This window comes from Lathyrus oleraceus, chromosome 7 (genome assembly GCF_024323335.1).
Source record: "Lathyrus oleraceus cultivar Zhongwan6 chromosome 7, CAAS_Psat_ZW6_1.0, whole genome shotgun sequence".
NCBI classification, from domain to species: Eukaryota; Viridiplantae; Streptophyta; class Magnoliopsida; order Fabales; family Fabaceae; genus Lathyrus; species Lathyrus oleraceus.
In genome coordinates, this window is record NC_066585.1 from 90,831,800 (window position 1) to 90,903,888 (window position 72,089).

Below are 72,089 nucleotides of genomic sequence, written 5' to 3' on the forward strand. Positions count from 1 at the left end.
ACCTTGATCAGTTATGAGATATCCATATCTCTCAGGTAGTTGACGTATCCTGCTTGACCTACGCTGGTCTTGTTCTACTTGAGCAGGTTGCTCTTCCACAACTTCTTGTGTTTCCTGCTCTAATTCCTCCATAGGTGTATCTATGCTTTGTGATTCTTGAATTTCTTCAAGCTCTACTTTCCTCCCACTGGTTCCTTTGGAAATAAAATCCTTTTCTAGGAAAACTCCAGTTCGAGCGACAAACACTTTGCCCTCAGAAGGATTGTAGAAGTAATACCCTCTTGTTTCTTTAGGATACCCCACAAACAAGCATTTGTCAGATTTGGGCTCAAGCTTAGTTGAAATTTGTCGTTTCACATAAACCTCGAAACCCCAAATCTTTATGTAAGACATATGTGGTTTCTTACCACTCCATATCTCATATGGTGTCTTCTCAACCTTTTTGGACGGAACACAGTTAAGTGTGTAAGCTGCTGTTAATAGTGCATGTCCCCAAAAGGAGTTTGGAATATCGGCGTGACTCATCATGGATCGGACCATGTCTAACAGGGTTCGATTTCTTCTCTCAGATACACCATTCCATTGGGGTGTTCCAGGAGGAGTAAGTTGGGATAGGATCCCACACTCTTTCAGATGGTCATCAAACTCTAGGCTTAAATACTCACCACCTCGATCTGATCAAAGAGTTTTAATATTCTTACCTAGTTGGTTTTGTACTTCATTCTTGAATTCCTTGAACTTTTCAAAGGACTCTGATTTGTGTTTCATTAAATACACATAACCATATCTACTGAAATCATCAGTGAATGTGATGAAGTACTGAAAACCTCCTCTGGCTGGTATGTTCAGTGGTCCACATACATCAGTATGTATTAGGCCCAAAAGATCATTCGCTCTTTCACCTTTTCCTGTGAATGGAGACTTTGTCATCTTTCCAATTAAACAAGATCTGCATGTCTCATATGATTCATAATCAAAAGAGTCCAAGAGTCCATCTTTATGGAGTTTGGAAATGCGTTTCTCATTTATGTGGCCTAATCGACAATGCCAAAGGTAAGTTGGATTTAACTCGTTAGGTTTCATCCTTTTAGTATTAATGTTATATATAGGCATTTCGAGATCAAGGACATACAGTCCATTGCTCATTTGTGCAGTAGCATAGAATATATCATTCAAATAAATTGAGCAACAATTATTCTTTATTATAAATGAAAAACCAAACTTGTTCAAACAAGAAATGGAAATAATATTCCTGCTAATTGCAGGTACATAATAACAGTTCTCTAACTGAATTATTAAACCACTAGGTAAAGTTAATACATAAGTTCCTACGGCTAAAGCAGCAACCTTTGCTCCATTGCCAACTCGTAGGTCAACTTCACCTTTTGCCAAATCTCTACTTCTTTTTAGCCCCTGCACATTTGTACAAATGTGAGAACCACATCCAGTATCTAATACCCATGATGCAGAAGTAGATAAATTTATTTCAATAACAAAAATACCTGAAGTTGAAGTCTTTACTCCATTCTTCGTATCTTCAAGGTACTTTGGGCAGTTTCTCTTCCAGTGTCCGGTCTTACCGCAATGGAAGCAGGTGCCTGCCTTTGCTATGCCTCCACTAGGCTTCAAAGCAGCAACAGTGGGTCTGGGTTTGGCAACTTCCTTGCCTTTCCCTTTATCACCCTGCTTGGTGGGCCTTTTGTTCTGTCTCTTTCCATTTCCGATCATCAGAATGGACTTCCCTTTTGTCTTCAGATTCTGCTCAGCTGTTCTCAACATGCCTAGCAGTTCAGGAAGAGATTTATCCATATCATTCATAATGAAATTTAGGACAAATTGACTAAATCTATCTGGCAACGATTGCAAGATCAAATCAGTCGCAAGTTCCTTTCCGAGGGGAAAACCCAACATTTCAAGGTTTTCCACATACCCAATCATCTTGAGCACATGGGGACTTACAGGGGCTCCCTCAGCTAACTTGCTTTGAAAAAGGGCTTTTGAAACTTCAAACCTCTCATGCCTTGCTTGCTCTTGATAGAGCATCTTCAAGTGTTCGATCATATCGAACGCTGCCATGTTCTCATGTTGCTTTTGCAATTCTGAGTTCATGGTGGCTAGCATGAGACAAGCAGTTTCATTGGCATCATCGACATGCTTCTTATAAGCATCTCTTTCTGCCTTAGGTGCAGAACTAGGAGGTTCCTCTTCAGGAACAGGTTTCTCCAAGACATACAGCTTTTTATCATGTTTGAGGACAATCCTCAGGTTTCGGTGCCAATCCAGGAAATTTGTCCCATCCAATTTTTCCTTGTCAAGGATTGATCACAAGATGTTGTTAGAGGTGTTTGTTGTCATGGTAATCTACATAAGAATTAATGAAAATATAAGTATCAATAACATATTTAATTAGGCCTTTAATTAAATATGCTCCCACTATTTTACTCAAAACAAATGACCCTCATCATTTGATTCAGAAAATCCCGTTGGAAGATTTTCTAGTGGGTCGAGATCCATATTTCACTTTGTTCTAAGTCCACATAGGCGGATTACATAAAACTAGGTTATTTAGGTAGGAACTCCTTCCAATTGTATCTCATACAACTCTCGAAAATTTCAGTTGGGTGAATAACTCCTTATTTAAATCCATCATATGGATCATTCCCAACTCTTGCTTCTAAACATATATAATCTTATTATAATTTATTTAGTTAAGTTTGACCCATTGTTTTAGCAATTGGATATTACAATTATCCCATCGCACCTTACTAATATAGAACATGCACCTCGCGTACGCGAAACCTACATTATCCGATACTAGTCTTGATGAGTGCTAAAACTTGGAAAGCATAAACTTAATATTTAATTTGAGGGAATTGTAATTGTTATGATCTCACCGGCTTATTTATCATATAAATCGTCTCTCACATGCATCAACATATATTCACATGCATCAACATACATACACATGCATCAACATACATAATGAAACAGTTATGGCCCCTAGCGCAATTGTTCTCCCAAGCCAATGAGAGAACCTAAGTTAACCTAATAACGATCTAAGCTTCTCCAAGCAAGATCTTCAAGGTTGTCCTCCTTTGATCTTCAAGGTTGTCCTCCTTTGATATTGAAATCTTCTCTTTCTTTATAACATTGTCTTCTTCTCTTCCTTCATAACATTACATTACAGAAGAAACTCGTTTTACATACGAGGGATTGAGATGAGAAAAGAAGTTACATTAAGAGATTAAAAGGAGAGGCACGACACACAGGTCGTATTAAAAACCCAAAACAAAATGAAGGAAGACTAAGGCCATAACTGATCACCATAAGACAATAATGATAAACACATTATTATTATTATTATTATTATTATTAATTTTTAATTCCTTTAAATTATTAAAACCAAATTAAATTTCGGCGACCGATCATACTACGCAGAGTTAGTCAGGGTTTCCGCTGCCCGGTCAGCGGACGGTGGTTCTGCTGACCGATCAGCGGACGGTGGTTCTGCTGACCGATCAGCGGACGAGGGTCAAGGGGCAGTGCGCCTGTCCAAATTTTTTAATGAACAATTCATTTGAAATGGACATCGTTTTGCATCAACACAACTCTTGCGCAGTCACAAAACAGAAACCCCGAGAATTCTGACTTTGTGAGTGTGACGACCGTCACAAGCATGTTACGACCGTCACAGGCCCATGACGAACGTCACGCGGCCAAAAACAGAAACGCCTAGAATTCTGGATCTGTGAATGTGACGACCGTCACAAAGCACGTGACGACCGTCACGTCCAGCTTGTTACGATCGTCACGCGACCAAAAACCAACGCTTTGAAACAGTCAGCTGACGTGTTCCAACAAGCCCTCAATTCACAACTCCTTGACGGCACAACCCTTGCACCGTCACTAACCCTAATGCACCAATTTCAGACCGTCAAACACACCTCGATATTTGATTCAGTATGATTGATCAACAGGTCATTGCTTCACCATACTAATGTCAGATTCCGAAGCAAGTGACCATTGATCGCTCAAAGGAAAACAACCATTTAGTGTTTGAATGAACGAAACAGAAACAGTATATCATATATACCGTACTTTGCATTAGGATTACTTATATCATATATAAGTTGATCGGTCTTAATTGTGTAACCTATGGACGATCGATGTATCGCTGCTTCACCATACTAATGTCGGTTCCGAAGCATAGTCAATATCAATCATCCAACTCGTACACTCATGATGCCAAATTTAATTACCCGTTTAATTAATTGATTCATTCTGTCTTTTAGTAATATTAATATAGAAAATAAATAGCTATCCGATTCATGGTTTCGTAAGTGGCTCTGATACCACTGAAGGAGAATTGTGATCCAAAACGCAGCGGAAATTAAAATTTTCTCCTTTAGAGATCCTTACGAATGGTCATGATCAGTGATAGAATATTTACCTCTTGTGACGATTGAAACCTTTGGTGCAGATCTCTTGTGACGATCAAAACCTTTGATGCAGATCCACGAAGCGATCACGAACGTTGAACGATGACAACGTCTCTACTCAGTCCACACGAACGGATTCCTTCAATCACAGTGCTAGCTAGTACGAATGAAGGCTTTGAGTGAGAGAGAGAGAGAGAGAGAAAGAAAACGAAAATAATGCAACCGCAATCAATGCTTCTGCACAAGGGTTCTATTTATAGAACCACTTGTGTGAGCTTCAAGCTAAAAAGCCCACTTAAGTGTATTTTGTCCCATATCTTATAATATGCCCAAAATCACTTAAGCTCATGGTACCTTACCATATTTCGTATTCTACTTAAGTACACCGTACCTTTACGATGTTCTACAATTCACTTAAGGGCACCGTACCTTACAGTGTTCCTTAGTTACTCTATCTCTCATCAATCCGTCCTTTGTGTGTGACCCTGTAGGTTTTCGCGGCGTTGACAATTATATTAAATCATGTATTTAACATAATAAACAGTGAGCGGTATCTAGCAACACATCACTGCTACCCAAGACACGAAAATGTCATGTGATCTGACAATTCCTTCTGTGATAATACTTATGTGTATAATTACCCTTTTGCCCTTATGTCTATATTGAACACAAGACATAGACCGTGTCATCCTTGTCCATTTCAATATTGGGCCCATAGATATTTATCCTGTTATGCAAGATGGGCAAATTCCATCTAGGTCACTCATGTCCCTCAGCATGCTTCGTGGAGTACCCATCAACTGTCTTTATGGTTATCCAGTTACGGACAACGTTTGATCAGCAATAAAGCACTCGACTCTACATCTAGGGTCCATAGTGGTTTCAGGTCGAAGAGTGGTATACACCATTATCACCATGAGAATAACTTATGACACTTTGCATAACTTTCTATATAGTATTCTCATAGCGGGTCAATCCGGTATAAATATTACTCTTAATATTCATACCTATGTTTAAGACTTGATAACTCCTTATCCATGATCCATGAGATGTGATCATCAATCTATATACATAATAATCTTAATGCTTTAATGTCATCCCACTTCACAATAAAGCTCGACTACGGATACTTTAAGAATAGTGTCCTTATGTTTAATGTGATCTCATGATTAAGTCATACTTGATACATTAAACAGACTAGCTATTCTAGGGACTTTATTAAACAAACGTAATAAAGAAAAAGCCTTTTATTATTAATAAATAATTCGATACAAGTACCAAAAGTATTGGCCTCTAGGGCTTACACCAACACGGAAGGCCTCCAATGATGAAAAACACAGAAAATTTTGCATTCTGTCCGTCACAATCGCGAGCCTTTTATTGTGTTTTTTGATCAAAATCATTTTGCCCATAACTTTTGATCCGTAAGTTTAAATCGAGTGCCGTTTGAAGCGTTGGATATCTGAAACAAAGGGCTATAACTTTGTTTCAGGAATAAAATAATTTTTGAGATTATTTCATGGACGTTTTTGGGGCTGAAGAAGATGAAAATTATGTCGGAAAACTTAGAAAACAACAACTTTTTAGTAACGCCTTCGTGCACGGTTTTGATCATAACTTTCAACTCGTGAATTATTTTGGATTGGGGTTTAAAGCATTAGAAATGTGACTCTAAGAGATATAATGCGATGGTGATAAGTGAATTGATTGAGTTTTATTCCTTTGCCTACTGTGCTGGTGAAGTTTTTGTTCTTACGTTTGGTTAATAAATTGTTAACACATCCCGACGATTTTGGTAATAACTTTCATTTCGTAAGCCCAATTTTGATGGAGTTTGAAGCGTTAGAAAGCTAACGCTCAGACCTAAAACATGGTAGTGATTGTTGATATGTTTGAATAATATTCACATGCCTACTGTATTGATAAATATATTGGTTTATACGTTTGGTTGATGAATCGTTGCATTGTTGTAATATCATTGTGTGATAATTATGTTGTTATGTTGATGATGTTAAGATGTTGATGAGTTATTGTTATTTGTTGATATTATTCATGTGGTAACATGAATTGTTTCTTGCATGATGAATGGTGTGATGCATAAATGATGAGATGTGTGTGGGGATCCTTTAGGTGAACCTTATTGTGTTAATGCATGTTATTTGAGAGTCATGCATCTTGATGTAAGAGCTTCGGTCCAATTTTGATGAGCCTCGATTCTATCGTGATGGATCGGGTACGAGTAACTAATTCTTATTATGAGGGATTAGTGAAGCGTTACATATGTTGATGGTAACGATTTTTAGTGAGCCTCGACCCCATGGTGATGGATCGGGTGCAAGTAGCTAATTCCTATTTTGGGGGATTAGTGAAGCGTTACCTATCGTGATGGTAGCGATTTTCGTGTGCTCCGATTCCAAGAGGGAATCGATCCTATGGTGGGGATCATGGAGTGAGATGAGCCTGAGTGTTCATTTTGGTACCATGTGCATGTTGAGTCAGTATTGAGTATATTGCATAAGTGTTGCATTTGTACTGATTGTTGTTGATGTGTTATTCGATGAGATGTTGTTGCATATGATGTTAATGATAATTGAGATATGGATTTGTATGATGTTGATGATAATTGAGATGTTGTCGTGTATGATGTTGATTATGATTTGAATGTAAGAATGTGATATATTGTTGTGCATGATTGTGTAGATGTTGTACTCTATTCTTCATTCTATATCATTATTATTGAAATGAATTCTCACCCCTTCTGTTTGAATGTTGCCTTTACATGGGCATCATGCAGACATTGAAGAGTAGTATTGTTGAAGTAAGTGGAAGGTAGCTCTTGGATTACTTCTTTATTTTGTCGCTTTTACTAGTGGTACCTTGCTCTGATCATGTAACATCGGGTTGGGTTAAACACTTATATTATTCCTTCTGTTTGATCATGTTGAAGTTATAAGACTAATTTTGTTGTTGAGAATTCTTAAGATGTTGAGTTGTTTGATTAGAACTCTCTTGTTTTGTTATTGCAATTGAAGTTGAGAGTAGATGTTATTACTTGCTTTATCTTCCATAATTGTGATGATAATTCCGCTGCGATGATACTTAAAAATGGAAGTGAGCATGCAGTGACAAGTTATGAATGTCTTATTTTATGAATATATAATACCGATCAGATGAGAAGGATATCGTGTAAACATCTCAGGTATGATTCAGATAAGTAGGATGTCGTGTAAACATCCTTATTACAAATGTGTGTATTGAAATTTACTGTTGAAACCCGTGTTACGGGGCAGATCATATGTGTTATGAATGTGTGACACCCTACGTGGTTTTATTTTATATTTAATTTATGTGATAAATTATGTGTGGGGTTTAGGGTGTTACAAACATAATGTATAAATGACGTTCAAACTCAAATGACTCCCCATGAAGATGAAGGTTTTGATCATATTGGTCTTGATATGGAGAAAGTTGTTGCCAAAAAAACAAGAAACTTTCTACTGTCTGCTTAAGAAGATGGAAATTTATATGATGCTGAAACTTTTGCTCCTATTTCTCATCTTGGATCCATTAGATTGTTACCAAGACTCTCATGTATTATAAAGTTTAAACTCTATCAGATGGATGTGAAAAGTTCCTTCCTCAAAAGGGACTTGAATGTGAAAGTCAATCAAAATATGAGTAATGTTGTCATTGACATGAATGGTATTATTGAGAAGGATGATTATGTGGAAGTCAGTATGGATGATACTTATGATATCAATAACAAGAAGGGTACCAATGTGAAATACAATGATAATATGATGATAGTTCACATTTATGTTGAAGACATTATGTCAAGTAAGATGTTAGAACATTTTGCTTAACAAAGAAAAGTTGAATTCGAGTTGAGCATGGTAGGAGAAGTTACCTACTTTCCTAATTTTCAAGTAAAGCTAATGAAAGACTGCACATTTGATTCCCAAAGTATATATGCAGGAAGTAGTTGCACTCAACTGTTGTGGAGTAACCACATGCTTAAAGATGGTAATGAAGATGTCAACCAGGATGTGCCAGATAACATGTATGACATGTTAGTGATTGAGTTTCCAACTCAGAGGAAAGATGAGCAAGTTACCCTTGTTAATTATGAAGTGAATAGAAATCTTATTCAAACAAGTTAATCTAAGACATATGTTGAAGTAGATGTTCAAGACATTGTGTCCATCATAAAGAGAAAGGGTGGTGGAAAGAGGATTCCTGTGAATGTTGTTGATGCTCTCCTGGATAATGTGCCATTCCATTCTGAAACAAGTGTTCGGAAGTGGAAATATGTCTTTATAAGAAGGGTTTCTTATGAAAAAAGCTAGGTATAAATTCTCTTGATTGTAAAGAGATTATATATCTAATAAAAGTTGTTGGGCTAATGAAGACTGTTACTGATATTGGTCTTTACTATGAAAAGTTGGTCAAAGAGGTTATTGTGAACATTACTGTTGAATGTAATGTTGAAGGCAACAAGGAGTCTATAATGGTGTATGATAGAGGAAAATGTGTGAAGCATTCACCTTCAATTATTAATCACTTGAGAAGAAGCAAGGTTCCCTCTATTGACAAGATTATGACCAAGAAAAAGGAAGCTGAGGAAGAATAAGAAACTGCAAATGAGGATAAAAAAGAACTTTTTGTTGAAACACTGAAGTATAATGAATTTATGGAGCTTCATAGTGATGCTCAGTAGTTGAAGACAATGTTGAATGTTGGAGCTTATTATTCTAGGCTAATGAAGGAGATTGAGGTTAATAATGATGGTGTTCCTCATGGGTTGTTGATATAAGTTGTTTGTTGGGTAAGATGTCTCAAACATCATGTCCAACATTTGTGTACCAGTTGATGAATCTAATCTGGTTTTTGATAGAAATTTGTTGGATCTTATTCACCTAGAATTATTGTTGTTGTTACTTCAATTTTGGTGTTCCTTATTGTATGTGCTCATATGGTCTTATTATATGGTACCTGTTCCCAATTTGAAGTCTTTTGGGATGAAGATGTGTGCTGCTCTGGTTGGATGTTGTTCATGTTAAGATTTTGTTATGGATTTTGAAGCTTGTTATTTTGTTTATAGTTCTTTCCATTCCTTTGCCAAATTGTGGGAAAAAAGGGAGTAGTGATCATGTGGGTCAATATGCTCCAACATGATGTTCTGTGTATGTGATTGATCTAATATGCATGTATGTTTTGTTGCTGCTATGTATAATCTGATATGGAATATTGTGATATGGTGTGCTACTTCTTGAAGATCACATCTTGTAAGTTGTTTTAGCCAAAATTTATCAAAGGGGGAGATTGTTGTTCCTTTTGATTGACTACATTAGGTAAAACAACATATTGTATAAGATGTATTATGTGCAGAGGTAACATGTGGAATAAGATGTTCCAACATATGTATTTTATGAAGAGGCAACATGTAGAACTAGATGTTACAGCATATGTGCGCATCATCCAACCCCAGTTTGCATTACAAGATTTATGAGTGAATATGTGCATGTTGGTGTTTGAATTATGGAAGATCTGTTGCTGTATCTTTTAGCAAATATTATTTAGTAAGATTTGCTAAAAATATTTTAGTAATCCATATGTTTGAAAAATATTTAATTAGATAAGGATTAATTAAAAATATTTGGAGTTGGAAGATTTGCTTGGATTTGCATTGAAGAAAAGATTTAATTGGATATGCATTGAAGATATATTTTGTTCATTTTTAATCCAAGATTATGCTAAATATTTAATTAAACAAATATTTCATGAAGAGATTTAATGAGATTTGTTTTATGTACAAGATATGAATTTACCCTTAATGAGAAGATCCTCAATCCAAGATTTAGAAGTATGATTCAGTTTCAGTAAGAGATGTATTCTGAATCCTTTACTTGAAAAGTTGAAGTTATGAGTTATATTAAGTAAATATTTTATTTGATTTATTCAAAGATTCAGAATTCTATCAAAAGGACAAATGTCGAACTAGATGTCTTAGCATGTGTGTAACATCTAGCCTTTGACAACATGCCATGATTGATGTTATTTATAGCGTATATTCTGGATGTTTGCAATGTGATATGTTGTAGATTATTTAGTAATTCATTTATGTAGATTTGTTTGATTAGATTGGACGTGATCAAATCAATTTAGTTAGAGATTTAAATTTGAATTTGAATAAAAATAAATCATATCTTTTGGAGGCTAGTGTGGAACAAATCAAAACACAATCTCTTATATTTCTAGACGAGATCAAAGCTGCTTATGCCCATAGAAAAATCCCAGAAAAATATTGCTATTTAAGGAGACTCAAACCTCTCTTGAGAGGATGTGCAAGTACTGAAGACTCTTTGTGTTAGGGTTTATCTTTTAAGTCTTTATTTGTGTTATTTTTGTGTACCACAATATTGCTTCATTCATATCACAAGGCATAATAGTTTGTTTGTTTAGTTGAGTTGTAATTTTAACATTGATCATTCTGATTATTATTTTTGATCACTAGGGTTAGTGATTAAGAGGAAGTGAGAGAGGATTCTTATATTTAGGGGGAGTCCTAAATAGAAATATATTGAGGGTATAATTAAGAAGAGGGGCATTGAGCAAGGGGTTTGTTCATCTAAGACACTTTATACTAATTCTATTAAAGAGTGAATTTTCTTTCTTGGGTAGAGTCCTCCCAGACGTATGTGTGGTTTCACTGAACTGGGTTAACAATTATTTGTGTTCCTTATTGCTTTAATTGTTACTTGCTATCTATCTTGCAAACTGATTTTTTTTGGTATATAATGTCCCAAATATCGTGTCTGACATCTGCCCTTGTAATTTTTTATCTGTGATAAACCAATTGTACATGTTGTCCCAGGCATTTGGTCCAGCATCTGTCCTTTGTTGAACAAAATTTCATAGATTTTTTGAGAAAATTTTATTTTTGGTTGGTTGTTTAATGTTGTTGTTGTTGTTGTTGTTGTTTAGATTGAGGTTTAATGTTAATGATATTGATGTTGTTGTTGTTGTTTATTGTTGTTTTTGAGTTGTTGATGTTGTTATTGTTGTTCTTGTTATTCTTATTTAGTTGTTATTGAGTTGTAGCTTGAGATTGAGATGTTTAGTTGTTATATTAAGCAAATATTTGAAAGCTATATGTTGTTGTTTAGTTATTTTTTTATTGAGTTTGATATTGAGACTGAGATTGAGTTTGATATTGAGACTGAGATTGAGTTTATGTTTTTGTAATTCTTTGTGCGAATCTCATCTTATTCCTCCGAACATGTCAAGATGACATTAAAGTGGCAAAAAATACAACCGAGTTTATTAGATCTAATATCGATTGTTTGTTTCACTAACCCCTCTTTGAACATATAAAATATTAAATTGATTTTGAAAATAATGGTATGAAAAATTATGTTTTACTTGAAAAACATCTTACAATAGTTAATGTTTTTAGAATATTTTGTAACTCATCATTCATCTCACGTTTTTTAATGGTTAAAATCTCTTTCAATGCTTATAGTTTTTGGTCAACTTTCTTCTATACTTTTTCATTTCGCAAAACATTAAATTTTATGCTTTGAAGAATGAATTAGTAGAGAAGGAAATGTTGAATGAAGAACTTTAAACATTGAACGAGATTCAAACCATTAAAGAACGAGAAATGTATAATGAGTTACAAGATGCTCAAAAATCATTAATTAGTGTAAGTTGTTTTCAAATATAACATAATTATTCATATATTTATTTTGCAAATCAATTTGAAAAGTTATATGTTCAGTTAGGGTTTGGTGAAATAAGCAATCCGTATTAGATATAATAAACTCAATTGTGTTTTACCCTTCGGTTAAATGAAAAAATCGAGGGGAAAATTGTTTTTTCCATTTAATAATTCTAAAAAGTTATCTCTGGGGATCAAACCCATGACCTTTACATCTTTCTCGTCGGTGGATCTAAAACCAAGAGGTAAAGTGGCGCAATTTTAATGACGCCATTCGTTACCCCACATATGAAACTGAGGTAACAACTAATATCCAACCGAGGTTAAAGATGTTTTCAGTAGTAGTGTATCTAGAGGAAAAATAACAAGACTTTACAACAAACAAAAAGTGGAAGTCTTTTAATGATATGTTGGCTCTCCTTGTTATTAGGATTATTCCATTCCTCAACTTTGATAACTTCATAGATTTTTCAACTATAAGTGTGTTCTTGATTGTTAAGGTTGTTGAAGAGAACCTTGTTCCCAAGATCCTAGTATATGTATATTACTCATTCTATTTGCAACATGAAAAGAAATGTGATATGATCTTGTGTTGCGTTCCTGTGTTGTATACTTGGTTCATGTCTCATATGCTCAAGAAATGATCTTTCATCGAAGATAAAAGCAATCATGATTGGTCCCAAAGAATAGTGTCCCTTATAAAAAATTCAATCTCTAGGTATTCACGAGAACATGAACTGTAAGAGATTATTTGAAGCTTTGGGTACTTTTCAGAATGCACCTCTCATAGGATCCAAATGTTGTATTAACTATAACCCGACTTTAGATTTAAGACAACTTGGGTATCCCATTTTGAAAAAACCCACATACAAGTTGTTGGAGAGTTTCGTTTTACATGACATGGACGCAAATGACCCATATATGTTGCGAAGGATAAGCCAAACATGGGATATGATCAATAGAAAGGGAAGTGGTTGGGATGCAAAAATTGCATTGCAAAAGAGCCTTATCGATAATGGGTTAATAATAGAGCCTCATGAAATCAGTTTTTCATTCCTTCTTGAACCTCCAAGCCAACAAGAGTCAGCAAAGTTAATTTCTATCTCAATTGAAGAAGTAGAAGAGCTTAAGGCAGTCGTACTAAAATTTGAGAAAGAAAAAGAGGAGTTGCAGGAAAAGCTAGAAAAAACCTCTCAAGAGAATAGAGAAATGAGGTGGGAGAACGCTCAACAAGAGGAAATTATCAAAGGGAGCAACAAGAGATTAAGGGTAGAAGATGATAGAAAGCACAATGTGCAAAATTGCCTAAGAGGTGCAAATAAGGAACTTAATGTATGCAACCAACAACATGATAAAATCGTAGACAAAGCTTACGCGTGGAGGAAGTTGTGGGAAACATTTACAGGAGTTGAAAAGAGTTTACCTGAAGAGTTTGAGGATGTGAAGCAAAGACTCAATGAATTGGTAGACAAATATGAAAATTGTGTGAGAAATGAAAGACACCAAAGAGAGAAAGTAGAAAAATTGCTCATAGGACACCAAAAATCCTTAAAGAAAGCACTTGAAGACCATAGAGAATTGAAGGATTATATTGAACACCATAAGAAAGTCCCTTGAGGAGGAGGCAAATGATTTCTGACAACTTTAGCAATTGCAGAGGCTTCTTGTTAAATGATAGAGCGAATGGCTTTGGAAATTGCTGATGGATCTGATGGAGGAGAGTTTGATTATGAATTTGATGGGATTGATTAAGAAACAAAAATATGTGCTTCGATCGAAGGAAATAGGGTAGAGTCAAGAGAGGTTAGATTGTAGGAATTAAAAGTTGATTCCCACAGACGACACCAATGTTTAGAGCTGGAGTTAGAGATGATTGGAAATAGTAAGTTCACGGTGTGTTACGGTAGTTTGGAACTTCTGATGAGGTGGTGATGGGGTTTAACCTGCAAGGTTAACACTCCAACGCTCAAGTCAGTAAGAGAATGAGAAGTGAAGTTTTGAATGGAAGTGATTTGAACACATATGAAATGACATATTTTCCTTTTTAATAAAGAAAATAGTTAATAATTACACGCGCGTGGAATAATGTAAGATGCGATCGACTCTTAAATTAATTTGGGAGATCAATATAATATTCTCGTGAGAGGTATTTACGACACAAGAAAAAAAGGTGTACATGTCTCTCTGTCAAGTGGTAACATGCTGCCCCACAATTGAATTTTCGTCTTTTGGATCTTGCGGTGGATTTAAAACAATAGGTAAAAAAATTTGTATTATGGATGTTTTTATTCCCTAATTTAGCGATAGATTATGTTATAACATTAGTATAAATGTAATTTATTAGACTAATGCCCTGTGTATAAATATGAGTTACGTAACATCAAGAATGTTACTTGGTTCAAATATGAATCCAATCTTTGAAAATATAGATTTTTTTGTTTTAATTTCCTAATTTTTATTTTGTTTCCTGCAAATATATTTTTTAAATTTTTATTGTTTTACTATTACTATTTTTGTTTAAGTAGTTGAATGGTTGAAATTAACCATTTAAAGGTGAACAAGTAGAATGTCGCGGGTTAGAACCCGCATCTCTATATCTGAAGTTTGTATAACTATCAACTACATTGATTTAACGAGATTTTTTATTATTTTATTTTGATCATTGCAAAATTGATTTTGTGTTAAATTTGATTTTTATAATCCATAAAATATTTAATTTTATAATGATTTTTATATTATTGATAAAAAATTAAGATTTAATATTATTTTTTATTCGGAATGTTAGTTTCGAGATTCATTTTGATCCCATAATTTAAAAAAAAGTTCATTTAATTCTTCAAAACTTATTATTAATCATTTTTGTATAATTAACGATGAATTTTTAAATCTTTTTTATCGTTAATTATATCAAAATGATTAATATAATACGTTTTAAAAAGTTAAAAGATGAAAATAAACATTTTTTAAAATTAATAAGGATCAATATTAGTTCCAAGATTAACATAGATGACAAAAAAGAATATTAAGCAAAATAAAAAAGTAAAATTAAATGTTTTATATTATATATAAGGACCAAATTAATTGTAAATTAATTTTGTAATAGACTAAAAATTAAGATAAAATACTACAAACAATAAATAAAATAATCAAGTTGGTCCAGTGGTGATTGACGATCATGATTCGATCCCCGCAACTATGATATAAATTGGTTGGAATAACTTGATATTAGAACTGACCTCCAAATCAGATTAGTCGGTTCAAGAGACCGAATAACGATAGTGAAAATAAAAAATAAAATATTTTTTTAAAATTAAAAAAAAAAATAAAAAATAAATATTTACCTAACCAATTAAGTATTTAAACAATAGTATTATTTAAAAATGTATACAATAACTTTTTCTTTCTCTTTTTCTCCTTCTTCCATATCCTCCCAATGTAAATCTCTCCTTCATCCATACTTCTCATTAATTTCGTAACATTTATTATAAATCTCTCCTCACTTAACGCAGTGATGAACGTTTGAAGGTATAGAAGGTACACCGCCTTATTATAGGGTTGTCCAGCTATGAACTAATGCACTATTACTATTTTAGGTATTTCACTGAAAGAAATCATACAAATACATCGTACTTTCAAATTAAAATTTGATAACAGTTACAATGTCTTTTAATTTTGATGTGTTATTTTAAAACACACATTACTGCAAATATTTTCGTGTTTTTGTAACCAAAAAATAATCTTCGTCCTTTTAATATTTGCATTACATAACGTGCCTGCAAATAAATTCTTGATGAAATATTTTCTAATGTCTCTGACCGAAACAAGATTAACTTAACACTTTTTTGAATTTTATTTAGCGTCGTTTTTATATATTAGATTAGAAGATGTTATTTTGATTGTATTATTAAAGTTTGTCACAGTGTAAGAAGTTACTATTGAAAAAAACAAGTAGTCCTAGAAAATCTTACATTAATTAATTAAAATATGGAGACTTTCAGAAGAATTCACATATTTATCTTCTCTATTCATAATTAACTTATAATAATGACATATTTATTTAATAAATTTAAAAAGTTATTTTTGTACTTATAATAATTACGGAAGGATATATTAACTTAGAATTTTGAGTTAGTATACGGTGTCTTTCGCAGTCTTATTCAAATCTCTATAGTAAAAATACTCTATAGTGTTAGACTCGTCCATTAGCCCCAACAGTTATAACATTTTTAATTAAAATTAAGATAAAATGTCTGTCTGCACTTGCAATCGTGATATACATTATACATGATATACTAAGAACGTGACACCAACTTATGGCTACTATGTTATTGTCTAATTGGTGTCAACACGTAATACCTCTACCAAAGCCCCCACCAAATACAGCTAGAATGCCCAATTTTATATATAAAAATGGTGTAGCTATATGATATATTTACTTTCCATTCTATAATATTCTTATATATAAAAAGATAAAATTAATTTGGAAAATTTACCTACTAACTATTTCACTACAACAACATTCGGTCTTTAATATTTAAGCTAGAGTTTGGATTTGCTATGAAAATAATTGATTTTGAATGAATTAATCATGTAAAATTAATTTTAATTAAAAGGGATTTAAAGATAAAGTTGTTTATGTTTAGATAAATATATGCATAAGTGAGTTAAACAGTAAAATCCAATTTAAAATCATATTAAAATTTAGAAGTTATAAATTTTAGTTTCAAGGAAAATCAATTCTGGAGGTAAAATCTATTTCGTGCGGGAACCAGAATTGATAATATTAATCGATGGGTGTGGGTTTCAACAATGAACTTGAATTTTTGGTGCAGTGGAACAGAGGCCGACCTACAAGTTTAATAGTCTAACATTCAAGTTAGTATGAGAGTATCACGAGATGAACGATATTTGAATTATCTGAGAAATGACGCGCTCTCCCTTTGGATTGAGATCACATGTATTTTTGACTAGGGAAGCATATCTGCTCCACATGTGACGTAGTTGATCATTAAGTTCTCTAGGCCATAATTATTGGTCCCTTTGACAAGAATATAACAGTTGCCCCGAAGTCTTTGCATCTACTATGTAGAATGAGGGCTTTGATGTGTCTGTCCTCTTCTATCGATCGTTGATTGACTGAAGTGATAAGTCACGATGTGATGTCATTGTCATGGGGAATTCTCACCTTAAATGTTCCCATGCTCTAGATGTGTTTTCACCTACTTTACCATGATGGCCTTTGGGAACTAGAGTACTCAAGAGTTTTTTTGAGGAAATTTGGATCGTTGACAATGCTTATTTCCTTTCTTTCAGTGAGACATCACACAATCTTTTAGAATAGTTATATGGTTTCTTTGTTCATTGCCCTTGTTCTTTCGTCATTTGCATTCTCGCAACACACCGTTTTTCTTAACTAATGGCGGCGATACCCATCATGCGTCAAAAAGAGAAGTAACATACTTTTGTTGCTTGGGTAGACCCTGAAATTTCGGGAACCATTTATATCTTTGCTCAAGAAGGTAGTCTCGAAAGAGCTTTTCTTGAAGTGGGTCATTCTTCTAATTGGGGCGTATTGATCCCTGAAGAAGACCAAAAAATGTAATGAATATAACAGGTGCATTACTCCTTTTTATTATTGCACCTTTTAGATTTTAGGTCTTTGATTGCCTTTCAATTATTTCCAAGTTGAAGTTCTGAACCATCTTATGATTTCTGCTCACAACCGAACCCTGTGAGCTAGGCTTTCATCAAAGTCTTCCAATACTGGTGTGACTATCAGGGAGGAAATGCATCCTTATCACTCTTCTTCTATCTTTTCAAGGTACAAATGAGTGCTTCGAATCATGCGCAGGGCCAAGACTTAATTACACTGACGCAAGTTCCCATTACTTTGAAGTGTATTTTGCCGGCGTGAAACATTTCGAAGATCAATTATTTTTAGTTATTCCTCTAAATGAATAGGCTCATATGAAATTTTGTGCAACATAGACTGAACCGGAATATCAATCTCAAAGGTTTATTTCGTAAGTTTAATAGTCAATAAATTTCTTTAACGGAGAATTAGTCATACATCTACAAGGAAGGTGAGATATCCCAGGAGGAGCTTTACCTGAAGAAACTAATAATCACTTCATAAAAGAATTGGGTTATATCGGGACGCCACCCTTCGAGATGAAGCCTCAAGGAAATGTTTGAAGCAGTTCATGAAAACTTGCTTACAAATGGATGTTAATACCAAAAAGGAGAGGAAGTTCATTTATTTTAAGCTTCTAGTATCTCTATTCTTCAATGTTTGTTATCTTTACCTACAATGTTTTCTGATGTTTTGACAATTTCCATATGTAGACTTAATGAAGTGTGAGGAAGTAATTCAGAAAATGAATAGAGGAGCTAGAGTTATCCCAATAATTATTAACCCTTTGAACTTTACGACACCGACAATCGTCAGTGCTTCGGTTGGAGTAATGAAGAAATTAACGCGGTCTTCTTAGTTGGATTTACCGCGGTGTTGAGAGGGAACTGCCCCAATGTCTAACTCTGATGTCAAGATTCTTGGGGATACACAAAGAGTGTCGCATACTTCAGGAATTTTACCCTCGACTTCAGTATTCCAACTTCTGCCTTCTTGGCTTAACTGGTACCTCGTACTTTAAGGGAGCACTAAGAGTCTACTTTGGAGGAATATTTCTTTTACCTTGCCAGTCTGACTGACGAGGCACTCGAGGAGGAATTATCAACCCTGACGTACTACACCATATGAGCCTCAACCATTATGGTAATTGGTGAAGCTGGTCGTTTAGATGTTCTTTTGGCTAACCGCCTTCGTAAGGAGAGATAATTGTTGTAAGACAATGTCCGTGATTTGACACTTCAACGTGATATGTACCAAAAAGAAGTAAATAAGGATTCTATTTCTCTTACCAAGATAGGTGACTCCTTGAGTGCTTTCAAATTCCTTGACTCTTTAGTTGATCAGGTAAAGTTACTAGCAAAAGAAATGATAAAGGAAGATAAAGCTCTAGCTTGCGCTCAGGCTTCACTATCTGCCACAAAGGTATTTTTTTAACCACTCAAGAAGATCCCAAGAATTTACGCTTTGAGAATATACCTTTGGCTCAACAGTTGGATAAAGAAACTGACGTTGACCTTGCGTCTATATCTAACTCTTTTGAGAATGTTTTGCTTCAAGTGGATAAATTTTACTCTCATTTATGCATTTTGAGAGAGAAAGTTTGGGCAAACCAAATATTTAAAAATAGGAAAATTGTACATTTCAGAGATTAGCCATGCCCTTCTCCCTTTTTTATTGACATTCCTGATTGATTTGTATATATGAATCTGAAAACTTGCATTGGGGAACACATATATATGAAACTGATATTAAGATATAGATGTTAGGTGATTAAGGTGTACGTGCTAGGGCTCGAGTGTATTACTTAGAGCTTAGCTTTTACTTTATGAGGTTTTTCCTCAAAGTTTATTCGATGTCTCTAGGGACGTAGAGGGCCAAAGGTGAGTACCCTCCCCTCCCCCTCCCCAAAGTCGGGAAGACTTGGTCTGAGATTGACGTGTGGTGTATCCATTGTGGCCTCTAGAGTTAGTAGCTACCAAGAGGGGGGATTATTATCATGTTGTGTTTTTCCCCTTTCTCTCTGTGTGTGTGTGTGTGTGTGTGTGTGTGTTGCACTGTGGGATTTTAATTGATTTGGTCGTACGCTTATGGCGTTTATGACAACACCCCCAAGTCTTTTTGGTGGGGGTTTCGATTTCCTTGGTCGTACCCTAGACTCATTGTTACCTTTCAAAAGGATATTTTTATTTCTTTAAATGAAAATATCAAGATTTATTGTGACAATATGATTTTGTTTTACATAAAATAATCAACATAACCAGGTGAGTTTCCCACTGTAAAGGGTCTCCTGAGGACACAGTTGTAGATGCTTTTGCAGGGAACCATCGATAAGTATGTGCCCGAGGTTCTGAAGTCTCTCCCTTTCCCCCACAGTAATCATAAACTCGATGTACCCCCATGGAAGGGTTGTAGTTTTGGATATATGTGTTTGCAGGTTTGAAGTTGATGATCCTGATACTGACAACCTTCTTGATGTTTTGATGACGACAATGCTGATGGATGTTGAATTCGGTGATGACAATTTTCCAACTCTTTGATGATGGTAATTAACTTGAAGATATTTGAAGCTTCATCAAGTAAAAGATTCAAGGTTCGATAAATTTCTTATTTGATCGATGTATTTGAAAAAGGAACTTAAAAACTTCTGGGTTATGAAAGAAAGGAAGTGTGAAAGCTTGCATGGTCGTGTCTTTCTGATGTGTTGGACATGTGACTTTCCACACAGGAGAGGGGGGGGATGAATTTTATGGTCGAAAAAGATAAGATTTTGAAAAACTTTATGGATTAAACCCTAAACCCTTTGTATGTGTGTGTGTGTGTTGCATTATGGGGTTTTAATTGATTTGGTCATACACTTATGGCATTTATGACAGCACCCCCGAGTCTTTTTGGCGGGGGCTTCGATCTCCTTGGTCGTACCCTAGACTCATTGTTACCTTTCAAAAGGATATTTTTATTTCTTTAAATGAAAATATCATGATTTATTGTGACAATATGATTTTGTTTTACATAAAACAATCAACATAAGCAGGTGAGTTTGCCACTGCAAAGAGTCTGCTGAGGACACAGTTGTAGACGCTTTTGTAGGGAACCAACGATAAATATGTGTCAGAGGTTTTAAAATCTTTCCCTTTCCATATAGGAATCATCAACTCAATGTACCCCCATGGACGGGTCATAGTTGTGGATATATGTATCTGCAGGTTTGAAGTTGATGATCCTGGTGCTGACAACCTTCTTGATGTTTTGATGACGAAAATGTTAATGGATGTTGAATTCGGTGATGGAAACATTCCAACTCTTTGATGATGGTAATTAACTTGAAGATATCTCAAGATTCATCAAGTAAAAGATTCAAGGTTCGATAAAGTGTTTATTTGATCGATGTATTTGAAAAAGGAACTTAAAAGCTTCAGAGTTGTGAAAGAAAGGAAGTGTGAAAGCTTGCTTGACCCATGATAAATCTCTTGGCCATTTATTTGGTGTTTTGAAGAGGTTTTAGGTTTTTGATCAAACATAACTTAATTTAAATGCATTTTAATTTGATTTTTAATTGATTAATTGTGTAGAATTTGTGTTGAGCCATTTTTTATTGACTTGTGAAGTTTGACAATGTGTTTGGGCCTTGGTCAAGGTTGATTTGACTTTTGTTGGATTAAAATCATTGGATTTAGGGGATTGATGAAATGTACATTTCATCTCCCAAAATGAATGAATGATTTTAATTTGATAAAATTCCTCCCTTGACCAATTTGTGTTGATCTCATCTCCCCTCCCTCTTCATCTTCAATCCTAATCTATCCCATCCCTTTCATTGACCAATGAAGTCTCAATATCCTAAGGCTAATTGGTTCACCAATAACTTTATGTTAGATGAACCAATACAAGTATGGATGAGATTAGGTCCATCATCTGATCATTTTCTTTTTTTGTGTGGTATATTTTAGGAGTATGGTTCATTATACCATATCTCTAATATGCATTAACACCAAGATTTCTATTTCCTGGTCTCAGATAGTTGTGACTTCTATATAAGTCCAATTACGATTGCTTAACATAGCGCTAAATTTTGACCCAAAGGCATATCATTCTAGTAAGTGAGATTGTAAGTCTCCCCCCTTTCATGGTATTGTGTTGAAACTTGGCCTTTTTTTCCTTCCTTTGGGAGATGTCTTGGTTCAAGGATCCATGCTTGTGAATAGAGGGTTGAGTGTTCTCCAAAGAATGACTTAGTCAATTGAAAAGAAAAACTTCACTAACATCTAATCAACTAACATTTGACTAACTTTTCTTATTATTGCTTTTAATTTCAAGTCATTTACTTTATGCAATTTAAATTCAAGTCATTTACCATTTCATTTGCCATTTTACATATCATTTAACTTGTTTATGTTTATGCCATTTTCACTTTGCTCACTTGAGCCATATATTGTGATTGTATATATTTGTTTGTGTATATTGTTTGTGCTTGTGGTCTTAGGACCTTAAAATACCTAATAAACAACAAAAAACCCTAAAAAATGTTTGTGTGGATCGTTGGATTTGATTTGAGTTTTGGACTTAGAATTAGGCAACATTCCCTATGCAAAAGGACTTGGCCAATGCCAACATTTCTGAAACCAAGTTATTATGATTTGAGCTTTCATCTAATGCAAGTATTGGGATCCACTTGACTTCATCTGCTACATGGTCTTGATGCAAATGTTACTTTGAACCTGTGTCTAATGCCTTATCCTGAGCCATTCAAGGAGTATGTCATCTGATACATGAGAAGATTAAGAAGAAGACTATGAAGTTGCTAGCTTGGATGTGACTATCTTTATTGATGCCTTGCTCTTCATTTTGCTACTGGCTTATTGATATTGTTTGATTTAAAGTCCAAAGGAAAAATGAGTTTCTATATGACATTCTTGTCTATTGGATTGCATCCTATTGGTCAGATCTTTTCAACTCTTAACTTTTAAATTTTTGCTTAGGATTAGTCTCTTCATCTCCTCCCATTTCTTAAATTTCAAATCTCTCCATCTTTTCAAAATCTTCTTTACTTATGATTTCTAAACTTAGACTTTATTGCAAATTAGAAACTTTGGCCTTATGCCATTGCATTTTTACACTCTTTTCTTAATCAAACTTGTATATGAACTTAACCATATTGACTTAAAATTTCAAAAGACAAAAAGAACTAACACTCATGCAAACTCTTTTAGGCCCTTTGTGCCTCTTTAAAATTTAAATTTTTGTTAAAAGCAATTAACTCACTTTGAAATTGTTACCACGAACTACGAGGTTTTGATCCCTCAATTTTATGTTGGTACGTAGGCACAAGTCCGAAGGTCTTGTCAAACACAAAAATATAATTAATGAATTATTTTCTCATCCCCACACTCTATTTATTGCAAACATCATTTTATACCAAAACACATACACACATAAAAAAGGGCTCCCTAGGAGTACCTAGGACACTTTGGGTGCTAACACCTTCTCTCTGTGCAACCAACCTCCTTACCTGTATTCTATGATATTTTATTAGTTTTGATTTGAAAACTTTTTATCTTTGGGTTTTGTTCGTACTTTTTCCTTTTCTTTTGGAAACAATAAAAGTGCGGTGACGACTCTGATTTTATTGACGTTAAGTTAATCCATAGCTTAATGGTCATGAATTTACCACTATAATCCCCTTCAATGTCTATCTGCAATTCTATGCGTTTTTCTCTCTATTGAACAAATCCAAAACTCGTCTATTTCTCCTATTTTATTTCTCACCGCCCCAAAAGCATACAGATAAATATAGCCTTTGAAAATTTAACATTCTAACTCTCGCCTTATGATAAGGCAACAACAAAAATTAACTTAACATTCGCCTTATTGCAAGGCGTCAATAGAATATATTATCAATTTAATACACACAGGTTAACCATAGAAATAGAAATTAACCAACATCACATATTTATGAACTCGCCTTAACAAAAGGCATCAACGAATATTCTCAATTACTCTCGCCTTATCAAAAGACATCAACATACATATCAATCAACTCTCGCCTTATAAAAAGACATCAACACAAGTTATCAAAACAAGATCAACAATGATTAAGTACAAACAAAGAAGTATTATCATAATAATCGCCTTCTAAGGTTTTGCCCAAACCTTCTTTGAGAACAAACATCATCATAGAGAAAAAGAAAGAGAAGAAAGCAAGAGGGTAAGGAACCTTCACTATCCATCTGCTTAAACACCCATACATGAACAAATTAGGATGTCATAATTAATCATCTTTCCACGAGAATTTTGGAGCGGTTAGTCTTCAAGCTTCTAAACAAACTTTGCAAGCTTTTACCACATGTTGAGCTCATGAACCTTTAAGATTTGGTTTTATGCGGACTAATCAATGACCTGAGAGATTTTAATAATGTGCTAATATCTAACCTTATCCAATCTTTTAATACTGGGCTAAGCTTTAACCTAACCTTGGTTTTACCACAGGCTAGTCAAGAACCTATGAGATTTTACGACAGACTGATCTCGAACCTAAACAAGGGTTTGATCACACAATCCCCAAAGTAAAATCTTTTATAGGTTTACCTTATAACCCAAAAAAATACCTAAATGGATAATATTAAACCAAGGTAGAAACAAAATTTTCCCTTGGATTTTGCAATTCTACCCTTCTATAATTACGACTTATCCAGACTCACAAAAAGGACTTTCTCGAATAAGCACTTCAGCTAAAATATTAGTGAGAAAAAGTAAAGAAAAAATTTAAAAAGAGAGAGAGGGGGATAAAGTGAGAAATGTCAAAACATGATTTTGGATGATTTGAAATGAGGGAAATGACTTCTATTTATAGGCTAGAGATTGACTCAAAAAGGAAATTGATTAATATTTTTTAAGAAAAGTTAATCGATTATCACCTAACGCTAGAAACTTCAAAGGTAATCGATTACTAGTTCACAAAAGGACTTTAAAGATATTTAGTTATTGCACACCATTAAGATGATGTCTGAATCACTTAGAGCTCAATTTTCAATTGAGCTAATCTATTAGATTAATATTTTAATCGATTAGAAAAGACAAAACTTTGCCCACAATAACTATGCAGCTCCCAATTCATCTGGCACAACTTCAAGACATTTTTCAAGATAATTTCTTGAGAAAAATCAGTTTGAAAAGATATTTTAGTGTGTTTGGGTGTGATTAAGCCATGCGATTTTATGAAAACACCCTTATACTTTACAAAGTATTCACTCAGACTAATCAAGATAGGGCTTTCTTGTACTTCAAGACTTTGTCATATACTTTCTTTTGTAGACACTTGCTTGAGTTCACTGAAGATGAGGCTGAGTATGTATTCCATTTGTTTACCATCATCAGATGGTCAAATCCATCAAACCCTAATTCTTTGGTTTGCATCTTTATCAGCTTAAATGTTTGTGCTTGACTTAGTTGTCATCATCAAAAGTTGTTGTCCTTGTTCAAAGCATATCACCTACAAAACAAGGTTCCACTTGAGTGACCAGAGTCTTGTGAAATAAGGAGAGTAATTGTTAAGATACTAAGGCAACATAGACAACCACTTAAAATACTTTTAAGCCTCTCTCTACTCAACAAAGTCACCTAAAAATGTTTTTAAGGCCTAACCAATTGATTAAGGGACTATCTGCTTGACTGGGAGAGTTTTTCAAACTGTCTAATCAATTAGATTATATGCCTAATCGATTACATGATAACTAATAGAGTCTATATTCGATTATGACAATCTCTCAGTGATTGGTAAGGACTCTATATGAAAACCTTTTTTTGGGGTCGTAATAATCGATTATTAGATGCACCTAATCGATTAAGCCATTAACTTAGCCGACTGATTGTTTCCATTCTGAGCTAAATTTCCCCCTATATAAATGAGGTCTCTCCTTACTTCATTTGACACCAGAATTAGGAGTTTTCCTAATTCTTTACAATTGATCTCTCTCTTTAAATATTTTCTTATCACTAAAAGTTGCCTTAATGTCTTGTGAGTGAAAATTACTTGTGAGGAAAGAGTTGTACCAGTGTCATGCAATACTCTTGAAAAATTGAGTTTGGTTCTTAAGATCAACCATTAAAAATCTCTATTTGGTTATAGAACTCGACCTACGAAAGTCCTGTTTAGTTATTGAGACCAACCAGTGAAATCTCTATTTGGTTTGTGAGTTCAATTCGTAAAAAACTCTCTTTTGGCTGGGGGATAGGACAATGTAAAATCTCTCAACTCAATTGTATCAAGGGTTCATGGGCATAAACTATAAAAGCTCAATATTATAGTGATATCTCAAAAAGATATCTTGGGAATGGGACTAGGCCAACGTTTAGCCTAACCTGGATAACTTTATGGTGCCATTTCTCTTCTCAAAATGTTTCAAGTACATGATGTCACAAGAGCTACCATTGTAAACCAGTATTCAAGAAACTTCAAAGTGGCCGATTGTGGTTGTTCTGACCAATGGGAAGACATCGTTCAGAATTCCCTTAACCTTTTCACTATCCTAGAAATCGAGCATCAGTCTTTTTGGACCCTTGGTTGATACACTTCTTCCTTTCTTGTCGAGGGCCATTAATTTTGTGATCTTACTCTTCATCATACCCTTGGATTGGGAATTTAAACACGAAAGGCCTCCAATGATGACCGCAACGTGTCGACACTTCCCTTTTTACACCTATTTTTCTTTGCAACTTGCTTCTTTATCACTGGACATAACATTAACATTCTTGGTCGAGAACTTGTTCTTTGGAGAATCATCCTAGTCTCTCTTGCTGACTTTGGTGTACTCAGACATATGACCCCTCTTGATCAAGCCCTCTATTACATCCTTTATTTGGATGCAATCATTGGTGGTGTGATTATGAATTTTATGGAAAATGAGGTATTTTGATTTGTTAGTCCGAAAAGACTCCATAGCCAAGAATGGATTCTTTATCCCAGTCTTCTAGAACTCGATGTTAGCACATTCTTTATTGAGATTTTCCTAGGAGGTGTTAAGGGGAGTGTATTTATCAAACTGACCGCGAGTTTGATACTCACCTCCCTCCATAGGTCAGCTGGACTCCTTCCCTGATGTATGAATGGAACCTGCATCTGCCAGAACTCGGTTGTCCCCTAGGGTAATGAGCTTCTCCTCATGTTTAATGAAGGTCTAAGCCCTATTAAAAAACTCTTTTAAGTTGTAGGCTTCCTTATGCCCCAACTTGTCTCTAAAGGCGATGTCTTTCCTCAAGCCATTTTTAAAAATATAGAATTTTAGGCTCTCGTCGGAGCCTTCCACTTTTACGACTACTTTTGTAAAGCGGTCGATATACGGTATAAAATTTACTTCATTTACTTGGAGATTCCACTGAGGGCGGCTATTGTTGTAAGTTTCCTCTTCCATGGAGTGAAGCGATTAGTGAAGTTCTCCCACAATCCGGTCCATGAATCTACGCTTCCTTCAGGCATAAATTTGAACTAAATCATAACTAATATGTCTAGAGTTAATGCAAAGAGTTTGAACTTTGCAACATCATCAACGAGATAGTAATCCTAACGGCCGTCAACATGTTGCACGTGCTCATCCATATCTCCCTTTGTGTCGTAACTATTCAACTTTAGAGGCTTCTTCAACGACTTCGATATATGGTTATCCATGATACTAGCAGACCTCGGGTGGAGTCTGACCGCCTCTGACTCTTTTAGGACTGGGAGAAGGAGTATGGCATCTCAGATTTCTCCAATGGCTTATAGATCTCGAGACTTCTTCTCGACGAGATGTTGCTAGTTCAGGGATGACAATATGTCTTCTTTGGGAAACGGCCTCCCGCACCATGTTGCCATTCAAATTTGCATTATGCAAGCTTTCTTCGATGCAGAGTAACCTTTCTTCCACAATTTACAAATTCTACTAAACGCTATTTAATAATTTGTTAGCACCTTGAATGCCGAAGTTGGCTTGCAACAGTTGGAAACCATATAATGCCTCCGATTTAGGTACCATCGACGATGCTGGAGGAGTGAGCGTTGGTCCGTCTTTCTGAAAATGTGGAGCAAATCCTAAGAATGAGAGCTATTGAAAGATTCCTTCAGACATTGTAGGCTGAACAAGATCTTGATGCAATGGTGGGAATGGAGAATTCTTGAGGACTTGGTTGTTGCCGTTTTAAGAAGGAGATGGTGGACCTCTTGCAACTCGAGTGACAGTGGTTGCCTCGTATTATGCAACTGAACAAGTAGCTCTAGAATCTGCCAATGTTGGTGATTTTGGATTGAGATCTGAGAAGCGACGTTATTCTTCGATCAGGGAGGATTAAGAGGAGAAATCTATAGTTCAAATTCAAGAAATGTGAATTTCTAGGTTGAGAAAGCTTCGGTTCAGTGAATCGAGAGATAAATGTTGAAACGTGAAAAACCCAAAAATCAGATGTCGATTCCCACGAACGACACCACTCTTTTGGACGGGAACCCAAATTGATTGGTTATCGATGTGTGTGGATTGCAACGATGGACTTGAGCTTCTGAAGCGGTGGAAGAGGGGTTGGCCTGCAAGGTTAACACTCAAATGTCCTAGTTAGTACGAGAGTTAGATGAAGTGAATGAGATTTAAATTTGAATTATTTGAGAAATAATGTGCTCTCCCTCTTATATAGTAGTGCGATTATAACAACTTCCTGATCTACCAGTGTGAGATGCGGAGAGTTGTTTAATTGATCTTGAATTTAAAACATATGCATTCTTGACTAGGGTAGCATTCCTGCTCCGCGTGTGACACAATGGATCGTTCAACTCTTTAGATCATAGTTATTGGGCTCTCGAACCGACCCGAAACATAATCAATTATATTTTAGAAAAATCATACACCTTACCATTATTCAAAAATCATTTCTATATCCCTAAATTTGTTTTCCTCTTCCCAAAACTATACTAAACATACATTGAGATGAGTGACTTTAGTTATTATACCGGACAAAAAAATTAGGAGATATATTGTGCCAATAACATGTTTTCTTAATTACTTTTTATTTATTACATTTACATAATTCTTTTATTTTTATACGCCATTTTCAAAGTCCAATATAAAATAATATATTTGTAATAATATTTTTTATTATTATTGAAAGAAAAATAAAAGAAATAAAATTATAACTAATTTAAAATATTATAGAAAAAAAGAGAAACATTAATATTTAAAACAATAAATTTATTGGTTACCTGATATGCATAAACAATAAATAGAGAGTAATTACCAAAAAAAAATCGCACAAAACCATAATAACTATATTAATATTACCTCTTAAAATAAATTTGTATAACAGTATATATTGAACATTAAATTTTGTTAACATTCCTAATCTATATAAATACGAGGAAATGACAGTTGTAAACAACTTGCACTAATTAATTTATACATTCAATTGTAATATCAAAAATATAATTATTATACTAAGATGAAAAAAAAAACTTATTTTTTACCTAAAAAGTTGCATACGAGCACAAATATTCCTTGATATTCCATGATTTCAGCTACAACTTTTTGCTTCCACCTATCACCCCTTTCATTCCTTCTTATTTAATATTATCTCTATTTTAAAATAAACAATTAAATTAACTATTTTATATAAATTAAAAAATTATATAAAAAAACATATTATAATTTTTACTAAAATATCTTTATTACATATTAGTATATTTATTTATACTATAAATACAAAGTAAAAAATATTAAATTAATTAAAAAATATAATTAACATTCTATTAAAAAATTATGACCAATTTTTTTTTGTGTGCAAGTAGATAATTTAATTTAGAAAAAAAGGAAGTATATTTGTTAATAAAAGAATACTTATATTTGCAAGTTTTCCTTAATATAAGGATTTGATTTGATTAGTGTATATTGAATTTGGTGTGAGAAAGACATAACGAAAGTGTGGTTTCGCATGCTCTCTCGTTGATTTCAACGCACGTTCATCTTTTTCTTTCTTTTCGCCTTAAACAAAGGAAAACAGAAAGCCGTATCTATGGGTGGTTGTGCGACTAAACCGAAGGTTGCGAAAGATGGTGAACAACCTGAACCGGAACAGGAGTATCAACTGGTCAAGGAAGACATTGTTGAGACCAAACAAGAACCGCTGTTACAGGAACAGCGTGCTGCCAACCTTAAAAATGTTGACCAAGTTGTTGACGATGATCAAGCAAACACGCGACGGTCTCTTAGCTTGTTGTTCAATAAAGAGGTGCGCTTTCAATTTCTTCATTCTCAACTTTTTCTTTCTTTGTTCTTTCGTATTATTTCTCTGTTTTTTGTGTGTGCACCAAGGTTTTTTTTATTGTGGTTGCTGATACGTTGTTGTCGGTGTTGCGATTACGGTCATTATAATTTTTTGATTAGTATACCGTCCACTGAATTAGTCTGGGGATCGGTTTTGACTTTTAGTAATTCTAACCCTCTTTTAAAGATTTTTCATTGTAAATTGAGTTTTGAGGTTTTGAAATTTTTTAATTTTAATGAAAATATTTGAAGAAATACTGGCGAAATTGTTCATAATGCGGTTGGATGCATGATTAATTATGGTTTGATGAGGCTGAAATTGAGGTTGCGGACTTAAATTTAAAACCATGGTGTGGACAACATTTAGTTTAATAATCCTATAAACAAAAGTAACAAAACATGATAATTAAACATAGTTGTTCTCTATGGTGCGAACTTTAATTGTTTTTTGGCGAGGTTCTCCTAATTAGTTTTCGAAGATTCTTACAAACATTAAATCATGCACTAAATGCGTTGCAAACAAAGGTGAAACCCCTTTTTGGAGGAACCTATTTGTTTGGATTCAATCTCGTTGCTTTTGTATAACCGCTATCATTGCTGTCATGCTCTTGTTATGATTAACTAGTGTGTCCCACGGTTTCAAGCATGAATAATGGCAAAGTGTGAACAAAAGGTTAGAACAGTGTTTCTAGTGCATGTTTGGATATGATTGTAAAAGGGGTGATTCATTGCTACAGCAGGGCCGTCTTTAAAGACATGTAAGACAGACAACCGGAGGTGTCTCAAAATTTGACACAGATAAATTGGGATTAAATATGACCTCATAAAACATCTGTCACGCTTAAACTGTGGCAAAATAAAATAAAAAATGCATCGAGTTTTGGTTGTTGAAAAGGTTTGAAATGCTCTGAGTTTGAGTTGACTGATGGAATTGGATCCTAGACAAATACATGGAGTCAAACATGAGTAGTAAATGGTGGGTCTCATAATACATGTAATGTTTGGATTTTAGCTAAAGAAGGTTGGAGTGATAAGTTGCATGATTTTGTAGTTTGGATAGATAGCATAAAGGTTAAAGTGATAAAGAATTAATGATTCAACTACTACTAAAGTAACAACTACTATTTGCTGTTAAAAAAGTTCAACATTAGTCATACTAATGAAACATTAATATGAGATGCATAGTTTTTTGACTTTTTTTTCTTCTGATGTTCTATGTTGTCATAGAATGAAGATGCACAGGTTACCACAGAAAATGAAAAAACCAAAGCTGAGGAAACTGCGAAACCTTTGGAGGATGCTAAAAGCAACGAACCAACGGTGAAACATGAATCTCCAAAGAAAGAGGAAAAGCTATATCAGGAGAGCAAGGTCAATGAGGCAGCTGAAAAACAAGAATATGCAGTGGTTGTTGATGAAGTATTTTCACTACAGAATCAAAGCACTGATCCAGACAAAGAGATTGTGAAGATCCAAATACCAGAAGTGGCTAAGAAAACATCAGAAGAAACTATAATCATTGAACCGGCAAAAGAAATAGTGGTAGAACGAATTCAAAATACTAATGCAGCCGAGGTAACATCCTTATTTCAAATTTCTCCAAAAAAGAATTGATTTGAGACGCCGTCTGTGGGAATCGAACCCACGACCACGTGGTTAAAAGCCACGCGCTCTACCAGCTGAGCTAAGACGGCTTGTTGAGCTATTTCTGTTTTCAAATTCTTGTCACGTTTCTTTATATTCATTTTCAAGATTTTTAATTTTTCTTTATCATATTTATCTTTTCAGATCAGAATGGTGATAGTTTCTCAATTCACCATCTTATATTTTGTTTAAAATTTTCAAAATACAATACCGTAGGAAAGTGCGCTTCCCGTGACCGGATCCGATTTTGGGACTCCAAAGTAATATATAGGAATTTAAGTTAAGCTTAATTTAACTTTACAAAATCAATTAGTAAAGCAAAGAATGCCCCCGTTTATAAACACACCTACTTAGTTTAAGATTGAACATCTGAAACGTAACCCGAGTGAGCTCCTAATGCGTGGTTTATTGGATCTTAGAAAGACTTTGGTATTGTACTATAATTTGGATTAGGCTTAATTCAACCAATAAAACTGATTTGTAAGGTGAAGATTACACCGCTTATAAACATATTTTCAATCATATTTCATCGAATATGTGACTCATTAGATAACAATCCTTGTTTTCATTCATCTCTATGGCTAACTATCACATGTATTATCACCTTGGTCTCTGATATCTTAGGATGAAGGCGCAAAGTTTTCCACAGAAAATGAAAAAACCAAAGCTGAGGAAACTGTGAAACAAGAAACATTTGAAGACAAGCAACCATTGGAGGATGCTAAAATCATCGAGCCAACGGTGAAACATGAGTCTCCAAAGAAAGAGGAGAAACTATCTCAGGAAACCAAAATCAATGAACCAGTTACAAAACAAGAATCTGCAGTTGTTACTAACGAGGAAAAACCTACATTGCAAAACCAAATCATTGATTCATCAACTGATGTGATCGTGAAGACAGTAACACCAGAAGAAGCTAAAATCAATGTACCAGTGGTGGAAGAAACAGCGGTGAAACAAAATCAAATTGCTATTCCACCTGAGGTAACTGTGATAAAGACAGGAACACCAGAAGCTGAGAAGGTTTCAGCAAAAACACAAAGCAATGAGTTGAATGAACCAATCAAACAAGAAAAATCATCTGAGACTATTCCTATTGAAGCTGTGGTAGTTTCTCCCCTTAACGAGAAAGTAATTGAAGTGGTTTTCCCAAATACAGAATCTGTGGAGAACAAAGAAGTGGAAACAACATCTAGCATAGGAGAGAAAAGCCATGTTGATGCTGTGGTGGAGCATACGCCAAAGGCTTCTGATGTTGGCAGCGATAAAGTTTCTCTCTCTTAATTCAACGGTCTACTGTCGGCTGCAACATGAAGTCGACCTCGCTTTGTTATGTGCCATTTCTCAGCTATATTTGTGTTATTCTTTTTTTTTTCTTTCTATTTATTTATAATTATTTGAAGACTGATTTTTTGTTCTTGTGGAGTTACTTATATTTTTTGGTTTCCTGCAATTTCTTATCAGTATTGATAGGTCAAAATCACCAATGTAAATTGTAATTTTGATGTGGTTTGCATGTGAGAATTCTTGGGAACTAAAAGCTACAAGTTTAAGAATGTTTCTTACATCACAAGCATCAAGCTCAAAAAACCATTTGATTGTTTGAATTGAGATTTGTTTAAGCAATTGATGATTTAATTATGCTTTACGATTTTGTACTTTAACATTAAAGCATGCTCATATTAAGTTTTGATGCCTAAAGAAAACAATATTATAGCAAAAGATACAATTGACTTTATGTTTTGGGCCAAGATGTTCCTTGTTGATATATCTGTATCGAAATCTACTATCCATCGACTGGTGTATAAAAATTGTATAAAACTTCAACACAACCGTTGTAAGCATTTACAGATGAGGTAGTGATATCGTTCGTTCCATCGTATAAGTCACTTATTTGGTTCATTCAAACTCGAAGCTTTCTCCATGTCTAATGAAGCTTTCGGCATTTGCTCTCTGCTCTTTCCCCACAGCACACAGTACAGTCCTAAAACCAAAGCACAACTACCTAAAAGGCTGCTCAAATTTACACCAAAAACGATCACATGATTAACTAATCAACTTAAAAACGAGACACAAATTAAGCACGAAAAGTAGAACTTCTTATCGACTAATTAATGAAAATACCTTCCCAAACTTATTATCTCTCCCAAGAGAATTGCTGAGGAGATCATAGTCATGATCAAAGCTAGTGGTGTTGACATGGCTAGAAACACTGGTCCTCTCTTCTCTATAACCCATGTTTGTAAGTAATATGTCACACCTGTCACCATGATTCCCTATCATCACAATAAGTTATTGTTATCAGCCATTAATTACTAATTATACAAGATAATCAATTTAATTAAGATCGAGAATATTACACAATATAGCACTGCAACGAGTCTGACGTTCCAACCCAATTTCCATTGTTCAAAGTCTCGTTCTACGACCAACGCTACGACCAAAGACTGAATCGAACTTAAACAACACTGAAGAGTCGTGAGTAGCAGCTTTGAAGGATATCCTTTTATGATAAACGTCTGGTTAAATATCAGCAAAAGTCAGTAAATAGTTTAAAGAATATATTTGAGTTTTAAGTTGGTGGAAGTTAATTGATAGAAATGAATTACTTGTAGAACAAGCCACATTCCCCAAAAGGTATTAGAAAGAAGCATGAGGAAGCAACCCTTGATCCATGATGAGCCAGATAGAAAATGGCCCTGATGTTGTTGTTGGGTTTTATGGTAATTCCCCAAAAAGTGAAAATGACTTAAAAGTTCTAAATGAGGTCCTTTATAAAAAGCAAGAGTTGCTGCTCCACCCAAACATGCCACAACACCAGCCAACTTAGCTGCCCCAGCAGCTGTTTTTACTCTCAAAACTTCAATCCTGAAATGCAAAATCCTATGCTTTAAATCGTGGTATATTTTTACGACGGAAAGTGACATTTTTTCCATTATATGATAACAATCAAGCTAGCTAGGCTCATATTATTGGACAATATTCAAAGTATATTCCGCGGCTGCAAAACCTTAACACAGGTCGAATCAAATTAAAAAGTAATCCAAAAGTTGAGAAGATAAATGTATGATGGAAAGTGACAGAAAAATAAGAAGAGAAAATATCTATGTATGAATGGTAATTGTAGAAAAGGAAGATACAATCCTTCAAATAACCGAAAAAAGTGACATGACAGAAAGAAAACATGTGCACAAAAGTTAATCACAGTCCTTTAAACTACCATATACACCACTTCTATTGTTAATCTCTATCTAAATACTATTCACTTTTATTTTTCTAAGGTGTATAATGTATATGAAAATAGGTAGTACCTGAATAGGAGTGCCAAGAAGAAGGTAATAACTGGAAGACAGTTAGTAGTAGCAGCAGCCAAAGTTGCAGATGTGTTTATCAAAGCAATACCATATATGTTTAAGCTCAAAGTGATCCTGATAAACAAATTTCATCATATTATAATGAATCACAAACACACATATGCACTATTTTAGTTTCATGAATCACTAATCTAGTTTATACATACCCGATGAAAGAAAGGAAGAAGATCTTGCAGAAGGTTTTGAATGGTAAAGGCGGTGCAGTTTTCCTGTATCGAGTTCAACGTTAGTTAAACGAATGGAATAGTTGAAGTTAGTTAATTATGTATTCATGATGATACCATTCAAAGAAGAGAGCAAAAGGTATTAGGAAAATTGTTGCTGCAGATTGTCTGTAGAAGACAAAGACGGAATTGTTCATGCCATGGTTGAATGCAGCTTTTGACAGAAGAAACATTGCTGCATATATGGCTTGTATGACTATCACAATCATATAAGGATTGTCTCTTTTCATCTTGCTAATTTGTTTTTTTAGTTATGACACAAAGTTGTTCTAGTGATGAGTGAGTAGTAGGAAGTTGATATGATTAGCTCTCTGTGAGTCTGATATATATACATGTATAGGCTTATGCTACTTTAACTTTACATGTTAGGGGACCATATCTCTACACGATGCTACTCTAATTCCATTCAATTAATTTGTTTTATGGACATCCACATTTTCCTTGTGCAGTGAATGTCTTAAAATCTGTGTTTTATAGCTTTTAAAAGTGATGATTCAATTGTTTTGTTTTCGGGCCGGCCAAATAAAGGTCCAATCAACATTCCAAAGTTATCTGAAGGTACAATACATCTAAGATCATGAGACTTGCACCCGATCTACGCCATAGATGGTTATTCACCATTAGATATCATCTAGGAATTCTCTTTGTTCTATGCCGGGAAGCATGAGGCATCTCTAATCGTCTCTCACATAACCGTCCCTCGTATAAGGTATCCCGCACGAGACTTGATATATGTTCTAACCATAATTTACCCTATTTTTTTGTTACTCATTCGGTGACTTAAATGTTGGCGGGGGTTGGAGTGCTAACCTTATAAATGTTGGAAATTCATCAATTTTCCTTCAAGAAATTCACCAAAACCAATGGAGAATTTAGAACCAAATCTTGATGAACAAAAATCAATCACATTGATCGAATTCCCTCTTGTTCTTTACTCTTCACTCGAGTGAATCAACCAATCTTGATTGCAAGAATTCGCCGAACAATGGTAATGAAAAGAAACAAAATCGAATTGGGAAGAAAGAGAGATTAGGGTTTTTGAATAAGGAAGAAGAAGAAGAAATTTCTGCAGACTCTCAAACTGAAATTGTATTCCAACTGTGCAACTTCACTTCTATTGTATTGTACAATCAATAAGGGTTACTCCCTATTTATAGATTTTGCGCTTGCTTGCTCCTCAAACAAAGTCCAAGTACCTAATTCTACTAACACTGTAAAATTGGGCCTAAGTAAAAATCCATGTCGAGGCTAACTCCCCAACACTTTGACACTTCGACACCTAGGTATTTTGACAGCAACATGCTTCGACACCATGAATTACATTTTTAACACACCACCTAATTCATTGTGTCTAAACTATCTACATTTATCATAGACCTTAATTTCTTGAACACTTCGATCTGCATTCCTTTCGTCATGATATCTACAATCTGATTCTTAGTTCTATAGTATTTCAAGTTCATCTTCGTTTCTGCTACCTGCTCTCGAAGATAATGAGACCCCATTCCGATGTACTTGCTTCGTCCATGTGCTATCGAATTCTTTGCTAGATTGATAGAAGACATGTTGTTGATTTTCATGGTAATCGCTCCATGATTCTCCCCTGTAATCTCTTCGACCAAATTCACCATCCATGTTGCTTGACATGCACATAGAGAAGCAACTATGTATTCTGCTTCACACGATGATAGTGCTACCACTGATTCCTTTTTCGAACTCCAAGGAACTGGTGCACCACCTAGCATAAACATATAACCAGCTATGGATTTTCTATCCTTAGCATCACTCACCAACTTGAGTCGGTGTATTCCACTAACTTGCATTATTTTCCTTCATCAACTCCAGAAAACAAAATGGCATAGTCAAAAGTTCCTTTCAGATACCTTAGTAACCTCTTCGTCGCTGCTAGGTGTGATACCTTTGACTTCTGCATGAATCTACTCACCATACCTACATCGTATGCTAGATTAGTTCTTGTATGACAAAGGTATCGAAGTGATCCAATGAGTCTTCTGTATTGCGTTGGATTGACATCATCTTCATCTGTGTCTTTTGACAGTTGCAATCTGGGCTCAGCTGGAGTCGAAGTTGGGTTACAATCTTGCATCTCAAATCTCTTGAGTATTTTGCCTGCATATCTTCTTTGGTGTATCATTAAGCCTCTACTACTCTTGTAGAATTCGCTACCAAGGAAAAATGAGAGATTTTCCAAGTCTGACATTTCAAACTCCTCACTTAGGTCATGTTTGAAATCTTCGATCTCCTTCTTGCAATTTCCTGTTATCAATAGGTCATCGACATAGCGACATATTATAAACAACTCACTATTTCTTATTCTTACATATACTTCATACTCAGTTGTTCACTTCACAAATTCCTTCTCCTTTAGGAAACTGTCTATATTCTTATTCCAAGATCTTGGAGTTTGCTTAAGCCCATAACATGACTTTATGCAACATGTATACCTTGCTTTCTTTGCCATGTTTCATAAATCCAGCTGGTTGTGCAACATACACTTCTTCATCTAAGGGTTCATTCAGGAATACACATTTCACATTCATATGCCATATGTTCCAGTTGTTCATGGTTGCTAGACCAACAATCATCCTGGTCGTTTCTATTCTAGCGACATGTGTGAAAACTTCATCGAAGTCAATTCCTTCCTTCTGAAGAAATCCTTACACCACGAGTCTTGCCTTGTGTCAAGTTACTTCAACTTTGGGGTTCAACTTCACCTTGTATACCCACTTCACATTGATTTCCTTCCCGCCTTCAAGCAATTATACAAGTGACCAAGTGTTGTTGACTTCGATGGACTCCAGTTCCGCATTCATTGCTCTCACCCACTTCGAATCCTTCAATGCTTCAACTGCATTGACTGGTTCAACATATGCATAGAAAGTATATTGTACCACTCCACCTTCATCATCAACCATATCATCTGATGTAATCACACATTCTTGCAACCTTGCAGGCATGTGTCTTATCCTTTAAGGTCTGCTTTTGCTTGCTTGACCTCTGACTTCTTCTTGTCGAATATATATTTCGACTTCACTTGCTTGTTCTTCACATAAGATTCTCACTGAATCCTTCTTGACATTTTTAGTTCAATCCCATTACTTAAGCTCATCTATGATCATGTCCTTGCTGATCACTACTTGCTTGTTCACTGGGTTGAATAACTTGTAACCTTCAGTCAAATGATACCATATTAGGATCATCTGACTCGACTTGTCATCAAGTTTTCTTCTCAACTGATCTAGAACATGTCTATGTGTTATAGATCCAAATACTTTCATATGACTCAAGCTAGGCTTGAAACCAGACCAACATTCTTCTGGCGTGATACCATCTAGCTTTTTCGCCGGCCATCTATTCAAAATATATGTTGTTGTCGACACAACTTCTCCCCATAATTCTTTAGATAAATGCTTGCCTTTCAACATGCTTCTCACCATATTAATGATGATTTTATTCTTCCTTTCTGCATTTCCATTATGCTGTGGAGTATAGGGTGGAACCACCTCATGCGGAATCCCTTCTTTCTCACATAACATGTCGACATCTTTTGACATATATTCTCCACCACCACCAGTCCTCAGAATCTTGAGCTTTCGACAAATTTGTCTTTCGACCATAGATTTAAACTTGGCAAATACCTCGATCACTTTACTTTTCTTCTTGATGAGGTAAGTCCACAGTTTTCGACTGAAAGCATCTACGAATGTGACAAAGTATTTGTTAGCTCCAATCTTATCCACTTGGATAGGACCACACACATCAGAGTATATGACTTCAAGGATTTCCTTCGACTTGCTTCTTGCATCCTTGTTGAAGATGTTCTTGTGTTGCTTCGCCTACACACATTCCTCACATACTTCATTTGGAATATCATTTTTTGGTAACCCTGAAACCGTATTTCTTCTCTTCAGATCTCTGATGTCTTTGAAGTTGATATGGCCAAGTCAATAGTATCATATCCATTCATCCCTGCTAGCTGCAGTTGCAAGGCACTTGTGGTCCATCACATTAAGTTCAATCCAGAAGGTTCTATTCTAAGACATAAATTCCTTCAAGATTAACCTTCCACTTGATTCGTGAACTCTCATCATCTTGTCTTCAATCAAAACTTCATAGTTCTCTTAGACCAACTTCCCTATGCTGAGAAATTTACTTTTCATGCCTGGTATATACAATACATTGGAAACTACTGACCTCTTGCCATCTTTCCTCATAATCAAAACATCACTAATACCTTCAGCTGTTAGAGTATTGTCATTTGCAAATTTCACCATGTTCTTCATTGAGGGTTTCATGTTGACAAACCAATCTTTCTTACCAGACATGTGTTATGAGCATCATGAGTCCAAGTACATTGGTCCTAGAAATATTTCTTCATATCTTGTTGTGACCATCAACAACATCTCTTTTTATTCATGCTTTGCAAACTTTGCATCATTATCTTGATTCTTTTATTTTTCAGGACAATCACTAGAGTAGTGACCATACTTCTGACAATTGAAACACTGAATGTGACTTTTTTCAAATTTTCGACCATCGCCTCTTCCTCTACCTACATCACCACATCTTTGGTTGCTTTGTTATGAGAGCTTTCTTTAATTCGACCAACCTCCTTCTTGCTGATTTTGACCAGTCAAATTGTTATTGCCTCCTCTACTTTTTGTGTCGAACCACTTCCCTTTACCTTTCTTTTTTCTTGCTGATTGTGCCTGCAGCTCTTTCAGCCATTCTTTGTGATGGAGAAGGGCGATCCAAAACGTAGCGGAAATTAAAATTTTCTCCTTTAGTGATCCTTACGAATGGGCATGATCAGTGATAGAATAATTACCTCTTGTGACGATTGAAACCTTTGATGCAGATCTACGGAGCGATCACGAACGTTGAACGATGACAACGCCTCTACTCAGTCCACACGAACGGATTCCTTCAATCTCAGTGCTAGCTGCTATGAATGAAGGCTTTGAGTGAGAGAGAGAGAAAGAGAAAACGAAAATGCAACCGCAATGAATGCTTCTGCACAAGGGTTCTATTTATAGAACCACTTGTGTGGGCTTCAAGTTAAAAAGCCCACTTAAGTGTAAGTGGCCCATATTTTATAATATGCCAAAATCACTTAAGCGTGTGGTACCTTACCATATTTCGTATTCTACTTAAGTACACCGTACCTTACGATGTTCTACAATTCACTTAAGTACACCGTACCTTACGGTGTTCCTTAGTTACTCTATCTCTCATCAATCCGTCCTTTGTGTGTGACCCTGTAGGTTTTCGCGGCATTGGCAATTGTATTAAATCACGTATTTAACATAATAAACAGTGAGCGGTATCTAGCAACACATCACTGCTACCCAAGACACAAAAATGTCATGTGATCTGACAAATCCTTCTGTGATAATACTTATGTGTATACTTACCATTTTGCCCTTATGTCTATATTGAACACAAGGCATAGACCGTGTCATCCTTGTCCAATTCAATATTGGGCCCATAGACATTTATCCTGTTATGCAGGATGGACAAATTCCATCTAGGTCACTCATGTCCCTCAGCATGCTTCGTGGAGTACCCATCAACTGTCTTTATGGTTATCCAGTTAGGGACAATGTTTGATCAGCAATAAAGCACTCGACTCTACATCTAGGATCCATAGTGGTTTCAGGTCGAAGGGTGGTATACACCATTATCACCACGAGAATAACTTATGACACTTTGCATAACATTCTATATAGTATTCTCATAGCGGGTCAATCCAGTATAAATATTACTCTTAATATTCATACCTATGTTTAAGACTTGATAACTCCTTATCCATGATCCATGAGATGTGATCATCAGTCTATATACATAATAGTCTTAATGCTTTAATGTTATCCCACTTCACAATAAAGCTCGACTACGGATACTTTAAGAATAATGTCCTTATGTTTAATGTGATCTCATGATCAAGTCACACTTGATACATTAAACGGACTAGCTATTCTATGGACTTTATTAAACAAACATAATAAAGAAAAAGCCTTTTATTATTAATAAATAATTCGATACAAGTATCAAAAGTATTGTCCTCTAGGGCTTACACCAACACTTTGTTCATGAGATCCAAGCGTCCTTTGAATTTCTTACTTTGTCAATGTTGAAAAATCTTTCGACTCTTCTATGGCTACTACCACATGGTCGAACTTTGGAGCCAATGACCTCAAGACCTTTGAAACAACTGATCTTGATGTCAAAACTTCTCCACATATCTTGATTTGATACACCAATTTTGTAACCCTAGTAAAAAAATCAGTTATGCTTTCATTGTTTTCCATCTGAATAAATTCATATGTTCTTTTGTGAGTTTGTAACCTCACTTTTTTCACCTTTTTTGCGCCTCCAAACAATTTTTCAAGAATTTCTCATGCTTCTTTCACTTATTCAACAACCTAAACTTTTCGAAATTGTCTGCATCAACGCATTGATGGATCATAAAGAGAGATTTATAATCTTTCTTCTTCAATTCTTTGTGTGCTGCCTTTTCTTCACCCGTCGCGTTTGCTGCAAGCGGCGTTACTCCCTCCTTCACAAGATCCCAAAGATCTTGATAGCAAAATACAATATTTATCTGCTTGCACCAATTCTCATAATTCAGATTCTTCAGAATTAGGAGACTCGCCGAAAAATATTCGTTCAGATGATTCATCACAATCGTGTTTTGCTTCCCACGAATCGCTTAGTTAGTGCTTTGATACCAGATGTTGGAAATTCATCAATTTCCCTTCAAGAAATTCACCAAGACCTATGGAGAATTTCAAACCAAATCTTGATGTACAAGAATCAATCACACCAATCGAATTCACTTTTATTCTTCACTCTTCACTCGAGTGAATCAACCAACCTTGGTTGCAAGATTTCACTGCATAATGGTAATGAAAAGAAACAAAATTGAATTGGGGAAGAAAGAGAGATTAAGATTTTCGAATAAGGAAGAAGAAGAAGAAATTTATGCATAGTAACTCTTTGCTCTCAAACTGAAATTTTATTCCAACTGTGCAACTGCACTTCTGTTGTGTTGTACAATCCATAAGGGTTACTCTCTATTTATAGATTTTGGGCTTGCGTGCTCCTCAAGCAAAACCCAAGTACCTAATTCTACTAACACTGCAAAATTATGCCTAAGTAAACATCTATGTCGAGGCTAACTCCCGGACACTTCGACACCTATGTGTTTCGATAACAACATGCTTCGATACCATGATTGACATTTTCAATAGTACATCCCTTATCTATAACACCAAAAACTTGCTAAAAGAATGACAACGAAATGTTTCTATTAGAAAAACTGGTGTATTTTTAAGTGAGGAGAACCTCATTTATATAGGAAAAATCTATCTAAAAAATGAAACAATCCATGAACCTTTTGACACTTCTAATTAATTAAAAACATGTGTTAATCAATCAACTTAACAAAAAAAAGAAAAGTTTGAGTTTCGACATCACTTAATCGATTAAAAGCATTCTTAATTGACTAGGAGGCGTTTCATTTGTTTTAGTCGATTAGAGGCAAGGCCTAATCGATTAACCAATATATTTTGCCTTCCTAATTGATCAATCAAGATTTTTAGTCTTTTAATCATTTTCCCTAGTTGATTTTATTTATTTTAAATTCTATAAAAAGATGAGATGTTTGAAAATATTGTGTGTGCATGCGTGTGTATGTGTGTGCGCGCACATGCTTTCCCTTATTACCTCAAGACCTACTATTTCTTCATTTACAATTAACTTATACAAACCTATATAAAATGCTATGAGCAAGCTTTAACACTTTCACATCTTCAATTTTGTAACTTCAAGATCACAACTTCATATCTTCAAGTCCATTTACATGATTAAAACTTTGTCTAGCACTTTCAACTAGAACTTGAAGCATTTGTCTTAAAGAGATTTAAGATATATTTTTCTTTGTTTAGATGTCATCATCAGAAACTATTTGAATAATTATCATCATCAAAACCATTTAATAATATTAACCGCACAACACATAGAACTACATTAGAGATTATGTAATTCGATAAATATACAGTAAAAATATTAAGGAATTGTAAACCAATGATGAATTAACTAATAACAATATAATATTTAATCTACTTAAATTCAAACGGCGAAATTTGAATCTAATTGGATAAACTAAGTAAGCATTCTAAAGTTACAATTCTTCAGTATAATCAGCAGAAAGACAAATTTACAAGACTATATCTAAACATACATACACTTAAATAATAAATCTCTATGAATAAGAAATAAACATAAAAACGTGCAAACTAGTGCAAACAACAAAACTACCATGCAAGATCTAAACATAAAATAAAGAGAGAGAGAAAGAGAGTTAAAAAGATTGTACGCCTAAATTTATAATGGTTCGATGTTTTGTCCTCACATGCACCTAATCCAGTTCTAATGGTAAACCATTAAAAATTTGTTGGCATTCCACTATAAAATTTACAATGTGCTTTTGTACGTATGATAAGAAAAATAAAATGTTGATATACTTAGAAATAATCAATAAGCTACATAAACTAATTATTGATTCTTCTTAAAATACACACAACTGACAAGTCTTTAAAAATCGATGGATCCACGATCTTGAGTCGATTCACCTCAACAAAACACAACCACTCAAATATCTTATTCCATAATAATATTCAATTGATTCTAAGAGGTTTTACATTGTCTGGGTCTTTGACCTGATTACAAATGCTAGAAACTCTGAAATCTCTTTGGAGAAGACTTCCTCTTTTTCTTCAATGGAGATCCCTCACAGAAATCCACAACCCTGATTTCATTCTTAAAAACATTCATAAAATCATTATTGTCTCAAATAAATCACCCCACAACAAGAACTCATATGTTTTCTTGAGTTGAGCAACACTCATACTCAACAATGTTGTTTAGCGTTTGAGGTAGAAGATGAAGTTTTCATAAAATGACACACAAAACAAAGTTTCACTCAATAAAAATGAATGTGTGAATTATAAACAACAAAATTTATCAAGGGTTCTTAATCGTGTTGTTATAAAAATATGAGTGAGAAAATGTTTATATATGTGCTAGAGATGATGTATAAACATATTAAAATTGACTTTTTGATTCGATTCAAATGCACAAAATATGATTCAAGTCAAGAGATGAGATGATTCGAGTCAAGAATTTTTTTGAGAATATTCATCTTGTGACTCAAATCATGATTTGAGTCAGGTGATTCAGATCACATTAAATGTTGACTCAAATCATGATTCTAATGAGATGGGACCATGATTTGAATCATGTTTTCCGAATTAAAAAGTTAAAAATCATGAAATCCCATGATTTATATCAAAACTTCATGGTTTGAATAACACTAAATACTAATACTTAACTCTAATTATACAAATCTTTGATTAGAGGCAACTGTGTTGGTTTTAGTTAAATGTCCAATTTTATATATGTAAATGATTTTCAACCTAGGAGGGAGTAAGAGACTTATTGTGAGAGACTCAAATATATTAAAATCATAAAACTGCAAACATCAAAATGAGTAAATTGATAATATTACAAACGGAACAATTTCAGTCTCTCCCTTTAGAATTGTCCTTTTTCACTTTTTATGAAGCGCTAAGTTGAATCTCACGCAATGCTTAATTCCGAGACCTCCGTCCTTCCTATACATACAGTCATTTTCCACTTTTTATGAAGCGTTAAGTTGAATCTCACGCAATGCTTAATTCCGAGACCTCCGTCCTTCCTATACATACACACGACAATCATTTCGAAAATATAATTTTACTAAATTAGTCTTATTAGTTTGTTGAAAATAATATATAGGCACAATTGAAAAAATAATAATAATTATTATATTAAAAAATGAGAATCACATTTATTTTAAAATAATTTTTGTGTGCCTAAAACGACAGTTATTTTAAATCTAAAGTTTTAAATAAAAATTAATCAATTACAACCATATCACATTGATATGATAATAGAAATCATAAAATGATTAGGTTGTAAATAAATGATATAAATGGTTTTAGATTAATTATAAAATTATAAAAATATAAAGATTAATTATAAAATTGTAAAAATATAAAAATTTCACGGAAAAGGAAGTAGCAAATTCATAATGTTTCACTCGTTCTTATTTTCTTCCCACCGCCAAATTGTTTTCTTAAAAAAAACCTTAGATGACTCAAATGAACTTCAAAATGAGTTGAATTATATATATATATATATATATATATATATATATATATCATTGACTAGGTAAATTTTTCATGTTAAAATCAATCTATGGTATTTAAGATTAAGTTATATTAGTGAGAAGAGTTTAGTTGAACTAGTTTAACAAAGTGTATTAGGCAGTGATAGATTGGATAAGCTACAATTTTGTCATAATTACATATCAGAAAAATAACATAGAGATAAGTTTGAGAGTGACATGTATACCTCTAGAAATCTTAATTCTTTTGAATATGTTCATATGGATCTCAGAGTAGTTTAATGAATTTTGGATAAAAAAAGCTATTAAGTAGCATGTAGTCTAGTTGAATGCACGAAAATGGCCTTTAAGCGTGTTATATGCGTATTTTTGAGAGTTGTGTTGCTCAAGAGTTTTTGGGGGAAAAGTAAGTAGAGATTGATGTTAGAGTTATGAAATGTGTCTTCATATGTTATCTAGAAGTTGTGAAGGATTACAATTTGTGGAATATGGAAACTAGAAGATCAAGATTAACCAAAAATGTTATTTTTGATGAGATCCGCACGGAGATAAGGTGCAAAGACTTGGATAATAAAGACTCATAAACAAGGGTGAAAAAAACTCAATTTGAGATGGAACCTTCTATTATTGAGAGAAGAGATAAAGAGGAGGATGGCAACTCACATTACTACAAAAAGTTCTTTTAAGTCGGACGTAAAATGCATTTTACCTTGACTGTAGTAGTGAGGTAACGAATGACGTCATGAAAAGTAACGTCTTATCACCTCGCTTATTTAAAGATCAGGGTAAATTAATTTGCACATGGGTTTGAACCCCAACATCTGCATTTTTATAATTTACAAAATAGCGCCTCATACATCTCGGTTTACAATAAAACCGAGGATTAAGATATATTATTTTTTTTTAATTGAAATTTGTTACATTATTTACACAGAAAATAAATAAAAATAATTTGCCTACAAACTACAATGTTTACCCAGAACATTACATTATTTACACAAATTAATAAAATAAAAATTAATTTATCCCTTAAAATCATATGTTGGATTTGTTTCTGATATAAAACAAAAAAAATGGTTAGAAAAAAATGATATAAAAATAAATGATTTTTTGCTCAAATGAACATTTAAAAACACAAATCTTAAACCCAAATAGCTTTCTGCACTTGCAATCCATCATAAATAACTCCTAATGGCAAAAGTTGAAGTGGAGCATGTGGATAGTTTTAAGAGTTTCATGACGTTTCTTTATCAATTATAGATATCAGAAGGTCTTTATAATATATATTTTTTAGATTTCACGTGGATCACTAATGGTAGTGTCTTTAGCGTTGATAATCATGAAATGAACGGAAAATATTTGTTTAGGTTTCACGCTAAGTTATGCCCTCGGTTTTTAACAAAACCGAGGTGAACATGATTATCATTTTTAAAAAAAATTATATTATTTACACAGAATATTGAAAAACAATAATACAACAAAATCATAATTTTGGTGTAAGAAGTTATATGGTCTAAATATTGCACGCATCCAATTTCTATGACTTATCTGGTCAAACCATTGAATGCATTCAACTTCTAGAGGAATTATTTGTTTCAACTATTGAAAAAATATTTTTCTGCACTTGCAATCCATCATAGAGAACTTTTACAAGCTTGTAAATACAACAACAACAACAACAACAACAACAACAAAAACATCAACACCATTTTGTGAGATGGATCCAAAAAGAATGATGTGTTCGAGTTTGGAGCGGGTACATATAACTTAGGATTAAGGTAAAATCTGTTTAACGAGTGCTTTTATAGTAAAATGTTACTTATCTTATCACTCGCTTATTAAGGAAATCGAAGAGATATATCATTTAGTTTACAAAAAAAATTATAATAATTAAAAAATATTTTCTGAATTGTTTTTCGCCTCAGATTTTTTGTATAACCGAAATAATAAGTTGATTGTCCCCACGACTTTGTTAAAAACTGAGGTAAAATGTGATTTCTATTTCTAAAAAAAATTAATCATGACGCGCATTGAAATCATATCCACTAGAATAACAATTATCATCCATATTAAAAAATGTAATGCATCTTTTGGATTTTCAAGGAGGCGTTTGAGCTTTTTTGATTGTTTCACTTCCTATTCTCCACTTTATTTAAACACTAATCCTAATTTCAGCGTCTCATTTCCAACTCTTTGTGTCTTCAAACCTAGTTTCAAAATCTTTTTTTTTCTTCAAAAATGTCTTCAACAACCTTAGATGAAAATCTTTTGTTCGTTATCAATGAAAAGTTTATTGATTTTGATGATCTGAAAGACAAAGGTTTTGATCTAAGGAAAACTATTCGCAAAAAAAAAATTGAATGGTTACTTTGAAATTCTTCATGGACTCATCTACATTAATCTCGTTAAAGAGTTCTGGTTAAATGCCTCCGTTGGGCCATCTGGTCATGATGCTGAGTCAATCCAGTCATATGTTAATGGCTTTCCTATCACAATTACTCAGTCACTTATTGCTCAAACAATAAAATATGAAGAGGAAGGTTGTTGTGTTGAACATTATAGATTCAACAATGCCCATAAAGATCACCTTCGCCTAATTTATGCCAACTATGATAATCTCAGCAGTCCTGCTACTTTACGACCAATTGGAAAAGTTTTGTATCAACTTCTAGTGTCAAATCTTCGTCCAAGAGAGAAAGAACTGGAAACACTTACTTGGAATGACAAACCTCTCTTGTTATTTCTTACCAAGAACATCATAGTCAATCTTCCTCTTACCATTTTTAACTTCTTAAAGGAAATGATAATCACCTCTAGGAAGAAAATGACTTTCCTCATACCATATGGAAGAGTTCTTTCTGGACTTTTCTCTTAGTTAGTCATAGTTAATAGTGATACTATTGAAGTTGAATGGAGTCAAAATTTTGAATATGTGGAATAGTTATTTGTTGTCCGGTTTTTAATTAATGAAATATTTCCTTTCATATTATTGCCTATTCAGTTTTATTGATAACAATTTTTTTTAAGAATTACTAATTAATAAGAAAAAAATGAAAGAAAGAAAAAATAACTAAGAAAAAAGGAAAGATTGGAAGGCGTCAAGTGGGAAATTATTGAAAAAAACTAAAATGCAATTATAGAGATTCGAAGCGTGTTCCCTAATAGCTATGTTCCCTCGATTTTCTAAAACACTTAGGTAATAGGTTTATTATTTTATTTTTTTGAAAAAATCAGGCGTTCACTTATACCTATATTACCTCGAAAAATCGAGGGACTTTTTTTAAATAATAAAACATGTCGCTCCCAGGACCTATATACTAGGTTTTTGGCATGATCGAGGTGAAAGCTTCATCATAAAAAATTTTATTTGTAGTAGTGTCACTATAAAATTTTAGAGAAAGATAACCAATAATTGCTTCTAGCTATCAAATGACTAAAGATAGGGAAACAAGGGCTATCGTTGCACAAAAGTGGTACGACTATATAGATTTTATGTGTTATGCTTTGATTTATGTTGAAAAATTACTATAAAATGAATTCACACTACTATAAATAATACATTATATGACAAGTATTTCATCGTAGCCAACGAACAACCGAGGTGTAATTCAAAGGCGGACCACATTTTATTTTATTCTTAAAAAATACTACATATTCCCTCGGTTGAGCTAGAAACCGAGGGGAAAAGTACTTAGGAGACACGCATTCGAATCACAATTACTGCAATTTAGCAACTTTTAATTATTTAAAAATTTTTTTTTTTACCTGTTACCTCGATTGAGCGGAGAAAAATATTCAGGGGAATGTATTTAAATCCCAACAACATTTTAGAATCTTTTATTTTATTTTTGTTTATGACCTATTATCTCGGTTGAGTTGGCAACCGAGGGGAAAAGTAATGATTAACCCCATTTCAAATTTCAACAACTGCATTTTAATGCATTTTTTTTTCATTTTTTTTATGACATTACCTCAGTTGAGCTAGCAACTAAAAGGGAAAACTATTATCCAATTTGATGAAAAATTAAGTAATGAATCTTTGTTATTCATTTATATAGTAACAACGGTCAAAATATTGTCAACTCATCAATCCACATGAAACAACTTTGATCCCTGTGAAACCTTCACCATTCTCTAGGATTAATCGCAAGAACATAAACAAGTTTTAAGGTTGGTTCCTTAATGTAATGTCTTCTCTTATATTTGTTTGTTAAAAATATTTAATGTTAGTTAGGAAAACATGAACGTAACTTAGCAATGTTAATTGTTGTTGTTGTGTCAAGTAAAATGAACGATTTTATTAGTTTTGTTTATTTATTGTTATTGTTTTTGTTGTTTTTTAGATGTAATATTTAAAGATTTTATTGTTGTTGTTGTTGTTTTTGAGATTTAATATTTAAAGATTTTATTGTTATTGTTGTTGAGATTTAATATTCAACGATCCTATTTATTTTTTTTGTTGTTAATGATGATGACGATGACAATGACAATGATGAGGAAAATTTAAAATTTGTCAACAGAATTGGTGCTTTGCAGATTGAAAAAAAATAGGTTATGTTTTTTGGATACAAACTATTTTACCCCGGGTATTATTTCCAACTGAGGTAAAAAGTAGAGCAGTTTTGAAAATTCAAAAAATATTATTGTTGGGGATCGAACCCCTGACTAGTACAATTTTCCCCTCGGTGGAACTTTACTCGAGGGAAAAATGGTAAGTTTTCATGACACCTTTTGTTACATCGCCTATAAAACCGAGGTAAAAACTCTTTTCCAACTGAAGTAAAAGGAAGTTTTCGTAGTAGTGTCACTTGAGAAAAATCAAACTTGATAACTTGTGGGACTACCTAAAGATCAAAGGATAGTTGGATGCAAGTGGAGGTCGGTGTCTAAATCATGATTCAACTATTACTTAAATTTAATAAGTTTTATTGAAGAGTAATTTCATATTGGAGATGACAACTAAGTGGTTGATAAGTAAATATTGATCATCGTTATTGATTTGAAGTCAATGCGAAGAATTGCATTGAATATGTTTTAAAATCCATTTTTTTCTTTTGGAGATGATGATTCAAATCTTATCAATGAGTTTTTAATATTTAGTTTCTCTTAATGTTATGCTTAACACAATTCAAATCATGCATTTCTTTAAATATAAAATCAAGGAAGAAAAACATGACTCAGTTGACACAATAATATATAAAAAAGAGAAACACGGATGGGGAGATTACAAATTTTGTGTTAAGGGATTTTGGTGATGTTCTTAGATTGAGAAGCACATTATTGTTGGAATTGATGGAACAATTAGGATTTCAAGAAGAATGAAGAAGATTGAGAAGAAGAGAGAAAAAAGAAGAATATTATTGAGTAAATTTGAAGTGATTACAATGAAGTTGTTGTTTAAAAACTACAAATGTATGTATGCCTATGTATAGGCCACCAAGGACCAAACCCAAAATATATAAACCAAGGTCAAAATATACAAAGTTATATTTTGGCTTTAACGCAACAACTATGTGATGTATTCGACTATGTTGAATACAACTGACCCCTACTACTTCGACACAGTCAAATACTAATATTTCTATAAAACATCAAATTACAACTTCTAACACAACCCTTAATTCATGTTTTCGAGACTTATCATCTCGATGCTTCTCTTCAACTCATTGAACCTGAATTTCTTCAGAGGTTTGATGAGTATGTTAGTTAGTTGTCATTCTATCTTGCAATGCTCAAGTTCAAGATTTCCTTTGTTAACTTGATCCCTCACAAAGTGATACCTCTTCTCTATGTCTTTACTTCGTTTTATTAGGTTCCATTATCTTGAGCTCTTCGAGCAATATCTCTATCCATTTTGCTTGACCTGCTGCGTATGATGCAGCCACGTACTCAACTTCACAAGATAACAAAGCCACAATGCTCTTCTTTCTTAAACTCCATTAGATTGGCGCATCTCCAATCATGAATATGTAGCCTACATTACTCTTCTTCTCATCTTGATCTCCACTAAAATCTGAATAAGTGTAGCCATATACCTCTACATTTGTGTTGGTCTTCTTTTTCCTCGACATCAGCACACCATAATTAGTCGTACCTTTGATGTATCTCAACAGTCTCTTGACTATTGTTAGATGACTTTCTTGAGGCTTGTCCATGAACCTGCTCAGCAATCCGACACTTTGGCAAATATCTGGCCAGGTATTGCAAAGATATCTCAAAGATCCAATGATTTATTTATACATTATTGTACTTACAAAATCATCATTTATTTCTATTCTCAACTTTTCTCTAATATCCAATGGTCTAACAACTGCATTACAATTAATCATCTTGAACCTCTTCAAGACGTCTTGGGCATACTTCGTCTAGTGCAGAAACACTCATTCACCTGTGTCTTTAAATCACATCCCTAAGCAATATGACAAATTTCCTAAGTCAGGCATTTCAAAATCCTACATCAGTTTCAACTTAACTCCTCTGATGTCAGCCTCTTCTGCTCATATAATCAACAAATCATATGTATATAAGTATATGATAACTCGACTAAGCCTATTTTCATTGTTGACATACACTCCATATTCTGAGACACATTTTGAGAAACATGAAATGATCATGAAGCTATCTATTCTTTTGTTCTAAGTTCTTGGAGATTTCTTCACATGATAAAGAGCCTGCCTCAATTTGCATACCTTCGACTCTTGCCCTTTGATTTCGAACCCTGGTGGTTGGCTGACATAACCTTCTTCTTCCAAAGGTCCATTAAGAAATGATGACTTTACATCTAGTTGGTGTATCTTCCATCCTTTGTTTGATGTAGTCGATACAACAATTATGATGGTGTCCATCCTTGCCACAGGTGCATAAACTTTGTTGAAATCAATACCAGTTTTTTTGTTGTTGCATAAAACCTCTTGCCTCCAGTATCTCTTTGTGCTTATAAATCTCACCATTTGACCTTAACTTCAACTTGTATACCCACTTCACATCAATTAGCTTCTTGATTTCTTTTTCAACAAGTTACCAGGTCTTGTTCTTCTCGATTGCCCTGAGTTTTTCTTGCATGGCTCCTAACCAATTCGAATCATTCATGGCTTGATCCAAATTGATTGGTTTTGATTCATCTATCGTCATTACTTTTTCTATTAAGTCACCATCTGCATCGACTGCTTGATCTGTAAATATATCATATCCATATAGCCTTTTTGACTCAGTTCTTTCTCTAGTTGATCTCCTAACATTCTAATCAAGTGGTTCTTCATTTTGACTGGTTGTGACTTCAGTCTGTTGGTCTTCATCAAGAACCGTTGTGATTGTTTCTTGCTCTTTTCGAACTGACCCTTGACTCCAATCCCACCCTTGTTTCATCCATTATAACTTCTCGACTGATCACAAGGTTATCATCATTTGGTGAATACAGATTATATGCATTATTCAAATGATACCCTATGAGCACCATTGCCTGACTTCGATCATCTAGTTTCTTCCTCAATTGTTCAGGTGCATTCCTGAAGCGCATTGATCCAACGAATCTAATATGACTAACATTTGGCTTATGTCCCATCCAAGCCTTAAAAGGTGTATTCTTGACTATTTTCTTCGTTGCACGTCTGTTTAGAATGTATATTATTGTCGAAGCTACTTCACCCCAAAATCTCTTTGGAACATCTTTAGCTTTCAAAATGCTCCTAGTCATGCTTAATATAATTCTATTTCTAATCTTAGTTATACCATTATGCCGAGGTGTATAAGATGCAATGATCTCATGCTCTATACCTTCATCTGCGCAAAATATTCCAAACTCTATAGAGGTGTATTCACCATCACCATCAGTTCTTAGTTTCTTTAACTTGCATTCATTTTGCTTCTTGACATGCAATTTAAACATCTTGAACTGTTTAAATACCCCACTTTTCTTTTCGATAAGGTAAATTCACATATATCTAGTGAATTCATCTATGAAAGTTAGAAAATAAAAGTTACCTTTATTCGAACTTACATCAAAATGTCCACATAAGTCAGAGTGAACAAGCTCCAACTTTTATCTTGACTTCATGGAAAAGTCATGTTTAAATGTCTTCCTAGCATGCTTTTCTTTGTAACATTCCTCACATACTTAACGTAGTTCTTTCACTTGAGGTAAGCCATACACCATCTTTTTCTGGTTGAGCATACCTAGACCTCTGAAGTTTATGTGTCCATACATGTGATACCATAGTCAGTTCTTGTCTTCAAAATTAGTCGAAGCAAGACACTTATGATCAACCATGTTGATCTTAATCTTGAAGGTTTTTTCATCTGCCAATGAGGCCTTCAGGATCATCCTCCCTTCACCATTATACACCTTTATCATATTTTCTTCCAACTTCATGTTATACCCTTTGGTAAGTAATAAACCTATGCTTATCAAGTTACTTTTCATTTAAGGTACATACAATATATTAGTAATTCTGGCTCTTCGACCATTCCTCCTCATCACAACTATGTTTCCTCTTCCCTCTGATATAACATGCCCTCCATCTGCAAACTTGATCACCTTCTTGACTGATCCATCCAACTTGGTAAACCAATTTTTATTACCAGTCATGCGATTGTTGCATCCTGAATCCAGATACCAGCATGTGCATATTGCATTTTATCGTCGTCTTTTGCTCTAGATTCCTTATTTCTTCTAAATCTCGAACATAATGACAAAATCATTGGCAATTGTAACACTGCACCTCATTCATGTCAACTTTCTTCCTCTAATACTTGTTGCTTGTGATTTTCTTGATTGAATCAGAGTGATTATGAGTTCTTGCTTAAACTTTCATCATTTGCAAGATTCTTTCTCTGCTTCGCCTTTTCTTTCCCAAATTTCTTGGTGAATCTTGCTTGCATGGCTTGTTCATCCACTTCATCTCTCTCAGAGTTCCTCTGCTTCAGTCTCATCTCGTGAGCCTCCAATGAAGCTTGAAGTTCTTCCACCTTCATCCAAGCAAGGTTCTTGGACTCTTCAATGAACACGACAATATAATCAAAGTTTGCAGTAAGAGATCTCAATACTTTCTCAATCTTCTGGAGATCATTGATTGATTCATCATTCGCCTTCATCTGGTTTGTTAGCGACACCACACACGTAAAGAATTTTGAAATTGATTCATCTTCTTTCATTTCAGTCATCTCAAACTGCTTTCTCAGTGTTTGCAACTTCACCCTCTTCAACTTTTCATCACCGCCGTACAAGTTCTTTAACTTGGCCCACACTCCTTTTGTTGCTTCTTCTTTAATGATCTTCTCAAACACGTAAGGATCCATACATTGATGGATGAAGAATAAAACTTTTCCATCTTTTTTTCTTCGTTCCTTGTGCGCAGCTTGCTGAACATCATTCACATTCCATTCCAATGCAGGTACTACGATTTCAGTCATATCTTGAAATTTGAAGATGACCTTTAGCTGCGCAATCCACCTATCGTAGTTCTCCCCTTTGAAAACCGATAGATTCGCTGGAAATTGAGTTGATGTTGTGTTACCGTTTGCCATTTCAAATTCTCTCTGAATTGCAATCAGGCTCGTTGATACCAATTTGTTTGAATTGATGGAACAATTAGGATTTCAAGAAGAATGAAGAAGAAGGAGAAGAAGAGAGAAAATAGAAGAATATCATTGAGTAAAAACTGAAGTGATTACAATAAATTTGTTGTTTTAAAAACTATATATATATATATATATATATATATATATATATATATATATATATATATATATATATATATAAAACAAAAATCCAAGTCCAAAACAAACAACTCAAGTCCAAAATATACATAGTTATATTTTGACTTTTAACACAACCACTATATAATGTATTTGACTATGTCTAATATAAATGATTCCTACTATTTCAATAAATTTCATCATTTTCTAAAAAAACATCAAATTCTTAATAATCATTAGAAAAAAAATTAAGTTTTCTCAATTGTATTCTTAAGCGAAAATCATTTGGGTTGATACAAAGAGAAATGGTAGAAATTAAGGTTTGTTTACATTGAATTTTTAAAACTAATTCTTATAACTCTTTTGTATCTCTTATAAATACTCATTGTTCTCTTCTTCAGATATATATTAATTTGGGTCTAATTAGATAAATAATATTGGTGTGTGAATCTGTTACTCTCTTTATCTTTGTATTTTTGGATTGATTGGTTGTTTTCTCTAAACATTGGTTCGATTAATTATAGTTTAAATTCTTACTTGCTTGAATGGTTTAGTTTTGGTCTTTTGTTATTATTTCTTTCAAAAAAATTTAACTTTATTCGTCAAACATCACAAATGTAGAAGAAAAAAAAGGGAATGGATATGAATCGTTATAGTTTTTTTTATTAAGATATTCTGTAGTGCAAATTGCCAAGCTGAATTTTGCACCATCTAATGTGTCTATGTTTGTAAGATCCTCTAATGATGGTAGAAAATGTAAACCATTGATTGATCTCTGTATATTATGATCTTGGAGAAAAATTATTCAACTACTACTTCTAAAAGATTTATATGACTCAGCATTTGAATGTATTAGGCTGTAAGATTTGATATATAGTGTTTTTGAATTTGGAATCAATTCGTACGGTTGCTAGATTATGTTTCAGCCATTAGCTTCTATTCATGCACGACAAAATGTCAATCTTTTTCACCTTATAAAAAAGTTACTGTCATATCAATATTAGGGTTTCGAATCCGCATTCCGGTCAAGGAAATTATATATAATTATTAATTGAGTTGATTTAACGAGATAAATGATATATTCACTATTATAAATAGTATATTTTATGACGATGATTTCATTTTACATACTGAAAAATCGAGATAAAATCCTTGGACGCATTTTATTTTTTATTTTTATTTTTTAAATACAAAATATTTGTCTGTTATTTTGTAAACCGAGAAGGGGTAAACATATTAAGTGTAGATGCTCCGAATTCCATCCGTTTCAGTTTATGTTTTTATCTCATTAAAAGTGACGTCTTCTTAAATATTTTATTTTTAATTTAAAAGTACACTATTTTTCAACTCGGATTTCTTTCTAACTGAGATGAATAAGTTTCTTTGATATATATATATATATATATATATATATATATATATATATATATATATATATATATATATATATATATATATATATATATATATATATATATATATATATATATATATATATATATATATATATATATAGAACACATTCAACTTCATTTGTTTAAACAACACAAGCAGAACCCTAAACTATGAGAGCCATGAACGCATATCATCTTCAATATGAAGATGTTATGTGTTTAATTCTCTTGTTTCTTCTTCAGAGATTCAAATCATTTTTTTTTACTTCTTCTTCAGAGATATAATACGTCAAACATCACTATACATAATGTTCTTATTGTTGTTGTTGAGATCCGAAATCCTAGAAGTTTTATCTTGCTGTTATTATTATTGTTTAAACATATTTATATTATAGGTTTATTGATATTGTTGTTGTTGAGACCCTAAATCCTAGAGGTTTAATATTGTTGTTGTTTAAGCAAATTTATATTATAGGTTTATTGACGTTGTTGTTGTTGAGACCCTAAATCCAAAAGGTTTAATCTTGTGTTGTATAAAATGATTTATGTTATATGTTTATTGATGATGTTGTTGTAGTTTTGTTAAGAGATTGATTTTTTGAGTTGTTTTTTAATGTAAGTTGTTGTTTTTGAGTTGTTGATGTTATTGTTGTTGTTTAGTTGTTTTACTACCCAAAGTTATGAAAATCTATATGTTGTAGTTTAGTTGTTGTTATTGAGTTTGAGTTTTATATTGATATTTATATTGAGTTTATTTTTTTGTGATTCTTTGTGCAGCTTACATTTTATTTCGTCGAGTTGAGTTTATTATATCTAATGTCTATTGTTTGTTTCACTAATCACTCTTTGAACATATAATCTAGTAAATTGATTTTGAAAATAATCATATGCAAAATTATGTTGTATTTGAAACTTATCTTACACTGTTAATGATTTTCTAGCATTTTGCAACTCATCATTCAACTCATGTTGTTTTATCATTAAAATATCTTCAATACTTCTAGTTTTCGTTCAACTTTCTTCCATATTTATTCATTTTTCAAAGTATCGAATTTTATGCTTTTAAAAATGAATTGGTAGAAAAGGCAATGTTGAATAAAGAACTTGAAACATTGAAGAGATTTTGACCATAAAACAGCGTGAGATGAATGATGAATTGCAGGATGCTTTAAAATCACTAATCAATGTAAGTTTTTCTTTAAATATAACACAATATATAATTATTTTCCTAACAAATTTTGAAAAGTTATATATTCAGTATAGGGTTTAGTGAAATAAGCAGTCCATATTAGATTTAAAAAACTCAAAATTGTTTTATCCTTCGATTTTATTAGATAATCGAGGTGAAAATGTGATATATTTGTAGGTGAAATTATAAAATCGAAGAGACACGTGTTTTCGCAATTTTAAAATTCTAAAAAGGTCTCCTTAGGAATCGAATTCATGACATTTTCACATATTTGTTGATTATTTTAAAATCGAAAAGTAAAATATACATTTTTAATGACGTCCTTCGTTACCTCGCCTCTATAATCTAAATTAAATGTATTTCGCGTCCGACATAAATGTGATTTTTTTAATGATTTATTTTTATTATATCATAAATATAAAGTAATTTGAAAGTGATGCATTATGAAGTAGCTTTGGACTCTGCAGAAAAGTATAGAGATTGCTTTCCATGGAGAAAACACTTCAATTAAAGAACCCTTTTTATAACATATAGGACCATATCCATTTCCGTCCATGGAAATTCAAAGCAGGAAATCATCTATAGAAAGCAAAATTCACGGTTTCAAGTTTTCCTCTTTTTTAGTTGCTAGCTAACGTGCAACTTATAAACACAGGTCTCAATATAACTTTCATACATTCCGACCAACAAATTACACATATCTTTTGCGTACATTTTGTATACTAATATGGCCATTTTGAATATTGCTACTTAGTTTCCTTTTTCTCCACATTCCTTTAATTTTTTTAACAAAGACAGATCCACAAGCTCACAAGGATGCTTTGTTAAAGGTGCTTGTTCAAATTCATCTTACTCAAAACATAAGGTGGACCAGTTTGATAGAGTGGTTGACAATATTACAACTTGTAACACCTTGAGTTTTAGTTGCGAAGAATTGATTGAAGATGGACAAATTCATAATTGTGCTCTCTGTTAGAACAAGATTTGGTTCTTCATCTATACCTTGAGTTTTGATGATAACAATATTGTATTTGTGTGAAAACAATTTTGATATCCTAATGATTTGTTATTGTGTAGCTTTAACAGTCAGTTTTGATTTTGAGTATATGACATGCAACGTCATCAGTTTCTGAATATTTGTTCCGAATTCCGCTTTTGCGCTAATCACTCATGAGAATTTCTGAAAGATGTAAAGTTGATGCTACAATGTTCTTTCTTTTTCTATACTGGTTCACTCTTGAGAAGTTTCAGAAACACGTTATGTTGTTGTTGCAGTGTTCTCTCCGCTTCTGATTCTAGATGTGACTTTGATTATCAAGCTTTTGAAGAATGACAAGCTTCTGAAGTTTTGTTTCTTAGTTGAAGATACTGAAGATCTCAAGTCAGGCGTTGAGGTTATCAAGGTTCTGACTGAAGAGTTTGAAGATTCTGAAGATCTCAAGTCAGACTGCTGACGACGTCAAGGTTGTGACTGAAGATTCTAAAGTTTCTGAATCCAGTTGTGTGTTTCTTCTTTTCATGCTTCATCAACTATTTCTCAGAAGTCAATGAATTTGAAGATAAGATCAAGTGGATACGTGATCAAATAATACATAATACAAAACAAATATTCCTTCCACTCCTTAATTCATGGGCGAAGGACGGTATTATACATCACACATGTCACTGAAATTGTGGATGAATGATTGTACGATGTATCACTCTTGTCAACAATCCAACAGTGAACAATGGCTCTATTGGTATCCCCAGTTTTCCCTCAAACGGTCTTTTTTCTTATGTTATATAAGTGGGACTTAGAGACTTGAAGAAAAAGCTAAGACACACTACAATATTTGACAAGTTTGTTTCTACGTGAAAAGCTATCAATTTTGTACACAATTTTTCTTTAAGTGTTTGTATTTCATTTGTTTAAAATCTACTTATGTAGAAGTACCTTGTAACACATAAAATCTTATTCAAACTGTTTGTTTGTATTTTCCTTAAGGAGACTTGGTTTTAGTCGGATCCTTGAGAAGACAAAGAAAGTTGTTCCTTGTGATTTTCCTTAAGGAGAAGGTATAGTCAGATCCTTAAGAAGACAAAGAAGGTTATTCTTTGTAATTTTTGTAATCAGTTGATTATAGTGGATTAAGTCCTTGTGTAAAAGGCGAAATCACCTTGGCGGGTGGATTGAAGTAACTTTGAGTTTCAAGCGAACTAGGATAAAAATACTTGTGTTTTTATCTCTTTGTTCTTAGTATTTGTGTGGTATTCTTGAGTTGGTAAAAAACTTTTGTTTTAAAAACCCAATTCAACACCCTCCCCCACTTTCTTGTGTTTTTCTTACCTTCAATTGACATTAGAGCTCCGGTTCTAATTGTGATATAGTTTTTATCAACACTTCACCGTGTTCGGTATCGATCCAGTTTGTGTGAGAAACCATGGTCGCTGCTAACAACAATGTTGCAACTACTAACAACAATGAGAGAGATCACTATAGTGTTAAACCACCAGTCTTTGATGGTGAGAAGTTTGATTACTGGAAATATAGAATAAAAAGTTTCTTTCTTGGTTATGATGTTAATCTTTGGGATCTTGTAGTCGATGGCTACGTTTACCAAGTTAATGTTGAAGGAAACAATATAGCAAGAAGTGCTATGACAGAACAACAAAAGAAGGATTTCAAAAATCATCATAAGGCTAGAACTATATTGCTAAATGATATCTCTTATACTGAGAATGAGAAGATAATAAACAAAGATTTTTCCAAGTCTATATTTGACTCTTTGAGGATGACTCATGAGGGGAATGCTCAAGTAAAGGAGACAAAGACTTTGGCCTTAATCCAGAAGTATGAAGCATTCATAATGGAATATGATGAAACCGTTGAGCTTATATTTTCAAGATTTCACATGCTTGTTGCAGGACTCAAGGTTTTGGACAAAGGATACTCTACAGGTGATCATATCAAGAAAATCATCAGAAGTCTCCCCAAAAAAATGGAAACATATGGTAACTTCCTTGAAGTTGGCAAAAGACTTGAAAAACATTAGTCTTGAAGAACTTGTTAGTTCTTTAAGAGGCCATGAGATAGAACTCGAAGAAGATGAACCTCAAAAGCAAGGTAAATTTGTTGCTTTGAAGTCTAAGCTTGAGAAGACAAAGGCTTATCAAGCTTAGGAAGAATCATAAGATTCTGATGAAGACTCAGAAGGTGAGGATGAGTTGGCTTTAATCTCCAAGAAGGTTAACAGACTCTGGAGACACAGGCTAAATGGGCAAGGGAAGTTCAGAGAAGCTAGAAAGTATGTTGGTAGTTCTGATTCTTCGTATGGATAGAAGAAGCAAGGTTCTAGTAAATAGGTTATCTGCTTTGAGTGCAAGGAGTCAGGCCACTACAAGAATCAGTGTCATAAGTTGAAAAAGGACAAAAGGCCTAAGAAGAAGTTCTCTAAAGGCAATAAGGGGCTAATGTCTACATGGGATGACTCATAATCTGAAGAAGAATATTCGGATGAAGAACATGCCAATGTTGCATTTATGGTAACTACAACTGATCTAGAAGGTTCTGAAGGACTAGAGGACAAGATGTTGTCAGAATCAGAATCATACTCAGATTCTAAAGAAGTATTTTCTGAACTATCTTGTTCCAATTTAGAGTCGAGTCTTTCTGAAATACTGGAAAAGTACCAGAGTCTTCAAAGTAGGTACAAGGACCTTAAACAAGTCCAAGTAGTTGCTTCTGAAACTCGTAGTGAGCTTGAGAAAAAAATTTATTCCCTAAATGAAAAAATATTTTCTTTAGAAAGTAACAACTCTGCTTTGAAAAGTAAAATTTGAAAATTAAAGGAAGATATAGTCTCAGAAGTTTATGGTACTGATTGCGTCATTAGATATGACAGAACATTCCAGTACTTTCTGGCTAAAAGCATAGATAGAAGTAAAATGGATTCCTTGATCTATGGAGTTAGCAGAAATGGAAAGAAAGGTTTAGGTTGTACAGAAATTGGAAAACCTAGCGAAAGTCAGAAGATAAAACCAAAACCTCTCTATGAGTATTTCGTGTCTGCTGGCACTGAGTCTGATTGTTCTGCACAGACACCTAAACATGCACTAAGATGGAAGAAGAACTCAGTTATAAAACTTAAGTATCATGCACAAATTTCACTTGATTATCCTTATGCACAAAGACCGAAGGTTGTAAGAAACTCTAGGAGAACTAACAAAAGAGGACCCAGAAAGTGGGTACCTAAGGATAAGATAATTTATGTTGCATACATCCTTAGTAGCTCAATTGAAACACCACTCATGGTACCTGGAAAGTGGGTGCTCGCAACATATGATGGGAAGAAGGTCTATGTTCCAAGATTTGGAACTTAATCTTGGAGGCTTCGTTGGTTTAGGAAGAAACCAGAAAGGAAAGATCATTGGCTCCGGAACTGTTGGTAATGGTAAACTTCCTTCTATTACTAATGTTATTTTAGTCGATGGTTTGATGCATAAATTATTGTCTAATAGTCAACTTAGTGACAATGGTTATGATATCATCTTTAATCAAAAGTCTTGTAAGGTTGTTAGTCAGAAAGATGGCACAGTCCTTTTAAACGAAAAGAGAAAGAACAACATTTATAAAATCAGACTTTCTGATCTTGAGGATAAAAATGTAAAATGCTTAAAGTCTGTTAATGAGGAGCAATGGGTATAGCATAGAAGTTTGGGCCATGTTAGCATGAGAAGGATTTCTCAGCTAAATAAGCTTGAATTAGTCAAAGGCTTGCCTAAACTGAAGTTTGCTTCAGATGCTCTTTTTGAAGCATGTCATAAAGACAAGTTTTCAAAAACTTATTTCAAAGCAAAAACTATTGTTTCTACCTCTAGACTGTTAGAACTTCTGCATATTGATTTGTTTGGGCTAGTGAAAACTCCATCTATCAATGGTAAGAAGTATGGATTGGTCATAGTTGATGACTACAATCGTTGGACATGGATAAAGTTCTTGAAACACAAGGATGTGTCACACTCTGTGTTCTCTACCTTATGCTCACAAGTGCGAACAGAAATGAATTTCAAAATAGTCAGAGTCAGAAGTGATCAAGGTGGAGAATTTGAAAATAAACATTTTGAAAATATGTTTGATTCAAATGGCATTTCCCATGATTTCTCCTGTCCTAGAACTCCACAGCAAAGTGGGGTTGTAGAAAGGAAGAATAGGACTTTGCAAGAAATAACCCGTACCATGATCCAAGAAACTGATATGGCTAAGCATTTCTTGGCAGAAGTTGTTAACACAACATGCAATATTCAAAACGTGATTTCTATTATACCTATTATGGGTAAAACTCCCTATGAATTGTGGAAGAACAGAAAGCCCGACATTTCTTATTCCCATCCTTTTGGTTGTGTTTGTTTTATGTCAAACACTAAAGAGAATATTGACAAGTTTGATTCTAAGGCATATAAGTGTTTATTATTAGGATATTCTGAACGCTCAAAAGTCAAAGCTAGTTGAGAAATTTGCAGATATGAATATTAATTTCTCAGAATCTGGAGATAAAGAATCAGAAGGCAAAGCTAAAGAATATGAAGCAAAAGACTCAAAAACGACTCAACCAGAAGTTGTTGCTGGTCCAACTCATCAGAAGAAGAGTATAACAAGAACTTCTCATTCTGAAGAATTGATTCTGGGGGATAAAGATGCACCAGTCAGAACTCAGTCTTCATTTAAACCTTCTGAAGAAACTCTTCTAGGTTTGATATATCTGATAGAGCCCACATCTATTGATGAAGCTCTTCTAGATACTGAATGAATTCTAGCTATGCAAGAGGAACTAAATCAATTCACTAGAAATAACGTTTTGGATCTTGTTCAAAAGCTAAAGGGTCTCCATGTCATTGGAACTAAATGGGTTTTCAGAAACAAGCTCAATGAGAAGGGTGAAGTCATCATAAACAAGGCTCTACTTGTAGCACAAGGTTATAGTCAGCAAAAAGGTATAGACTATACATAAACCTTTTCTCCAGTTTCCAGGTTAGAGTCCATTCGTCTTTTAATTTTGTTTGTAGTAAATCATAAAATTGTCATTTATCATATGGATGTTAAGAGTGCATTCTTAAATGGATACATTTCTGAAGAAGTGTATGTGCACCAACCCCCTGGTTTTGAAAGTTCTTAAAACCCTAATTTTGTTTTCAAACTGAAAAAAATCGTTATATAGTCTGAAACAAGCTCTCAGAGCTTAGTATGATAGACTAAGTAACTTCCTTTTGGAAAATGATTTTACCAGAGGGAAAATGGACACACCTCTCTTTTGCAAAATCTTTAAGAATGATATTCTGGTTGAGAAAATTTATGTTGATGATATTAATTTTGGTTCTGCTAATGTTTCATTGCACAAGGATTTTTCTAAGTCAATGCAGGCAGAATTTGAAATGAGTCTGATGGGAGGACTCAAGTTCTTTCTGGGAATTCAAATTGATCAATGATCAGAAGGAATGTGCATTCATCAGAGCAAGTATACAAGAGAACTTCTGAATAAGTTTAACTTGTTAAAATGCAAGTCAACGAAAACTCCAATGCATCCTACATGCATTCTGAAGAAGGAAGAGGTAAGCAGTAAGGTAAGTCAGAAGCTTTTCAAAGGTATGATAGGCTCTCTCCTTTATCTAACCGCTTCTAGATCTGATATTTTATTCAATGTCTATTTTTGTGATCTCTTCCAATTAGATCATAGGGAGACTAACTTAACTACTATTAAGAGAATCTTTAGGTATCTGAAAGGTACTACTAACCTTGGCTTGTTTTATGGAAAATCAAATGACTTCAAGTTAGTAGGTTATTATGACGTTGACTATGCTAGAGACAAAATAGAAAGGAAAAGTACTTCTGGAAGTTGTCAATTTCTGGGATACAATTTGATCTCCTAAAAGGCAGTCAACAATTGCACTTTCAACAGCTGAAGCTGAGTATATCGCAGCTTCTGGATGCAGCACTCAGATACTTTAGATGAAGAGTCAGCTTGAAGACTATCAAATATTTGAGAGTAACATTCATATTCTCTGTGATAATACTTCTGCTATTTATTTATCCAAGAATCCTATCTTGCATTCTAGGGATAAACATATTGAAATTAAACATCACTTTTTACATGACTATGTTCAGAAGGGTATTTTTCATTTAAAATTTGTTGATACAGACCATCAATGGGTTGATATCTTTACAAAACCTCTTGCTGAAGATAGATTCGTTTTTCATTTTGAAAATTTTATTTATGGACTTGTCCAGAATGAAAAGATGAATTTTAAAATGTTAAGCTTTCAAAACTCTTGATTAGATTCTGAGAATTTATTTGTTGATTCTGAGACATGAGATTTCTAAAGTGAGGAAGTTTCATGAATCAGAAAGGCTCTGATCAGAAACAATCTTATCGATTTGTCTTCTTGATTCTGAATTGTTGTTGCATTAAATGATTGCTATTTTGTGTGATATCATGGGGTTCTTAGTTGTGACAGTTGTCCCACTTTCTGGGCATTCATGATGTTGGCGTGACACATTGGGTTTCACATTTCTTTGAATTAGGTTAAAATCTCTTACGTTTCCCCCTATGTCTGCGTTATTGTTAGATTTTAATCAGAGATTTTTTTTATATAAACCCATTTCATTCACATTTTCACACTACACTCACAATTACTCTCACACTTTTCTCTCTTGCAAACCTTCAATCACCTTCTCTGCAACTGTTCTTCTTCATCTTCAACATTCTTCAATGGTTGATAAACAACAACAACAACAACCTCAATCTCCTCATCATTCATCCGCTGATAAGAACATTACTATCTCCAAGGAAGAAATTTGTGGTAGTAGAATCCTATCGGAAAACTATCTTATCTTCACCAAGATTGATCCTCCGAAAGTCTTGGAGTACTACATGGAAAGTTGCCTCAAGGATACATTGATCCTTTCGTGGATCCTTTCAATCTACCTGATGACTACCCAGATGTTCTGCCGCCTCCTACGCCACAAAACCCTTAACATTTTCAAAATAGTCTTTGCACTTTTGTGTTTTTATTTAGTTTAAGTGTTTTTTAGTTTTTTTAACATGATTGTACTATTTCTACCTTCTGGCACAATTCAATGAAATCATGTTTGTCTCTTTACATTACTTTTGTATATATTTTTTATCGATGACAAAGGGGGAGAAACATATTTAGAAGAAGAAACGTAATTGATTTATAATCTACCTATATTCGTGAATCAGACCCAAACATTTTTTAATGTTTCTGATAACAACTACTTTGAAGAATAATTTGTTAATTGTCTTTCAGGGAAAAGTCAAAAACATCAGAAGCTCTTGAAGTTTTTCAGATCAGAACTTAAGTTATAAGTTTATGAAGAAATGGTCTAGTCTCTGATTCTAAAGCCTTAACTTTGTTATTTGAGAAAAGTTTCAACCAAGAATCATAACCAGGCATCAAATTTTGAGGAATTGTGAATTCCATGTTAATCAGAATTGTGCTTCTATAAGATGTATCTTTTTATGATTACCCTGTACAAAACCGTTCATCAAAATACATGTTTTTGTCATCATAAAAAAGGGGGAGATTGTTAGAATAAGATTTATTTTTGCATCTATATCTTGAGTTTTGATGATAACAATGTTGTATTTGTGTGAGAACAATTTTGGTACCCTAATGGTTTGTTATTGGGTAGCTTTAACAGTCAATTCTGATTCTGAGTATATGACGTACAACTTCATCAGTTTATGAACATTTGTTCTGAACTCCTTTTCTACGCTAATCACTCATGAGAAGTTCTAAAAGATGTAAAGTTGATGTTGCAATGTTATTTCTTTTTCTATACTGATTTACTCTTGAGAAGTTCTGGAAACACATTATGTTGTTGCTGCAATGTTCTCTCCGCTTCTGCTTCTGGATGTGACTTTGATTGTCAAGCTTCTGAAGAATGGCAAGCTTATGAAGTTTGTTACTTACTTGAAGATACTGAAAATCTCAAGCCATACGTTGAGGTTATCAAGGTTCTAACTGAAGATTATGAAGATCTCAAACTAGACTACTGACGACGTCAAGATTCTGACTGAAGATTCTGAAGGTTCTGAATCCGGCTGTGTGTTTCTTCTTTTCAAGTGGATATGTGATCAAATAGTACATGGTACAAATCAAATATTCCTTACTCTCCTTAATTCATGGGATAAGGACAATATTATACATCACACTTGTCACTGAAATTATGGACGAAAAACTGTACAATGTATCACTCCTATCAGCAATCAAACAGTAAACAATCGCTCTATTGGTATCCCCATTTTTCCTTAGAGACTTGAATAAAAAGTTGAGACATACTACAATATTTGACAAGTTTGTTTCTACGTGAAAAGCTATCAATCTTGAAGTGTTTGTATTTCATTTGTGTAAAATCTGCTTGTGTAGAAGCAACTTGTAACATACAAAATCTTATTAAAATTGTTTGTTTTTATTTTCCTTAAGGAGAATGGGTTTTAGTTGGATCCTTGAGAAGAGAAATAAAGTTGTTCTTTGTGATTTTCCTTAAGGAGACTAAGGTATAGTCGGATCCTTGAGAAGACAAAGAAGGTTATTCTTTGTGGTTTTTGAAATCATTTGATTAAAGTGAATTAAGTCCTTGTGTATAAGGAGAAATCACCTTGGCAGGTGGACTGGAGTAGCTTTGAGTTTCAAGTAAACCAGGATAAAAATATTTGTGTTTTTATCTCTTTGTTCTTAGTATTTGTGTGGTGTTCTTGAGTTGATAAAAAGATTTTGTTTTTAAAACTCAATTCAAACCCCCCACCCCTTTCTTGTGTTTTTGACACCCTTCATTCTCTATGTGTTAGTGAGATTCAAAGAGGATGCTCTAACTAGAGTACTAGTACATATTGGGTCTTCATTAAATGTCATGCCGAAAATAATGCTTGCTAAACTGTATTTTCAAGGGCCAACTATGAGACCCAGTGCACTAATGGTGAAAGCATTTGATGGGTCCAGAAGGACAATAATCAGAGAGGTAGAGCTACCAATCCAGATTGTCCCGCATGTATTCTAGATCACATTTCAAGTCATGAACATTAATCTTGCTTATAGTTGTCTATTGGGACACCCATGGATACATGTTGTTGGGGAAGTAACCTATGTACTGCACCAGAAGATGAAGCTTGTCATGGACAACCAACTTATAATCATCTCAAGTGAAGAGGATTTATTGGTTATCTAACTCTCTTCATTTAGATACATTGAGGCTGATAAGGATGCCTTAGAAACTTCTTTTCAGGCTCTCGAAGTATCCAATTCCACATTTGTGGAAAGAAATGACCCTGTTGGGAAGGCCAGTTCATCCTTTGCATATTTGAAGAGTGCAAAATCAACAATTGAAAGTGGAAGCTCTAAAGGTTGGGTTCATATCATCGATATTTATGAAAAGAAAGATTATTTTGGCTTGGGGTATGTGCCTCCTGCTAGGAGACGAGCCTTGGTCCCTGCAAAGGACCGTACGTGAAGCATCCATGAGGTTTTCCTCAGGACAGGCTACACTTATGGCAATCAAGTTAGTGAAATCGAAGATGGCACCATAGATGAAGAAATGTTAAGTCTGGTATATCGGTGTGAGACTGCTTTGGACAACTGGAAGGCAAATGAAATCCCTGAAATTTCCCATTGTCAAAGTAATTTTGTTATCTTTTCCAAATCCTTAGCTCTGCCCAAGGCTAATGGATCATGTTGTATGGTCGCTTTTATTTTCAAATATCATCATGATAAATAAAAGACATTTTGTTCAATTCTTATTGTTCATTTATTTTTTTTCCTTTTTAGAAAATGATGATCTTTTCAAAACTATAAAAACTTTCTTTCCATTTTGCCTTTTCACTTTTTCTAAAAAGAAATTATTTAAAACATGCAGAATAATCAATAAACTATTGAATCCAATGATCATACTCCCTCTTATAACTTTGAGCTCCCTATCTACCAAGCGGGAGGAGAGAGTGAGGAAGATTGTGATATCCTCTATGAATTGGCAAATCTACTGGAGCACGAGTCCAAAGCCCTTCAGCCACATCAAGAGCCAGTGGAGACAATCAACCTTGGCACAAAGGAAGAGAAGAAAGAGGTCAAGGTCAGGACCATATTTGAGGAAAATGGCAGAGAAAGATTGTTCAAGCTGCTATAAGAGTATGTGGATGTGCTCGTATGGTCTTATCAGGATATGTCCGGTTTAGACATAGACATTGTTGTGCATAAGTTGCCACTTCAACCAGACTTCCCACCAGTGAAACAGAAGTTCCAAAGAACAAGACCAGACATGGCTCTGAAGATTCACGAAGAAGTCAAACAAAAATTTGACACTGGTTTCCTAGCAGTTGCGAAGTACCCTCAATGAGTAGCCAACAACATGCTTGTACCCAAGAAGGATGGAAAGGTAAGAACGTGTGTTGATTACAGGGATTTAAACAAAGCCAGTCCAAAGGACGACTTCCCTTTACCATACATTGACACTCTGGTAGGCAACACTACTAAAAATGTTGTCTTCTCTTTTATGGATGGATTCTCATGTTATAACCAGATCAAGATGGCTTCAGATGATATGGAAAAGGCCATGTTTATTACCCCTTAGGGAACATTTTTCTACAAGGTTATGTCATTCGGTCTTAAGAACGCATGGGCAACTTACCAAAGAGCGATGGTCACCCTCTTCCATGATATGATGCACAAATAGGCCACTTGAAGAAGCTGTTTGAGTGCCTCATAAAATTCCGGCTACGATTGAACCCTGTTAAATGAACTTCTGGTGTTCAGTCAGGGAAGTTGCTTGGCTTCATAGTTAGTCAACGAGGAATTGAGGTAGACCTCGACAAGGTCAGCGTAATACAAGAAATGCATACTCCGCATACCGAAAGAAAAGTCATAGGTTTCCTTGGATGCTTGAACTACATCTTAAGGTTTATATCTCATATTGTTAATACCTTAGGATTGGCATTAATTTTAGTAAAACAAATAATGTAATCACCTCTGTTGTTTTAATATGTTGGGTTGAAGAAATTCAACATCTGGACCAACATGTCTTGTACGATGTCACGACATCAGGTCTGTGACATCGCACTTGAGTAGAAAACTGAATTAATTAATTCAGTATATATTCTGGGATCAGCAAGGATATCTGGTGAATATCCTAACTCCCATGTGGAGGTCTTGAAGACTCAATCAGAAGATATATAGGCTCAAAATATGGAGATATATATGGAGAGATTCTAGGATTGAAGACCTTGTTTGTAGCAGAATTTTTCTGCTGAAGTTGTAACAGCAAAGAACAAGTCTGCTGCGATTTCTGAAGGCCCAAATCCAGTTGGGTGATTAGGTAATAAATAGCACATTGTAACCTAGTATTTGTAAGCCTCTTAGAATGAAAATTTAGGGGTGTGTGTGAGGTAAACCTCCCAACCTGTGGGAAGGTTACCATGTGTTTCTCAGTGGTAAAAGCTGAGAGTATTTGTAACTCAAAGCCTGTAGGCAAGAGTGATTTTGTTCTTGAATGAAGCTGTGAAGCAAGTTCAAGGTGTGTTAACATTACATTGTATGTGTAGTGATAGGAATGGAAACTGGAGGTTTCTATCTAGGAGTTCCTAGGTATAGATTGCATTGGGTAGGGATTAAGTGAAGAGTTGTAAACGGGTGAGTTTAACTCTGAATTAATACTGCTAATAGTGGATCTTCTTCCTGGCTTGGTAGCCCCCAGATGTAGGTCATGTTGGACTGAACTGGGTTAACAATTTCCTGTGTTTGTTTTCCTTCTGCATGTGTTTATTACTGTCATAACTCAGCTGGTATTCAAGTCAGCTTATCAAGATGATAACAGATCTGGTATATAGCCTTCTGTTTGAATGTCAAACAGCATGTTGTAACATTCATCAGTGACAGCGTATACTGAATAATAAGCAGGTTGATTTCAGTTCAGTATTTATTTAAGTCTGTTCGTTTCAAGGATAACAGACCTGGCCGAAGGATCATTGTGAAACTGTCAAACTGGATGTGTTGACAGTTTATACTGAAAGCTGATACTGAAGTAGAGGCTAGTTGGTTTTTTTCAGTACTGCTAACTTAGCACAGTACATTTCCAGGAACTTAACAGAATCAACATATGTTCTGGATGTCAAACTGAATGTTGTGACATTCGTTCCCAACAGCAGGTGCTAAAGTGCAGGATGATTGGTTTTTCTGGTTCAGTATTTTTCTCAGGCTATTCTTCAGGGATTCAACAGCTGAGCTAAAATCCAGGAAACCAACTACTAACCTACAATTAATGAACCTAACAAATAGCCTAATTGTTAGCAATCTAATAAGTGGAAATTAGATTGACGTGTTCAACCTTTAATTCAGGAAATACAAGTAAAAGACAAACACACAGGAACAATGTAACAGATGATGTCCAAAATCAACAGTAAGACATCATGCTGATAACTGTGTAAGAAAACAACAGAAGTGAGTGCTAGGATTGATCTCTGTTGAGTCCTTCTTCCTGATGCACAGAACCAGGTGTTCATCCATTCTAGGGTGACATAGAATGAGATGTCGTAACATCTGTGAACGTGTGCATATTAGTACAGTGGTTAATAACTATCTTGCTGTATTAGTTACAATGTTAGATCAGATGTCATAACTTGGAGTAGAACATCTGAATTCTGACTACACCAGAATTTCAAATGGTATCAGAGCAGGCATCCTGTTCTGCTTCTGGATGAGATCCATGGGTGATACTTTCTGGTATATTGCAAGAAGTTATGTTGGAACCAGTGGAAGGTTCCGTAATTTCCCTGAATGGTCCCTTGAAGTAGGTGGATGGACTGTTCATGACAGGACTGATGTGTACCTGTATTTGGAGGTTGGCAATTGGCCTTTGGATGGGACATCTGTGCCAGTATTGAATCACATTCAAACTTGGTATGGACTTGGAGGCTGATCTGGTGAAAAGGGTGTTCTTAGGTTGAGTTGTATTATGATTTCCGCTGCATAATACCTGACAAAACTCAAACTCTGATGTAGTTTTCCCTCAAGTGGATGAAAGAATGCTGAATTCAAGATTCCATCATACTCGAGTGAAGATGTCAAAGATACTTTAGTCTCATCAAGTCCACTCTTCTTGGTAAGAATCACCTGATCACTGATTCTTGTACTCTCCTGGTCAGTGGATATGAAAACCTTGAAGACTTTCAAGGAGGGCCTGCTTCAAGGAGGTTAAACTGATGTTCTATGTGATGT

General features: G+C 34.1%; 2 protein-coding genes and 1 non-coding gene across 3 annotated transcripts; 1 reads left to right on the forward strand and 2 right to left on the reverse strand.

Annotated features, from left to right (window-relative positions):
- The first annotated feature begins 29,667 nt into the window (after positions 1-29,667).
- LOC127106066 (uncharacterized) lies at positions 29,668-33,329 on the forward strand. The gene is made up of 3 exons (XM_051043348.1): positions 29,668-30,028; positions 31,291-31,638; positions 32,332-33,329. The coding sequence occupies exons 1-3, from the start codon at positions 29,813-29,815 to the stop codon at positions 32,989-32,991; spliced, it is 1,224 nt and encodes a 407-aa protein (XP_050899305.1). The 5' UTR covers positions 29,668-29,812; the 3' UTR covers positions 32,992-33,329.
- Positions 31,685-31,757, reverse strand: TRNAK-UUU (transfer RNA lysine (anticodon UUU)). The gene has a single exon. It is a non-coding gene; the product is annotated as a tRNA-Lys (tRNA).
- A 37-nt stretch (positions 33,330-33,366) lies between the features above and the next one.
- Positions 33,367-35,734, reverse strand: LOC127106067 (WAT1-related protein At5g64700). Its single transcript, XM_051043349.1, has 7 exons — positions 35,363-35,734; positions 35,228-35,290; positions 35,019-35,135; positions 34,317-34,575; positions 34,068-34,226; positions 33,832-33,983; positions 33,367-33,720 (listed from the first exon to the last, which is right to left on the reverse strand). Exons 1-7 carry the CDS (start codon positions 35,533-35,535, stop codon positions 33,594-33,596), a joined length of 1,050 nt encoding a protein of 349 aa, XP_050899306.1. The 5' UTR covers positions 35,536-35,734; the 3' UTR covers positions 33,367-33,593.
- Between the last annotated feature and the right edge of the window lie 36,355 nt (positions 35,735-72,089).

Excerpts from the sequence above, each read along its gene's own strand:
- LOC127106066 (XM_051043348.1), top strand. The coding sequence starts at position 29,813 with ATGGGTGGTTGTGCGACTAAACCGAAGGTTGCGAAAGATGGTGAACAA. Across the intron at positions 30,029-31,290 it reads GCTTGTTGTTCAATAAAGAG|AATGAAGATGCACAGGTTAC; the intron begins GTGCGCTTTCAA and ends ATGTTGTCATAG. Across the intron at positions 31,639-32,331 it reads AAAATACTAATGCAGCCGAG|GATGAAGGCGCAAAGTTTTC; the intron begins GTAACATCCTTA and ends CTGATATCTTAG.
- LOC127106067 (XM_051043349.1), bottom strand. The coding sequence starts at position 35,535 with ATGAAAAGAGACAATCCTTATATGATTGTGATAGTCATACAAGCCATA. Across the intron at positions 35,291-35,362 it reads TTTGCTCTCTTCTTTGAATG|GAAAACTGCACCGCCTTTAC; the intron begins GTATCATCATGA and ends AACTCGATACAG. Across the intron at positions 34,576-35,018 it reads TTCTTGGCACTCCTATTCAG|GATTGAAGTTTTGAGAGTAA; the intron begins GTACTACCTATT and ends TTTGCATTTCAG.